Source organism: Bufo bufo, chromosome 2 (assembly GCF_905171765.1).
Source record: "Bufo bufo chromosome 2, aBufBuf1.1, whole genome shotgun sequence".
NCBI lineage: Eukaryota > Metazoa > Chordata > Amphibia > Anura > Bufonidae > Bufo > Bufo bufo.
In genome coordinates this window covers 446,425,368-446,497,456 of record NC_053390.1, presented here as the reverse complement: position 1 = coordinate 446,497,456, position 72,089 = coordinate 446,425,368, and the positions used below count along the sequence as shown (strand labels likewise).

Below are 72,089 nucleotides of genomic sequence, written 5' to 3'. Positions count from 1 at the left end.
TACAATGCAGACAGGGAGGGCAGGATGGGGACTCCCCTACCTTCCAAGGGCCCCCATCACACATCAAGATTCCTCCGGCTGCAAAGGCATCCCATGAAGTGCTGCCCCACAGGATCCTTTCACATAGGGATATTTCTGGGGCTCCTTAAATTATTTAGGGCCCTGGGTTACATCAGGATGCAGAACGATATTCAACTTATTGAGGAAAGGCATGACAAATGTATTGCCTAACAAATGTATTGCCAACTGAACCTCCAGAATGTGTTCAACTACTCCCCCAGCCCACAGGTTAAGTACTGCTTGCCAAAACCCCTCTAAACAAAGAGACCAATACCTGACCCACCACCAGCACCACTTCCTGCCTTCCACCTTTCCCCCCCAAGTCAAGACACATTTTGCTACGGCTACACCCCACTCCATTGCAAATAAGACATTAATATAAAAGTACAGGAAAAACCTTTTTGGAAAAAACATTTTGGTCATTATGTCTGTTTTAAAGAGGGGAAACTGCGGGGCTAATGTAATACTTTCCTAAGTGGTGTCTTTGCAGCAGTTCTAGTTCTTGTTTTTTTTTTGTTGTGTCATACTGACTGCACTCATGCTGAAGAAACATTTTTAAACTATCTTTTACTATTATAAGGCTATACACAAAAAGAATTAGGCTAGCCTGACAAATTTGTTTTGGACCCAGCGCTTTTTTAAGTAGAAATGCTGTGGCCAGTGCTCCTATTGAGCCTCGGTCAGTGTGACAATGAAGCCCCATACACTTTTTATAGAACATTTCTATGTGAACTGTGTCACAGGGGTTTCATAAATATGATCCCCAACCTGAACACATTGAGGGAAATTCATAAAACAAAGTTAGGCCAGAAAGATGTACGAAAAAAAAAAAAATTAAACGGACAATTGGGTGTGGGCCATTAGTCTCTCAAAATTGGGCTTGAGAGACATTTTTGTATTAACCCCTTGGCAACATCTGCTGTACAGTACATGTATGGTGTAATTGGGGCTTTAAACATAGTACCTGCTCAGAAGTTGAGTTGCTGCCATAGCTGACAGGTGACTGCTGTGGTATGCAGCAGAACTCATCTATATACCATCATATATATATATTAGAAATTACCCATTTTTTAAGATTACAAAAAAATAAAAAAATTAAATACATTTAATTTATCCTTGATTTATGTAACATTTCTGTTGGGATTTGAACTCACAACCTTCTACATTACAGCCAAGAAGCTTAACCACTAAACTATAGAGCTGTTTTATGGCATTTTATCATCCACTGATTGAGTAATTAATAAAGTATATAATTTTTTCACCATTGGACGTTTATGAGCTTCAGTTTCTTTGTTTTTTCCTTGTATTTATAAGCTTGTCCAGTTATATTGGAATACTGGGGAGTCTATTTTCCATATAAGCCGCACCACTGTGTGCATACGTCAATTGGCTATTGACACCCATGGTTGTGTATTTTATATATATATATTTTTTTTTATAGAGCTGCATGGCCAGTTACTTAAAAAAAAATATATATATATGAGACTTCTGCTTTATAGGAATATTCGTATACAGCAGAAGTGTCACGGGTAGAGTCACGGGAATCAAGATAGAGCGGAGGTGCACCCCCTGAGCTGCCACCCAGTCCCCTGTCCATACCTACTTGCACCACCCGCCCTAGGTGATGGAGTGCAACTGGGCGACAGTCCCTAACCTACTAAGTGCAAGCAGAGAGAAAGAGACAGCAGGGAAGTGGACAGCCACTGAGAAGTAACACTAAGCGGACAAGAGGTAGAACAAAAACGGAAGGCGAGGCGGGTCAACTAGCCGAGGTCAGTCCAGGAGGTCACGTCAGAACAAGTGAAGAGGCAAAGACAAATCCGTAAACAAGCCGAGGTCAAAATCCGAGAGGTAGCGTCAAGGTACAGGGAGCAGGCAGAAGAGGTGTCAAGAGGCGGATCGAGGGTCAATTCTAGAGGTAGCTTAATAACAATAAAGTACACAGCCTATAGGACGAAAATCACAGGCAACCTGTGGCCAGCAGGTTGCCTGTTTAAATAGTGGAGGGAAGGGGTCATGTGACGTGGCCAGCGTCACATGATCCCTCCTCCCTGACAGTAACTGAGTGCCGAGTGCCTAGCTCGGCGCTCAGCCCCAGCTGGTGCCCATGGCAACGAGGAGCGTCGGCCGTTCTTGCATGAGGATTGCAGACGAACGTCCCGCCTCCTCCGTTACCATGGCGACCGAGACGCCGCACACAGGAGAGCGCAGCCGGGAGACGTGAATTCCCTGGCTGCCGTGATATCAGAGGCCGGCGGCGGCGCAGGGAACAGGAAGCCCGCCGTCTGCCTCTCGTAACAGTACCCCCCCCCCCTCCACGAGGGGCCTTCTGACCCAAGAATTGTGGACGGGGTTTCTTAGGGTGTTCCCTGTGAAATTTAGTAATTAACCTGGAAGCATGCATCCTAGATCTAAGTATCCAGGACCTCTCCTCAGGTCCAAAACCTTTCCAGTGGACCAGGTATTGAAAGGAATTTCTAATCTTTCTGACATCTATTATTTTAGAAATAATGAATTCCTCCTGACCCTCAACCAGGTGGAGGAGGTTTTTTAACCGGAACCACTGGTGACACATATTTCTTAAGTAACGACTTATGAAACACATCTTGTATACGGAGGGAGTCGGGTAGCTTAAGTCTAAAAGATACTGGGTTAATAAGCTCAATAATATTGTATGGTCCAATGAAACACGGCAAGAATTTTTTAGAACACAGTTTCAAAGCAAGATTTTTAGTCGACAACCACACCTTATCGCCGAGTACAAAATTTACCCCCTTGGAACGTCTCTTATTGTCATGTTTACACTGGGTTTCCTGGGCCCTTTCCAGGTTCGATTGAACCTGTGCCCAAACTGTGCACAGTCTAGAGGTAAAAGAATCTGCCTGCGGGTTGAGTGAGGATACAGAGGGATCAGAACTAAAGCGAGGATGTAAACCACTGTTACAAAAAAAGGAGACACCCCCGTGGAAGAATTAACCCGATTGTTAATGGCGAATTCTGCCAACAGGAGGTATCTCACCCATAGGAGTTGATTATGCGATACATAGCACCTTAGAAAAAGCTCCACTGCCTGGTTTAACCATTCCGTTTGCCCATTTGTCTGTGGATGGAAAGCAGACGAAAAGGATAAAGAGATGTCGCATCTTCTACAAAAAGCCCTCCAAAAGCTAGAAACAAACTGAACGCCTCTATCAGAGACAATATTCTCAGGGACACCATACAGATGTACCACATGTTCAATGAACAAGGATGCTAAGGTCTTTGCATCAGGAAGCTTACTTTAAGGAACAAAGTGCACCATCTTGCTAAAACGGTCAACCACTACCCACACCACTGACTTCCCTCAGAGAGGGGCAGATCAGAAATAAAATCCATGGAGATGTGAGGCCATGGCTTACAGGGAATGGGTAGTGGTTGTAGTTCACCAGAGGGATGTGTTCTTGGGGTCTTAGATGGGCACAAACATCGCAAGCTAAAACATAAGACCGAACATCTTTAGACAAAGTGGGACACCAGAAAGACCTCAGCAGCAATTCCTTATTGGCAGCAATACCTGGATGACCACAGAGCACAGAGTCATGACATTCACCTAATAATTGAACACGAAAGCATTCAGGAACAAACAACTTATCTGCCGGTGTTTGTGGAGGAGCAAGTTGCTGAGCCTGTTGAATCTCAGAGGAAAGATCCACAGAAACTGCTGCCACAAAGATGCTTGTCGGCAAGATGGGTTCCGGCGGGGTATCAGGAGGTTGGACAGCATTAAAACTCCGGGACAAGGCATCTGCCTTAATATTTTTACTTCCTGGTCTGAAAGTAACAGAAAAGTTAAAACGAGTAAAAAACAAGGCCCATCTGGCTTGTCTAGGATTAAGGCGTTTGGCCGCCTCAAGAAACACTATGTTCTTATGATCAGTGAAAACAGTAATACGGTGTCTAGCCCCTTCTAAAAAATGCCTCCATTCCTCAAATGCCTATTTAATGGCCAGTAACTCCGAAGGAGAGAACTTGCGAGAGAAGAAGGTGCATGGCCTTAAATTAGTGAGGTTAGAGGACCCATGTGAAAGGACGGCCACCACACCATCCTCTGAGGCATCAACCTCCACCACAAAAGGTTCCTCAGTAACGGGCTGAACCAAGACTGGAGCCATTTCGAAACATTTTTTTAGGGTATCAAAGGCTCGACAGGCCTCCAACGACCAGTTAACCAGATCCGAACCTTTTTTAGTTAGATCCGTGAGGGGCTTGGCAATAACAGAAAAATTATTTATGAATTTACGGTAAAAATTGGCGAATCCTAAAAAACTTTGGAGTGCCTTTAAGGAGGATGGTCTTACCCAGTCTTGGGTAGTCTGAACCTTACTGGGATCCATTTTAAATGAATGAGGAGTAAGAATATAGCCAAGATAGGGGATCTCTTGAACTCCAAATACACATTTCTCTAATTTAACAGACAAATGGTTCTCCCTGAGGATTTTAAGAACCAATCTGATGTGAGACACATGAGAATCCCAGTCAGGTGAAAAGACAAGAATATCATCGAGATAAACAATCATAACTTTGCCAATAAGTTCTCTAAAAATATCATTCATGAAATTCTGAAACACAGCTGGGGCATTGCAAAGACCGAATGGCATAACCAGATACTCAAAGTGTCCTTCTGGAGTATTAAAAGCAGTTTTCCACTCATCTCCCTCCTTAATACGAACTAGGTTATAAGCTCCTCTCAAATCAAATTTAGAAAACCAAGAAGCACCCAAAATTTGGTTAAACAAATCAGGAATCAACGGGATGGAACACTGATTCCTAATAGTAATTTTATTCAAATTTCTGTAGTCAATGCAGGGCCTGAGACCACCGTCTTTCTTTTTAACGAAAAAGAATCCTGCTCCCAGGGAAGAGGTGAAGGGCCTAATATGTCCCTTCTTGAGACTCTCCTGGATGTAGTCTTTCATGGACTTGCGCTCAGGACGGGAAAGATTATAAATCCGTCCTTTAGGAAATTTGGACTCAGGTAGCAAGTCAATAACACAGTCATAAGACCTATGGGGAGGGAGAGTATCTGTCTCAGTGGTGGAAAAAACATCTGAATAATCAGCAATAAAATAAGGAATATCTGATGAGACCCCATCTTGAAATACGGTTAAGCAAGAATTACAGTTAGGCCCCCATCTCTCTAACTCGCCTGAACTCCAGTTAATGACCGGATTGTGTTGCTGAAGCCAGGGCACACCAAGGACTACCTGAACTGGAAGATTCTCTAAAACAAAGAAGGAACATTTCTCAGAGTGGCAGATCCCTACAGATAGGGTAACCTCCGGAGTACGGAGTTTTACTGTGCCCCCTAGCAGGGGGGGGGGGGGTAGAATCGATGGCGACAACCTGGATCGGGGTGGGTAATTCTAGTATAGGAATTCCCATACGATCAACGAATTTGTAATCAATAAAATTAAAAGCTGACCCTAAATCCACAAAGGCATTTCCTGACCCCTTTAAGACCCCAAAGGCAATAGAAACCGGCAGCAATAATTTACTTCTTACCACCTGCGGGAGTACCAATCCCTCAGACTTGGATGACTTTCCAGAAGGCGGAGCTTTAGGAAACTGACGGATCCAGTGTTCGGGATCCCCACAATAAAAACAAGAGCCGCGACGACAGCGTAGTTCTCTTCGCGTCATCCCGAGTTGCATGGGCTTGTCCGAGTTCCGAGTTGCATGGGCTTGTACTAGTGGGCTTCCATCCTGGGTTCAAGGGGGGAGTCTCAGGTTGAAGAAGGGTATGAGGAGAAAACAAATGCTCTCGCTGTCTCTCTCTGATCCGCCTATCTAGTCTGATGGCTAGCGTCATGGTCTCCTCTAAAGAGTCAGGACAGGGATAACAAACAAACATATCCTTTAACTTTTCAGTCAAGCCTGCCCTAAATTGACATTTGAGCGCTGGTTCGTTCCAGCCCAAAGGAACGCACCACTTGCGAAACTGCGTACAATAATCCTCCACGGGACGATTTCCCTGAGTGAGGGCCTTAAGATTGGATTCTGCCACAGAGGCTCGGTCAGGTTCATCATAAAGAACCCCTAACGCCTGGAAAAAGAGGTCCACAGAGCTAAGACAAGGGGAATCTGGTGGTAAAGAAAAGGCCCATTCCTGGGGGTCCCCTTGAAGCAAGGAAATGATAATACCAACCCTCTGTGGGTCAGGGCCGGAGGAGTGGGGTCATAGTCGAAAATAAAGTTTACAGCTTTCCTTGAAAGCTAAAAAAACTTCGGCGGTCACCCGAAAACTGATCGGGCAATTTAATGTGGAAGCAAGAATGGGGGGAGTTCGGACGGCTTCCTGAACTTGTAGTCTCTCCCCAAGTTCCTGTACTATTTGAGCAAGACCCTGCACATGTTCGGTGAGGCTCTGAATAGGGTCCATGCTGAATTTGGGCCTGTGATTCTGTCACGGGTAGAGTCAAGGAAATCAAGATAGAGCAGAGGTGCACCCCCTGAGCTGCTGCCACCCGGTCCCCTGTCCATACCTACTTGCACCACCCGCCCTAGGTGATGGAGTGCAACTGGGCGACAGTCCCTAACCTACTAAGTGCAAGCAGAGAGAAAGAGACAGCAGGGAAGTGGACAGCCACTGAGAAGTAACACTAAGCGGACAAGAGGTAGAACAAAAACGGAAGGCGAGCCGGGTCAACTAGCCAAGGTCAGTCCAGGAGGTCAAAGGCAAATCCGTAAACAAGCCGAGGTCAAAATCCGAGAGGTAGCTTCAAGGTACAGGGAGCAGGCAGAAGAGGTGTCAAGAGGCGGATCAAGGGTCAATTCCAGAGGTAGCTAAATAAAAATTAGCCTATAGGACGAAAATCACAGGCAACCTGTGGCCAGCAGGTTGCCTGTTTAAATAGTGGAGGGAAGGGGTCATGTGACGTGGCCAGCGTCACATGATCCCTCCTCCCTGACAGTAACTGAGCACCGAGTGCCTAGCTCGGCGCTCTGCCCCAGCTGGTCCACATGGCAAAGAGGAGCTTCGGCCGTTCCTGTATGAGGATTGCGGCCGAACATCCCGCCTCCTCCGTCACCATGGCGACCGGGACTCCGCACAAAGGAGAGCGCAGCCGGGAGACGTGAATTCCCTGGCTGCCGCGATATCAGAGGCCGACGGCGGTGCAGGGAACAGGAAGCCCGCCGTCTGCCTCTCGTAACAAGAAGTCTCATTTTTTATTTTTGTAACTGGCCATGCAGATCTATAGTGTAGTAGTTAACATTCTTGGCTGTGATGTAGAAGGTTGTGAGTTTGAATCCCGCCAGAAAATTTTCAGAAATAGAGGGTAAATTAGATTTAAATACACTGACTTGACCGTCGCTCTCGAGCACACGCAATATTCGGCCGAACACCGCGATGTGCCAAGCATGCTCACCCAACACTAGTCCATGTGCAATCTGAAAAAAATGCAGATAGCACACTGATGGAAAATACAGTCATGTGCCTAAGGTCATGTCATTTTCACCCCACTAAGAATTTATTTTCCAGTTTTCAATGCAAGATATGGTAAATTAAATGGTGCCATTAACCAATTCAACTTTGTTAGCAAAAAATAAGTCCTTATACTTAGCCATTAGGGTGGTTGCACATAGTGTGGATTCCCGCAGCATAATACAGTGCCAGCAAAGTGAATGAGATTAGACAATTCTCATGTACACTCTTCTTTTGTTCTTGGTTGCGGAAATTGATCTGCTGTGCGGATTTTAGAATCCGCAGCATGTCAATTGTTTGTGTGATTCTGCACCTTCTGCAGAGAATTTTCCCAATAGACTTCCATGAGTATGTTTGCATAAACAATATGCACCAAAAATCGCATAAAAACCAAAACCGCATTAAATAGTATGTATTTTTGGGCCTCTTTTCATGCGGTTTTGGTGCAGATTTTATACAGATTCTCTGCACACAAATCTGCACCTTTAGAAAAGAGCCAATATAATAAAATTCATTAGGGCTGTTTCAAGTATGAATAAATTCAATGCAAATTGAAAGTGCTCAGATTGCTCTGAAAAGTTGCTTATGACACTCTGGGGTCTCCAGGCATATCTAACCAATTTTAAGCTCTTTAACAAAAAGGCAGCATTAGTATTGTCAAAGTGACAGTGACACATACTACATGTCGTGCGAATGCGCCGGCCTCCAGTCTTCCTGTTTGCTTTTGGTCTGCCCCCTAGTCACTGGTTTCACTCTGGCGCATGCGCACTACATGTAGCGATGGGCATCACAGTGCACATGCCAGCGCCGGTGGTGCACTGCGCACGCGCGGAATATCGGCCGTTCCTGTGGATGACGCAAGGGACTTGCAGGGCGGGCCAAGGAAGAGGCTGGGGAGGAGTGATATAAAAACAAGGCAGAGCAGCCTGGGGTTCTGCACACCGAACGCCACCCCTGGGCACTTGCGAGCCCTCACATGGATTAAACTGCGTTTTTCATGCTGGTGAAAGTCAGAAGAAAATTACAAAGGTACCATTTGAATCATGGATAGATGTGCTAGAGAGCCATGTAAGTGGTGTATAATGTCATATTTTGGTGACAGACTCCCTTTAAATACCCTACTTTATTGATATAGTATCACTGTAACATGAACTTTTTACGTTTTCCATAAATTTCAACTGAAAGCCTAATATCCCTAACTTTTTGTGAGTAGTGTATATAGCAATGGATCAATGCTTTTGTTTGCTGATGGCAACAAACAGCCTGTTTAAAAACGCACTGCACTGTCAGATTTTTTATGCGTTTTAAAATTGAAAATGTTCCAAAAATGATTCCTTATTAGTGGCTGAAGAGACTCCATCTTGTCTTCTCTTACATGTACAGAATTGTTAGAATATCTCACCCACGCACTTCACATCCCCCCCCCCTACCCCCGCTGTGAGTTAGGTTCACTTATCTGTCTCAGGACAGATTCTGGAAATCTCCCAGAACTAGAACAAATGTTCTGTTTCACTCAGGGTCATTCGGCACAACTGCGTACATTCTTATATGTGACGTATTACATACCCATAAAAGGATGTTCCGGTAGTATCTGTGTGATCACCAATGTTTTTCTTTTATGATTGGTTTAACGCTGTTGCTATGCAAACTTTTCTACTGCCTAGAAAAGTTTGCATATGGCCATGCTATAGCATAATAAAATTAGAGTGTTTCTCAGTGATTGCCTGTGTGTGTGTCTGTTATTAGCAACTGAGAATCATCTTTCCTGACGTCAGTGTCTCAAACCAAGGTGGTCGTAGAGGTCCAGAAAGGTCCAAATCCTTTCAGTTTGGGGGCTCCGTCCGGGATATAGAAGGCCATCCTCGTGTCCGGTAAGAGAGACATCCCTTTTGTCCACTGCCCGGTCCGAGGGCACTGGCCACATCTCTACCCGTGAGTTATTATTATGTATTCGGGATACATTGTTAAGCCTTAAAAATAAACTCCGGGAATTTATAATAAGTACTTGGAGTACTTTTATGAATAAGGCCGCACTTGGAGTGCCACGCACGGAAAAAAAATCTCAGGGAGATTTGTTTTGTGTCAGGGACACATCATAGGATCTCAGGATCCATTCCGTAAGTTGGTTTGTGTCAGGGACACACCATAGGGATCTCCGGGAGATCTATTTACTTTATCTAACTGTCGACAGAGATATTTTTTAGTACCAGGGGTACATGTAAGAGAACAGTCTCCGGGAGACTGACCTACCTTGGTTTGACGCATACCTTTTTTTTAGAGTATAAGATACATAGAGTGTTAAGATTCATCTGTTTGTGTGAGAGCTATTGTTCTGGTGGTAAGTGTAAGAACATACCTCATCTGATTGCTCCTACTATGACAATGTAATGAGACAAGCCACTCTGGCAGACATGCCAGATCTTATCAGGTGGTCTGAGGAAATGTTTAATGCATTTGATTATTTGAAATGTTCTTTAATGACAAGTCCAGGTTTGGGCCTCCCTGACTACAAACTCACATTCCACGTATTTGCTCGACAAAATTGTAAAACCATGGCAGGTGTGCTGACACAATATCACGGAGGCAAGTTACATCCTTGTGCTTTTTTCTCAAAGGTGGTTCTGGCATCCGTCCAAGGAATGCCGGCCTGTCTGAGATCTCCTGCAGCCTGTGCTATGATGGTTGAGCTTGCAACGCCACTCACAATGGGACATGAGACTATCCTGTACACCACACATGATGTAGTAGGCCTTCTCAAAGGCATACACACACAGCACATGTCCGCACAAAGACTATCTAGATGTGAGATTGTACTCCTCAGCAATCCCTCCCTCCAAATCAAATATGCAACACACACCTCAGGTCCAGCACCTATCTTGAATGCCCTATTAGGACTTAAAGGACCTGAGGATCACTTGACAGAGGCACATGATTGTATACACGCCATACAACATGACACACATATTGTCCTGGAAGCCAGACTTATCACATACCAATCTGCACAAGCAGCAGAATTAATTGCACTCACAAGAGCATGCATACTACATGAAGGCAATCCAGTCGCCATTTACACTGACAGCAGGTACGCACATGAAGTGGTCTGGGACCACGGGGTCATTTGGCAAAGGAGACGATTTATTGCAGCTGATGGTAAGCACATCTCACATTCACAACTTGTCATACAACTTTTAGAAGCCATAAGATTGCCCTCACAGATTGCAATTGTCCACTGCAGGGCGCATACTGGTGGTAAAGATCATGTGTCCCAAGGCAATGCCCTGGCAGACGCGGAGGCCAAGAAGGCTGCACTGATGGCCCCGGCCACATTGCAAATGGTGAAATTAGTACCTCCTTCACTTTCACTGACGATGAAATGGCTGATTGGTGTTATCCAATCTTGCAGAAAAATCCTAGGACAGGATTAATCTGAAAAGAGGGGGAAACATGCATACCACAGCACAGCTCCCCTCTGTTCATTGCACATTTTCATGGAGTAGGACAACAGCATTCAAACAACACACATGCTGCTAACATAGAAATTCTATATTATAGGCATTAAACAGTTAGTGTCAGATTATGTGGGAAGGTGTATCACATGTTTGAGGAACAACCCAAACACCAATGTAACCAGATTGATTAAAGCCCTAAGTGAAATTGAGGGAAAAGTTGCTTGTAAGTCTCCTTGTCTTCCACAGGAACCAACTCACCCATTCCAAGTGGGAGATATCGTGCTGATAAAGAAATTAAAGAAAGGAAAATTTGCAGGAGACTTCACCTACGGACCACCGACAACAGTGGTAGCCGCGACCCACACAGCAGTACTCACGGAAGAACCACCTACTTGGATCCACGCCACCAGTGTGAAACTGGTAAAGGAGGCACCCCAAAAGGAGGTAATAACGGGGACAGACAGTCCTGACCTCGAAAAAGGACAAAGTGAGGTACTAACGGGAGCAGACAGCTCTGACCTCCACCAGGATGCACTCCCTCAATTCTGGAAGATGGCACAGATGGTCCACTTGGACTGTGGGATTACTGACGATCCTAATGACTCTGCCGGAGGATAACAAAGCTGAAGTTGCTATAACGCAAAAAGCTGGAATCACTACCTTCTGCTACAATTCCTCCAGTATTCAAGTTTCAACTTACTCCTTCTGTTTATGCAGCATAATGAAGTGCAGTCCTTCCACGAGATGCGGCAACCACTATAAGAATGGACATACCCTCAGAAACAAACAAACCCCCTCAAACCCCGTATCTTAACTTTTAACAATATGAGAGCAATATCTGACCCAACATATGAGGAGGCTCTTGCAGCAGAAACTGGGTTCTCTGATGCCAACCTATGGTTAGAATGGATGAAGTACAGTGCAGCTTCAGTAAATAAAAGTAATTGTTATATATGTGGGACCGCTAAGCCTCACCTAGGTACTGTGCCCTTATTATTGCCCTCTAGTGTTTTTTGCAATTATTCTCAAATTCATCTAGTAACCAGTCTGCATGTGAAGAATGGAAGCAAAAATACCCACTCCTCATAAAAACTCCCTGCCCTGGTGTAGGTATACATATCTATCCTGGTAACTCTACCTGCCACAGAGGGGGAGATCAAGGAAGATCCCTGGGTAATTTCACTGAAGGATACTGTGCAACTTACAGTGAAACAGATACCTCCCTCACACAGAATCAAGTATACTCGATTGGAGATGTATATTGGATCTGTAGGGATGGAAATGTAAGATCTAGACTAGAGGGTTCCTGGAAAGGTGAATGTGCCCTTGCTAAGGCCATCATGAACATACACATCTTCACTGAAAATGAAAAAGACACCAACACACATATACGCAACTGTCGCGCCCTCCCAAAAGGTAGCTTCGACCCACACGTGTATATTGATGCAATTGGGGTCCCAAGAGGGGTCCCTCATGAATTCAAGGCCAGAGGTCAGGTGGCAGCAGGATTTGAATCCATAATTCCCCACATAACAATCAACAAAAATGTAGACTGGATCAACTATATTTACTATAATCAACAAAGGTTTGTAAACTACACCAGGGATGCGTTACAGGGTGTAGCAGAAGAGTTACAGGCAGATTCCATTATGACATTTCAAAACCGCATGGTACTCGATATGATACTTGCAGAAAGAGGTGGTGTCTGTAAGGTATTGTCAGACCCCTCATCATGCTGCACGTTTATACCCAACAACATCGGCCCTAATGGTAAGGTCACACTGGCAATAAAGAAACTCGAGGATTTATCAATCGAGCTCAAAAGAAACTCAGGTATCGATAACCCTTGGGATCAGAATTTTGGCTGGTTCACTAACTGGAAACAGGCACTTGTACAGTTGGGAATTATTATCCTGATAATTATTATAGTAATAGCAATAGTTGCAACATGTATCATACCATGTGTACGGAAACTGATAATGAAAGGAGTATCAAATATGTCATTTTATGAGACTCTGCTGCCTAATCCTGAAGACAACTCACATGAAGGATATAGAAAATATCTGGCGGTATACAGGGAAAAGGGCAAGAACCATATTATCTAAGAAATTTGGTTCTAAGAGGGGATTGAAGAGACTCCATCTTGTCTTCTCTTACATGTACAGAATTGTTATAATATCCCTCCCACGCACTTCACATCCCCCCCGCTGTGAGTTAGGTTCACTTATCTGTCTCAGGACAGATTCTGGAAATCTCCCAGAACTAGAACAAATGTTCTGTTTCACTCAGGGTCATTCGGCACAACTGCGTACATTCTTATATGTGACGTATTACATACCATAAAAGGATGTTCCGGTAGTATCTGTGTGATCACCAATGTTTTTCTTTTATGATTGGTTTAACGCTGTTGCTATGCAAACCTTTCTACTGCCTATATAAGGCCAAGCTATAGCATAATAAAATTAGAGTGTTTCTCAGTGATTGCCTGTGTGTGTCTGTTATTAGCAACTGAGAAACATCTCTCCTGACGTCAGTGACATCAAACCAAGATGGTCGTAGAGGTCCAGAAAGGTCCAAATCCTTTCAGTGGCAGATGCCTGCTGGTGTTTATAAACACGCAGTAATCCCACTAAGGCACTTTCACACTGGCGTTTTGGCTTTCCGTTTATGAGATTCATTCAGGGCTCTCACAAGCGGTCCAAATTGGATCAGTTTTGCCCTATTGCATTCTGAATATAAAAGGATCCGCTCAGAATGCATCAGTTTGCCTCAGTTTGCCTCCGTTCCATCTCCATTCCGCTTTGAAGGCGGACACCAAAACGCTGTTTGCAGAGTTTTCTATGACGCAATCTGGCACAGTAGAAAATGGATCCGTCCTCCATTGACTTTCAATGGTGTTCAAGACGGATCCGTTTTGGCTATGTTAAAGATAATACAGACGGATCCGTTCTGAACTAATGCAGATGGTTGTATTATCTGAACGGATCCGTCTGTGCAGATCCATGACGGATCTGCATCAAACGGGAGTGTGAAAGTAGCCTAAGCCACTGCTAGTGATATTCTAGGATAGTTTTTGCGATGTGATATGTAGCTGGCCAGCTAAGACCTGTCCTAGGTTGTTAATTCGGCTTATGTGTTTATACAGCTAAACCTGCTAATAATGTAATATAGTTTACATGTTTATATGTTAAAGACAAAAGTAGAGTTATTTACTGTGACTTCATGTTCGGATGTCATGTAACTGTTATATATATTGTGTTCACAGAAGCAGAAAAGATAATATGCCTTTAAGATTCATTATATGGATGTGAGGTAAGCTCAATGACACAGCAGAAACAACAGGAAGCATAGAGTTAAACTGTTGTTGCTGGACACGAGTCTAGACCAATCACAGCCAGCCTCACGCACAGCAGAAGTCTTGGCCAATCACAGCCAGCTTCACACACAGCCTGTGTGGGAAATTCCCTAGCCGAGAGAGAGAAGCGGAACAGACATTCACTCCACTAAGAGCTGTGTTTTATGGAAGCAGAGAGGCCAAAATAGTTCTACCAATTGCAAATACCATACAATTGCAAACTACAAAGTTTACAATCCAAATTCTAATTCCATATTGCAATCCAAATTGCATAAAACCATACCAGATCATACTCAACCAATCTGCAAATAGTTACTGCTAACTGCATACTGCAAATTGCGACCAAATTCAGCAAGTGAACTATTAGTTAAACCTCAGATATACCTCTTAGACAGATCATAAAGTGCTTAAATAACTTAAAGTGAGAGTACAGATACTCAAGAGAGAAATATATCCACCATTTTATGTTGAATGACAAGATTGAACAGTTGAACCACCATCTTATGCATACCGCCATTTTGTGAATCTTTATGCAACACGTGTTATGTACATGGACTATCTGCTGCGGAGGCAGCAGTGTTATATGAAGAAAAGTTAAAGTAATAAATAAGTTATTTAAAGCATTTGGTGTGCTGTTTAAACCTACTGTTTCCATAGAATGGCGCTAGAGGAATTACATAGTAATAGACAGTCTGGTTAGTCTAAAAGTCAGAGATATCAAAATTCTTCTAATGCCACAGCGCAAAAGGCACTTTATAGTGCTGCGCCTGCCACACCCCACTCCTTCTGCTGTAGACCTGCGATGCTCTGCTGGGCTCTATCGATGTCAGCATCCGTTTTGACATTGCCTCAGCCAATCACAAGCTGTGGCAGTGTCTGGCTCCCCTTGCGTCATGACAAATGGTCACATGATGCAAGGAAAGCTGGACACTGCCGTGTAATACTTTTTTAATGTTCTATGCTCAAAAAGTGATAAAATGTAAAGAAAAAACATGAGGTATATGTGACGAGACCAATCTCGCCACATTGCATTGGAGAAGCCTAGTTGCCTGCCTGCTTCCTTTAGACTATGGCCCCATGTTGAAACGCTTGATTTTCCCCTGCAAAGACATGAAAGCCGGGTCATTTGGTACTTGCCCTATGTGAACAGTGCTACCCCAGATAACTATGCCATGGAGCCCATTCGGATAACAAAAGACTATGTGAAAGACTTTGGCTCCATGGCGATTCTATTGTATTCGTGTAGTCTGAGTGCCATTCACCTAATAATATGCACTCAGACCTGAGCTATCTGAGGATATGTTAAATGTCTATGTTTTATGCAATAGCTGCACAATTAAATATTGTTATGTCTTTGATTGTCTTTTGCTACCATGTGGCTAATGAAGTTTTGCCTCTGCTCTTGGAGATAAATTGGATTACTTCCCAATTGTCTCCAGGACAGAAGACATTGTGTAAAACTGTGTATTCTCCTGCCTGTGATAATTACATTAACCCATTGTGTAAGGTAATTGTATCAGAGGCAGAGGGGAGGATTTTGTGTGGGAGTGTCTGAGTGTATTGTACGGGGTTACTGGTTGTTTTACAAAACCCTGTGGGTGGTACTAATGTGTAAGAATGTGTATATAAGAACAATAAACACAAAGCTCTGGCTGACCACTTCTTGACCCTCAACACAGAGCCTCGTCTCGTTCTTGGGGGGATTCACTGTATGCTGTTAGAGACTGATTGCTAGGAGTGTAAGCCGCTTGGGTGTGTTTCCTATTCGTCTGCTAGCAGCTATTCGTGAGGTTCCATTCGGGAGTTTGGAGTGCTATGCTGTATTCCGTTCGGGAGTTTGGAGCATTCCCTTTTATGCCGTTCGGGAGTTTGGTGTTCTGTAAGTAGCTGTGCCTGTAGCTCTGAAATAGGAAGATCGCCTAAACGGTTTTAACCCCTTTTATGCCTCGGGTGCCGTTACAGTATATTAGAATTAAAACGACATAAAAACCATGAAAGCACTATTGTCACCGCCAGTTCTGTGAGAAGATCTGGCAGACGTTCTTCTCTACCTCTTGTATGATGCTCTTTGTTTTGGTTTCACTTTCTCATCTCCTTTCCTTCTGCCAGGTGTCACTTATTTCGACTAATTGTCTTCCTTTATAATACCTCCCATACTGCCTCACTTTGCGGTTTATACTACTTCCTGGATGAGGTGTTCACGGCTGGAGGCTGCTTCTGCTGTTTGTTCAGATAAGTCATTTACTTTATTGTGTTTCCTTGTTGGCTTGATTCTAGGTGACCCTGACTCCGTCCGTATTAAGTGCAGGGAGCCGGTGGTCGTGTCCCCTCACTATTATAGGGTTTTCAGGTGTCACTGCAAATAGGTTTGGAGAAAAAGGTCCCGGAGACAATAGAGATCCTCTAAAAGCTCTTCTTTATTAATCACATGTAGAAAACGGACATAGCCACCTCATACACGGCATGGACGTTGACGCGTTTCGGGTGAGTACCCTTAGTCGTAACCAGGTGTCACACAGTATTAGGTATGCGGGCATGCAATCGTCTACCATACAGACCCTTGCATGTGCATAGTGGTCAGGGAGAGCTCTTAGGGTTTTATAGGGCTCACCTATAAGCTCCTTAGTTTGGGATCAAGCCAGTCGCTAGTTTATTTATATGTTCCAGCTATCTGCTAACTTCATCTGTGACATTATAAACCGCCATAACCGTCTTAAGCATGGATCCAGTTTCAGCCTTGATTGACCGCATGCAAGGTCTTTCGCTGGAGGTAGAAGATCTCCGTAAAACTGTGTCTCAGTTTCAGGTGACCGGTTCTGCTGGCGTTCATGGAGTTTGTTCTGAGCCTAAGATCTCGCTCCCGGATACGTTCTCCGGGGGTAGTGAGAGGGTGGGGATCATCATCTCGCTGCTCAGTCAGGGATAACGCTCAGTCTAGGGCCTTTTCGCTGCCGGCGGGGGCACGGCCCCTCCAATCGGTGGATTAATTTTTTGTAGCCCTGGGGCAGATATATGATGACCCGGATCGTATTGCTCTGGCTGAATCTAAACTGCGTCTTTTATGTCAGGGTAAACAGTCCCCAGAGATATATTGTTCTGAATTTCGGAGATGGGCAGCTGATACTGGTTGGAATGATGCTGCACTCCGAAGTCAATTTTGCCATGGTCTTTCGGAAAGATTGAAAGATGCATTCACTTTTCATAAGAGACCAGCGTCGTTAGAGTCAGCCATGTCTCTAGCTGTTCGTATTGACAGGCGTCTTAGAGAGAGAGAGAGGAGACTACTCTTTCCTGTCATATTCAGCCCAAGGACAGTGGGGCTGTCTCAATCAGTGCGCAGGGGTCTCAGTCTGTCTCAATCCCCTCTGAGGAGGAGGCCATGCAGCTGGGTTTGCTTGCCTCTGATAGTAGAGGATTCAGCTTTCAGAGAAGGGTTTGTTTCTGTTGTGGGGGTATAAATCATTTGGCTAATATTTGCCCCGCTAAGAGATTCATGGCGTTTTCTGAGGGTAATAAAAACAAAGCAAAAAAAAATAAAACTCTAAAAACTTTCAATTTGCTACTACTGGCAAGGTTGATGCGGAAATTGGTTTCACTCTCTCATCTCCTTTCCTTCTGCCAGGTGTCACTTATTTTGACTAATTGTCTTCCTTTATAATCCCTCCCATACTGCCTCACTTTGCGGCTTATACTACTTCCTGGATGAGGTGTTCATTGCTGGAGGCTGCTTCTGCTGTTTGTTCAGATAAGTCATTTACTTTATTGTGTTTCCTTGCTGGCTTGATTCTAGGTGACCCTGACTCCGTCTGTATTAAGTGCAAGGAGCCGGTGGTCGTGTCCCATCACTATTATAGGGTTTTCAGGTGTCACACAGTATTAGGTACGCGGGCATGCAATCGTCTACCATACAGACCCTTGCATGTGGATAGCAGTCAGGGAGAGCTCTTACGGCTCACCTATAAGCTCCTTAGTTTGGGATCAAGCCAGTCGCTAGTTTATTTATATGTTCCAGCTATCTGCTAACTTCATCAGTGACAACTATGGAGAGATTAATCAAACTGGTGTAAAAGATGTTTTATTTTCCCAAAGGAGCTCTGAAAAATGAAAGATGGAATCTAATTGGTTGCTATGGGCAACTAAACCAGTTCTCCTTTACACCAGTTTTGATAAATCTCCCACTATGTGTTTCTGTGGTGGACCGCCACAGAAATGCACAGTGCTATTATAGTTTTTATGTGGTTTTAATCTTAATAAACCTACATGTTTTTACCTAGAGCAGCACCTTGTTTATTCCTTATTTTTCTTTAGATTTTATTAACCAGGGTTACTTTGGATGAGACGGGTGAGCCATCTGTGGACTTCAGGAGAGGCTTACAGGCTCAAAAGCAGTGTTGCACTTGTCCCCCAAAACCTCCTTTGGCTGGGGTACCTGTCCTTTTTCTGCCATACATTTGTGTGTGGGTTTAATACACTTGGGGAGCAACAGTATTCGTTTTTTGTCTTCACAGTCTCAAAAAGTCAACAGAGATGTAAAAACTTACGGTATTTCAAAAGGCAGAACAGACATGAAAATAAATGGCTTAAGTCTAGGTATAAATAATATCTTATTTATCTATATCTATCTATCTATCTATCTATCTAGGCAAAAATCAATATGCTGGGCAGCACTGCAGACAAGGTGGAAGCCGAAGTGCCAGCGGCCACGGAAGCGATCCGACATCCAGATCAATATAAAAATAAGAAATTCCATGGCACTTCCAAAAAATCTAATGATGTGTTTATTACACCAGGTGCGACGTTTCGGTCCTCTCAATGGAACCTTCTTCAAGCAATGACAATACAATGGTGCAAACATGCAGATATAAATACTGCCAACATACATTTTATTCATACATATTTGTGGTCATGGCTATGGCCAAGAGATATCCGAAGAACCCTAGGGAGACAAACAACGGGAACAACCTAACCCAGCTACTCGTGTCTTAGCTAACCTGACTAAATGGCTTGTTGTGTGCCCTACGCCATGATCATGGGTAGGCCAATAAGTGGGCATACCCTGTGGAAATGAGAAGATAAGGGAGGGAGGGTGGGGAACCTGAGAACACACACCTGTGAGTGAGGCTGTGGCTCGTATATGAAGAGTCTCCGCCCCTCCCACAAATTCAGGCTGACTAATCAGCCTTACCAACTTGTGGTCATGGCTACGGCCGAGAGATATCCAAAGAACCCTAGGGAGAGAAACAACGGGAACAACCTAACCCAGCTAGGCGTGTCTTAGTTAACCTGACTAAATGGCTTGTTGTGTGCCCTAAGCCATGATCGTGGGTAGGCCTATAAGTGGGCAAAAACCAAGCCAAGTAGGGTAGAAAAGGAACTCGAATGGCATGTGCAAACTAATCCCCAAGCCAACTGCAAGGCGTCAGGGATCTAGAGCGAAAATTCGGAGTGTGTATGAGGCAAGACCAGAAGGAGACCTACAACCCATCTTGTGGATGACAAGGCCAGAGGCATGATGCTCAATATTGCGGATACTGCCCCAAAGCGGAATGGAGGACCGGGAATACGTTGTGAAATGGATCATGAAAACCAACTGAACCTTGTAAAGTTTTGGTTCTAGTGCGAGTACTGGCAATGCCCTAGCCTCAGGAGATCGTGGGACCGAAACCTAACTGCCTAGACTATGCAGGAATGAGGGCCAAAAAGAACCATGTAGATAGAAATGGAATCCTTGAATAGTTCCCCAGACAACAGCTATCTGCTAGCCGTGGTCCGCGCATTGTTCTACTGTGTGCCCCTGAGAATAATTTTAACGCTTGAGATGTGAAGACCGACCTACTATCTGAATCTTCTACCGTGAGGAAATGCTGGACCTTGTCCAAAACCCGATTCAACATGGTTGTAGGGAGTCTGAGGTTAGTGCGGCAAGAAACTACGAAGCCATAATATACAAGATTCTGTCTATGTCGTCCCATGAGTGAGGGAATGCAATTGCAATGAAGCTACTGGCGAAAATGAATTCCTGGTCATGGTAAAAAGGCAAAGACTTTGCGCGGGGACCTGGTTGACAAGATATGATCTACTACGATCAGAGACTGAAATGCTAGAGGGAATTACCCTACTTGTTCCTCCTCTGGCAGGACCTGAACGAAAGCATGAACAATTAAAGCAAGACGAAAGATCTGCGTAAGACATGACAATGATGCTGTAGGGCGAACTGGACCAGTTTGCGGTCAAAACATAAAGTGAGCGATCAACATGGATTATTAGGAAATTAGGGAAGCAGGTATGTATGTGATACATACGGGCCAAATTAGCACAGATGCACAGGTGGACAACCAACCAGGCAATCAGCCCAGCAGGACTGAAAACAGTCATCGTGCCCCCGAAGCCATGGGGCCGAAGTTGTCATCGGGCCCCCGAAGCCATGGGGCCGAAGCTGTCATCGGGCCCCCAAAGCCATGGGGCCGAAGCTTTCATCGGGCCCCGCCAAGCCATGGGGCTGAAACTGTCATCGGGCCCCCAAAGCCATGTGGCCAAAACTGTCATCGGGCCCCCTTAGCCATGGGGCCGAAGCTGTCATCGGGCCCCCGAAGCCATGAGGCCGAAGCTGTCATCGGGCCCCCTGAAGCAATGGGGCCGGAGCTGTTATCGGGCCCCCTGAAGCCATGGGGCCGAAGCTGTCAGCGGGCCCCCGAAGCCATGGGGCCGAAGCTGTCACCTGGCCCCCAAAGCCATGGGGCTGAAGCTGTCAGCGGGCCCCCAAAGCCATGGGGTCGAAGCTGTCAACGGGCCCCCGAAGCCATGGGGCCGAAGCTGTCATCGGGCCCCGGAGCCATGGGGCCGAAGCTGTCATCGAGCCCCCGAAGTCATGGGGCCGAAGCTGTCATCGGGCCCCGGAATCCATGGGGCCGAAGCTGTCAACGGGCCCCCGAAGCCATGGGGCCGAGTTTATTTTTTTTTTAAACTACGTGGCCTGAATAACATGCAAGGCGAAATATCGTTAGGAACGAGACCTGACCGACGTGGGAGGTGTCCCCCAACATGAATTCAACTGCATGACCTAAAAAGACGAAGGGAAATGTGACGGAAAATGGAGATAATAACGGACATTAGCTGGCAAGCAGGTAAAGATGTGAGTCATTCAAAACCAAAAGCATAGCTGCATAGGTGGACAGACAACCATTGATGGGACCCCTGAAGCCATTGGGGGCCGAAGCAACCGCCAGGGGCCTATGGGGCCAGGCAGCCGCCGGGATGCGAAACTTAAGAATTAAGGACGGCTGGGTAAAAGATTGGGGCTTAACCCAACGGGTTTAGTAATCAACCGGGACTCGATAACCTAGAAAGACAAAGACATGGGGTAAAGCTTCTTACTGAAATGAGGCTGAAATGAACCGCAAGTACTAATCTGTAAAATATAAATGAACAAAAGAAAACTTCTGAAAGGTGTGCCATGGAAAAAAGTATCAGATGGCCGTATGACCTACCAATGTCGATGACAATTGTGAAATCCTCTAAGCCCAGAGCTACTCCAGCGAGCCTCTTATGGCGGAGCCATGCGTGCGAGTCTCTTATGGCGGGAGCCATGCGCGCGAGTCTCTTATGGTGGGAGCCATACGCGCGAGTCTCTTATGGCGGGAGCCATGCGCGCGAGTCTCTTATGGCGGGAGCCATGCGCGAGTCTCTTATGGCGGGAGCCATGCGCGCGAGTCTCTTATGGCGGGAGCCATGCGCGCGAGTCTCTTATGGCGGGAGCCATGCGTGCGAGACTCTTATGGCGGAAAAAAGTATACCTGAGAACACACGCCTGTGAGTGAGGCTGTGGCTCGTATGTGAAGAGCCTCCGCCCCTCCCACAAATGCAGGCTGACTAATCAGCCTTACCAACTTATTCAATTATGTATGTTGGCAGTATTTATATCTGCATGTTTGCACCATTGTATTGTCATTGCTTGAAAAAGGTTCCATTGAGAGGACCGAAACGTCGCACCTGGTGTAATAAACACATCATTAGATTTTTTGGAAGTGCCGTGGAATTTCTTATTTTTCTTTCTATCTATCTATCTATTTCATATCTTTCTTTCTATCGATCTATCTAGAAAAAAGAATATTCCACGGCACTCCAGAAAAGTTAAATAAATGTGACTTTTATTCACCAACGCAACGTTTCGGTCCACACACTGGAACCTTCCTCAAGCAGTAAAGGTTCCAGTGTGCGGACCGAAACATTGCGTTGGTGAATAAAAGTCACATTTATTTTACTTTTCTGGAGTGCCGTGGAATATTCTTTTTTCAGCATTTTTGGAGATTGTATCGCTTCAACATCCGCTGGCACCGATTTGTTTTTTGGACCTGCGGTGCCGTTCATACTTTATACCATTTTTGCTATCTATCTATCTATCTATCTATCTATTTCATATCTATATCTGCCGCTCGTGTATGGATGATGAAAAACACTTTCTCTTATGTGGTCAGAATTAGTATATTATAGGTCCTCACCACTGTCTAATACTCTGAAGATCGTTGATGGTGTAGTGCAGGTGATCTTTTTATTCCTTTTTTACCCTTGGAGGCATCCTTATCTGCAAGTGTGAAGTCACAGAAGAACGTTCTTGGATTAACTCCTGTCTGCTTCCCCACACGCGCGCCAGCGGCGCACACAGGAGAGGGGAAGCGAGAAGACCAAGTTCTTTACCACCAACACTCGGGAAGGAATAACAAGGTCACCTGCACTAAACCATCAACGATCTTCGGAGTATTAGACAGAGGTGAGGACCTATAATATACTAATTTTGACCACATAAGAGAAAGTATTTTTCATCATCCATACACGAGCAGCAATTTTATAAGAAGTGTCTTTATCAAGGTAGGGATCCAATTAACCTTTGATAACCTTTGATAACCTGTATGCATATACTTCTGTGAGTCTGGGCAGAAGACTCTATTTTGGAGACCTAGCGGCGATTTCCCTGATAGATATCAGGGAAATAAGACACACATATTAGCGGCAGTGCAGGTGTATACCTACCATAATCATACCTATATCTATCTATCTATCTATCTATCTATCTATCTATCTATCTATCTATCTATCTATCTATCTATCTAATCTACCAGCTATCTAATCTATTGTCTATCTAATATATAATCTTAATTTGTTTAGGAAACATTACATGTGTATTTCTGAATAGCTTTTACAGGATACTGTTATATAATACTTCCTCTCTCTACAAACCCCTACTTTAAATTTCCAAGCATGCAAGAAACCCACCATCCTTACAACACAGGGTCTGGTGAAATTCCTTAACGACCATATGCTAACAGTCTTTAAAACGTTCTCTCTCACCATTCATATCCATTCAGGTATCTACAAGCCATGAAACATTTTATTTTGCTGACAACCTTGTGCATGCTCCCCATCTCAGGTAATATTTTTGCTGTTCTATAAACCTTCATTTCAATGAAAAGTGTTTAGAACATTACACTATTAACATGTAAGTGTATAAAATGTTAATCCTTTCCTTGTAGTCCTTATTGGTATACTATATTGATATTGATTTGTGTTACAAATGTTTTTGGGTTTTTAATCACTAGAGAGTCACATCATGGCAGGAATAGACTATGGCAGCATTAGTGGCTTACAGGGGTGGACAGGCCATAGACCCTACAGAAAAATTTCCTGGTGGGCCAATGCCGGGGGGGCTGCTTGAGCTCTCCTCACAGCCACTGGCTAAGTACATAACGATCTGACACTCGGTGTTAATTAACACAGTCTGGTGTCTGCAGATGCCTTCCTAAATTCAAGGACTTGCAGCATGGCACTGGAGCCCATGGCTCTCTGCCCCGCTGTTCACCCTCATGGGCCATAGGCCACTATATGAGGCAGTGTAAAAATGGAGCAGGGATGCAGGTGTCTCTGGCTACAGGATGGGAGAGGCCTGAGACCTACACCTCAGCGGCTTGGAATAACACTTTATTCTTTGGCCTCATGGGAAGCTAATGGTGGGGTGTTGAAGGTAGGTATGGCTTAGTACTGTGACCCGCATTTCACCTTCTAATCCCCCTGCTCCATATATTAATTTAGAACACCTGGAGGAGGGGGACGGAACGTGGCAGTTGGTGTTGGCCACCACAGAATGGAAGGAGATATTTTTTTCTGCATTGTGGTATTTGGATCTGCTGGGAACGGCATTTTGTGCTGCACTGCGGTGTTGTTGATACTGCCTACTTGTATTGGCCTTCCCTACTTGTGTTGACCTGTCTTCTGTCAGTTTGGACCCGGCTACAACATAGAGGCCACTTTTTCTCTCCAGGGTCACTATAAGCTCCCAGTCCGCCCATGGTGGCTCAGCTAAATGATATTACTTTAACCCCTTAAAGACCAGACCTATATTAATTTTTACATTTTAGATTTTTTCCTCCCCACATTCCAATAGCCATAACTTTTTTATATTTCCGTTCATATGGCCATGGCCGTTGCAGGACAAGATGCATTTTTTAATGCCGCCATTTAATTTACCATATCTTGTATTGGAAAATAGAAAAAAAAATCTTCGAGGGGTAGAATTGAAAAAAAAAGCACATTTCTGCCAAAGCTTTGGGGATTTTGACATCACGGCGTTCACTCTGTGTTAAAAATGACATGACACCCTTATTTTGCGGCTCAATATAATTGCAATGATACCAAACTTGTATAGTTTTTATTTTGTTTAAATACTTTGTTTACTTTGCATCGCCATATTCCGCATCCCTCAGCCTAACTCCACAGATGAGGCGATCAGTGTTGATCGTGGCATCTGAGGAGCTAATTGACGGGATTTGAAAGTTAAGGAGTTAAAAAGTTATTTTAGTCTTAAAAAGTTATGTGATCGCGGCATGGTATCACTTTATGATCAATGGCGGTCCAACTGATCCTTTGCATGAAAAGGCCACAGTGCTGGTTCAGCGATGCATCCCTCACTGTCGTGCTAGGAACTGCAGCATGGGCCCATTCAAGTGAATTTTGCTGGCTAAAGTTCCCTAAACAGTTGTGTGGCTGGGAGCAGGAGTGGACTAGCAAAAGACCCTGCAAGGAAACTCCCCAGTGGGCCCATGGCCTGGGGGCTGCCTGAGCCTTCCTTACAGCCACCAGCCATGGTAAGTAATAAACTGAGCTATAGATGTGGGGGGCACTCAGTATCCGGGTTAGATGTGTGTGGTTTGTAGAAATGTTGAGGGGTTGGTAGTATGATTGTATTATAGGGTTTGGGTTGTGCTCTTGAAGTAGTATATAATGATCACATCATAGTTGTTGCTATTAAAAAAAAAAAAATTATTGATATTTATACAATTATTGTTGATAAAGACTATAAATATATAAATAAGTTAAGATGAAAAAAAAGAAAAAAAATAGAAAGAAATATATATATAAAAAGGAGAAAATAATAAGGAGAAAATAATCTTAGGTCCACTTGGTATGATGTGAAAAAAGAGAATGTATTTAGGACAAAGTTTGCATAGTCAATGTTCCTAGAGTCTTCGATTTAACATTGTTGTCCAGTAGGGGGAGCTGTTGTAGCTAAAGATAATTACAGCTGAAAGTGATTGTAGCCGGGAACGATGGATGTGCCGGGTTAGCTGGGAGTACATATGCAGCAGAATCGACATATGAGTTGCCCCTATATTCGTAACTTTGTGGCGATACAGGTTAGGTATGTCGGTAAAATAGAATAAAATAAAATGTGTTTGCAAACATTAATATATGGCTAAAAAAGGAGGAGCGCAGACAGGTGCTTGATGCAGATGTACCCTATTAGAGTTACGTTACCCGTTCTGCTGCTGTGTTATTCGCCGGCCTTGCTCTACCTGCCCGTGACGTGGCGTCCCACGTGGGCGGGAGCGGCGTCTTGGAGTTTGAAAAAAAGCGCGGGTTCGATGAGAGTCCTCCGATTAATGTGAGTCCTCGGGTTGATACGGAAAGTGTCTGTTTGTATCTCCAAGTTCTATTTTTGCGATCTGACGGGAGGCGATGCTGCAGGATACCAGACGCGTTTCGAAGCGCAATGCTTCTTCCTCAGTGTCCACGTCACGGGCAGGTAGAGCAAGGCCGGCGAATAACACAGCAGCAGAACGGGTAACATAACTCTAATAGGGTACATCTGCATCAAGCACCTGTCTGCGCTCCTCCTTTTTTAGCCATATATTAATGTTTGCAAACACATTTTATTTTACCGACATACCTAACCTGTATCGCCACAAAGTTACGAATATAGGGGCAACTCATATGTCGATTCTGCTGCATATGTACTCACATTTTTCTCCCAGCTAACCCGGCACATCCATCGTTCCCGGCTACAATCACTTTCAGCTGTAATTATCTTTAGCTGCAACAGCTCCCCCTACTGGACAACAGTGTTAAATCGAAGACTCTAGGAACATTGACTATGCGAACTTTGTCCTAAATACATTCTCATTTTTCACTTCATACCAAGTGGACCTAAGATTATTTTCTCCTTTTTATATATATTTTTTTCTATTTTTTTCTTTTTTTTTCTCAGCTTTACTTATTTATATATTTATAGTCTTTATCAACAATAATTTTATAAATACCAATAAATTATAATTTTTTAATAGCAACAACTATGATGTGATCATTATATACTACTTCAAGAGCACAACCCACACCTATAATACAATCATACTACCAACCCCTCAACATTTCTACAAATCACACACATCTAACCCGGATACTTTATTTATCCATTTTCTGCGACACAGGGGTGAGTCGCGTGGGGAGAGCACCACACCACTGTTTCCTATAGGTGCAGCCACTAACCCTTCTATACCTAAGTAATAAACTGCCACTCCCGTTCTCAGGGGCGGATTGGTCATAGACCTTACAGGGAAATTTCCAAGGGGGCCACCTGGGCCCTCCTCATGGCTGGCCAGTGGAAGTTTTTGGGGATGTATTTTGTGCTGCTGGCAGTATTTTGTGATGAATTTGGCTCTGTTGTGGTGGTATAATGTGCCACAATATGGTATTGCTGGTCCTGCCTTCCATTAATTTGGATCCGATTACAAAACGGGGCCACGTTTTATTTTTTTCCAGGGCCACTTTTTGTTCCCAGTCCGCCCCTTCTGACTCCTGGATTCAACAGTATTGCCATCCTAAGGCAACTGGAGTAGGAGGACTGAACTGCCGCTAGCTACTACAGAGGGTCATTTTTTGGGGAGCTGTTTTGTGCTGCGTGGACAGTACTTTGTGATGCACTGTGGTATTTGGCTCTGCTGGGATACAATGTACTGAAATATGGTATTACTTGTCCTTCTTGTGTGTTGCCCTATCTTGTGACAATTTGTGCCATATAAAAAAAATAGGGCCATTTTATGTTTTTTCCAGGGCCACTTTAAGTTCCCAGTCCGGCCCTGGCTGGGAGCACTGCCATGATTTTATCATGATCTGTGGGGCTCCAAAAACTGAACATCCACGGAGTGATTGTATCATGTGTAAGGGTCAGCCCCTAGAATAACTGTTCTTTGCAAGGATATCTACAATACGGTGCTACATAGACTGTAATGACTTATTTCAGCCACTAGAGGCCACTGTGGCTCTGAGAAAGAGGAAGCTGAACTTTTTCTGAGCTACACAAGAGGTAGGAGGAGCCAGAAGTTCCCGGGGTTTGAGTCCTGGCTAGAGTTGGGAGTGCCCTGAGAGCTGTGAGAGGATGGCTGCCATGTTAGAAGCCAAGTAAAGGCTAGTGATGGGACATGGAGCCTGACTGATGGAGTCCTGAGAAGCTGGCTGTGCTGGAGACAGGCCAAGATAGACTCTGAACTGAAGTGCTGCAGCTGTGACCCAGAGAAAAAGACTGCACAGTGTGTTACAGAGGAGTGGGACCGTGTGTCAAAGACCAGTACAAGCTGGGTCCTTCCTGCCAGAGCTGAAGAAGTTGCTGGGGGCCTTGCTGAGATAACAGAGAGAGAACGACAGTGTAACAGGGTTCCGAAGGCGCACTCGGTCCCCCATTGCCCGCAGAACTGTTGCTTAGCTTTGGGAATGAGGATCTGTGTTTGACCTCATTCCCAGGGCGGCTTTACTAGCTGGGTGGCTCCCTGCTCCTAAGTCTGCCTTGAGCGCCGAGCTGATCACTCGGTGCTCGACTGGTTGGTCTGTCGGTCATGTGACGCTGGCCACGTCACATGATCCTCACTCCCCACTATAAATACAGGCAGCCTGCTGGCCACAGGTTGCCTGTTAATTTAGGTTTCACCTGTGATTTGGTCTTTCCTGGCGTACTTACCTCCTGCTGAATTCCTGACGATCCTCTGCCTGCTCCTTGTGTACTTTGCTGCTCTCCTGGTATTTATGACCCCGGCTTCTCCTGACAATTCTCTGCTTGCTCCATTTGTACTTTGTAGCTTTCCTGGTATTGACTCGGTCCGTTCACGTCCTGTTGTTTGTCTGTCTGTCATCCCTGCACTTATTCCAAGTTAGGGATTGCCGTCCAGTTGTCCCCTGTCATTAGGACTCGCGAGGCAAGTAGGCAGGGCCAGGGGTAAGGGTGGAGCGCAGTGGTCACTTCCCTCCCCCCTGTGTGTGTGTGTACGCGACCGTTACAGACAGCCAAGCAAGCGACCGGACCTGGATCCAGACTGCATCTTATTGTACCCAGGAGAATCTGCAGAACTGTGAGTGGCACCGGTGCTTTCCTGTGATAGGTTATAGAGTCAGGGACTTTGTCAGTGCGCTGTAGAAGCGTCCCCTGGGTAGCAGGGCTAGATAGGGAATTGGTAGTGAGAGTAGTCTGCAAGCTGACTGCTTACTCTTTAGCTCATTCTATGTATATGCAAAACTCAATTGCCATTGTTGTTGATTTATGTTCACCTGTTAATACCATTCCTGTCTTTGACCCATTGCGCCTGTGGTGCGGTGGTACTGTATTGTTACTCAGGTTTTCCAGCAGTTTCATTTTGCTCCTTAATAAAGCCGGTTTTTGCTTCAGTCTCCTTGTCCGCTGTACTGTACTTGAATCCTGCTTTGCGGTCTCTCCCTCCTCTGACCGCTACACATGTAATGTATATATGGCATGACTTTGTAAGATATAAGGAAATATTCTGGTTTCAGCAAATAATGGTCTCTTCATTGTGTAATGTATGCAATGCAATTTTCCAAAATACTTTGCCCGGACTTTATCAAGTGCAGCACTCCAGAATTCTAGCATTAAGGCCTCATGCACACGACCGTTGTGTGCATCCGCGTCCGTGGTTCCGTTTTCCATTTTTTTTTTGCGGACCCATTGATTTTCAATAGGTCCATGGAAAAATCGGACAATGCACCGTTTGGCAGCCGCATCCGTGAGCCGTGTTTCCTGGCCGTGAAAAAAATATGACCTGTCCTATTTTTTTCACGGTCAACGGTTCGCGGACCCATTCAAGTCAATGGGTCCGTGAAAAATCACAGATGCACACAAGATTGTCATCCGCGTCCGTGATCCGTGTCCGTGATCCGTGTCCGTTTTTTCCTATCATTTCAATGGCAAACTTGACTTAGATTTTTTTTTCATTTTTCATGTCCGTGGATCCTCCAAAAATCAAGGAAGACCCACGGACGAAAAAACGGTCACGGATCACGGACCTACGGACCCCATTTTTGCGGACCTTAAAAAAAAACGGTCGTGTGCATGAGGCCTTGCAAGGTGCAGAAAAGGGCTTTTGCAACTTTTTGGGCAGTTTGAACAAAAGGTTTTTTATCATTTTGAATTTTCGCTCCACTTATTCGAGTAGCAACTTTTTAAAAAGACACAAAAGTTGTCTCAATAACCAGTAGTGATGGCCGAACATCGGCAATCAAATATTCGCGAACCGCGCATTCGCGGCGGACCCCATTGACTTTAATGGCAGGCAAACCTGAAAAACCTTCAGGTCATTATTGCAGCCCAACAAATACTTACAAGAAGTGCACAAATCATCCCACAACATGGACAGTGACATACCAGAGGGGGTCAATGGCAAAAATTCCCACAAAACATCTGTATTTTAATCAGGGGCCATTTTTATGCGTCTTAAAGGAAAACTTTCAAAAATGTGCCCTGCTGGAGCCTAGAAATTTTTTATTTTTGGCCACGGGAGTACAGGCCCCAAAAATTAGGCATTCATCTGACAGAAAAGAACAAGTGATTATGTGGCTGGAGGTATATTAGGCAGTCACTGAATAACAATTTTACTGTAGGCCAGTGGAGTACAGGCCTCAAAAATTAGGCATTCACCTTACAGAAAAGAACAAGTGATTATGTGGCTGGAGGTACATTAGGTGGTCACTGGATAACAATTTTACTGTAGGCCAGTACAGGCCCCTAAAATTAGGCATTCACCTGACAGAAAAGAACAAGTGATTATGTGGCTGAAGGTACATTAGGCGGTCACTGAATAACAATTTTACTGTAGGCCAGTGGAGTACAGGCCCCAAAAATTAATGATTCACCTGACAGAAAAGGCCTTTTATGCCGCTGTATATACATAAGACAAGGACCATTCTTTGTTCTGGGTGGTGGCGGATATGTGTGGGCTAGCATGAGGAAATTCGATTACACCTAGTCGTCACAGGTGTTGAATTCCTCCAAGATCCATGCCTCATTCATTTTTAGAAATGTGAGGTAGTCCACACTGTCGTGAGCTAGGCGAGTGCGCTTATCGGTCACGATCTCCCCTGCTGCACTGAACGTCCTTTTGGACAGGACACTTGACGAGGGGCAAGCCAAGAGTTCCATGGCAAATTGTGCCAGCTCTGGCCACAGGTCAAGCCTGCACACCAAGTAGTCCAGGGGTTCCTCGCTTCTCAGAGTGTCCACATCGGCCGTTAACCCGATGTAGTTGGACACCTGTCAGTCTAGGCGTTCCCTGAGGCTGGATCCGGAGGGCGGCTGTCGGGTTGGCTGCAAGAATGATCTCATATCTGAAGTGACCAACACATCTTCAAACTGCCCTCTTTTTGCAGGCGTGGTAGGATTGGTACCCGCACCTGTTTCGCTGTGGGTGGAAATTCCTCTGCCAGCACCCGCAACAGTAGAATGCAGCATCTCTCGCAGCAAGGCCTGGAAATGCTGCATTCTGACAGCCCTCTGTGATGCTGGTAACATGTCCGCTATTTTGTGTTTGTACCGGGGGTCTAAGTACGTTGCCACCCAGTACTGGTCATTGCCCTTTATGCTTTTTATACGGGAGTCCCTCTTCAAACACTGGAGCATGAAGGCCCCCATTTGCACTAAATTGTAAGTGGTGGAGCGCCCTGGCTCCTGCTCATTGTCGTCCTCGGTCTCCTCCCCCCAGCCACGGACAACACCAGGGATCCCCGAAAAATTTAAAGCCTGCTCTTCCTCCTCCTCCTCCTCCCCCAGCCACCATCCTCCTCTGACTCCTCTTCAGACTACTGCTGACTTGTCTCTGTAGCCCCCCTGGGAATTCATTCAGCATTGCGACTTCCTCATCTTCCAGCTCCTGCTCCTCGATGGCTTGATCAATGACACGACGCAATGCACACTCCAGAAATAAGGCGTAAGGTACTATGTCACTGATGGTGCCCTGGCTGCAACTGACCAGTTTGGTGATCTCATCAAATGGCCGTAGAAGTTTGCATGCGTCGCACATGAGCAGCCACTGGCGCGGTGAAAAGAAACCAAGCTCACCAGAACCTGTCCTGCTGCAGAGTTCGTACAGGTAGTCGTTAACGGCACGTTGCTGCTGGAGCAGCCTATTAAGCATATGCAAGGTGGAGTTCCAGTCTGTCAGGCTGTCACAAATCAGACGTCTGACGGGTAGGTGGTGTCGCCGCTGAACATCAGCAAGGCGAGCCATGGCCGTGTAAGATCTTCTAAAATGGCCAGAGATTTTCCTGGCCTGCCGCAAGATGTCCTGGACCCCGGGGTCGCTGCAAGACTAAGTTCAGGACGTGTGCCATGCACCGCATGTGTGTCATTTTGCCCTGTTTCAGCGCACTCAGCAGATTGGCATCGTTGTCACACACCCCTTTACCAACTGTCAAATTGAGCGGGGTTAGCCACTGATCGCCTATGACCGCAGAGCTGAAAGCAGTGCTGGACCGGTGGCGCTCTTGGCTTCCAGGCACAACAGGCTCAGCACAGCATGGCAACGTCTCACCTGGCACGTCAAATAGGTTCTGGGGAGCTTGGGGGGTGCAGCGGAAGAGGCAGTAGCAGTGGAAAAGGAGGAGTCAGCCGAGGAGGAGACGGAGAATGGAGTAGGAGGAGGAGAAGAAGAGGCAGGCCTGCATGCAATACGTGGTGGTAACACCAAATCCACACGGGTGCCACGGGTTACATGCTTGAAGGCCGTCAGAAGGTTCACCCAGTGGGCAGTAAAAGTTATGTACCTTCCCTGCCCGTGTTTGCTAGACCACGTGTCTGTGGTCAGATGTATCTTGGCACCGACAATGTGTGCCAGAGATATATTCACTTGCCGCTGAACGTGGCCAGATAGATCTGGGATGCCCTTCTGGGAGAAATATTCCAGGGACTTTCCATTGCGGTGTGCCAATGGCCACACATTTTCTAAAGGCCTCCAACTCCACCAGTTTATATGGCAGTAGTTGGCGGGCTAGCAGTTCCGACAAGCCAGCGGTCAGCCGTTGGGCAAGAGGGTTATCCAGCGTCATGAACTTTTTACGCTCGAACATTTGGGCCACGGAAGCCTGCCTTGTGCCAGATGAACGTGACGACGGCACGGTATCACGGTCGGCGTGACTATCACATACGTGACACAGAGGGAGGGAACAAGGAAGGCCCTGACCAAGTGAGAGGGAAGGTGGTGACCCCTGACTCACCTAGTGGCTGGCACCTGGCTGCCCTGACGTCCCTAGACGGGTTCCTCACCCGTACGTCGATCACGTGCCTAAAGCCCTGGCTTTCCCTAAGCTGAGCCCTAGATAGTGAACAGGGTGGTGGGAACACTAGTCCGCACCACTAGCTCTAAAGGAAAACACCAAGGGAAGGACAGACAATACAAACTCAACATATAATCCCAGGTGGGCGACAACAGGAGACAACAAGAAGCCCAACAGGGATCCGGAGGGTAGCACTCTGGAACGACAACCAGGATTCACAACTCCAGTGGGTCAGTATAGATGTCCAGGCAGGAAGCTCTATAACTGGCAATTAGAGAAGTGTGAGGGGAGAATATAAGGAGGTTGGGAGTGGCAGACAAGAAACAGCTGAGGAGGAGAAGCTACGGATCCCTGATTGAGACAAAAAGGATAGCAAGGCAAACACAGAAAACAATCACTAAGAAACAACGTGATCTTTAGATATAGAGCGCGCAGCCACCCGCTGCGACCTCCTGACCCCGGGTATAACGGAGTCAGACGTGGCTCTAGATACCCTCGTGACACGCGGTGGAAGGTGGAGTGGAGGACAAATAGAAGGAGAGAGGAGAAGAGGCAGGACGTGAAGCTCCAGGAGTGTGGCTTTGTGGGTTCTGATGGCATTGCTCCCACTGGACTCGGTGATGGGAGGCCAGGTGCCTTCTTAAGGCGGTTGTCCCTAGGTGAGTGTTGGGCTTACCGTGACTATGCATCGACAGCACAGGTTGCAGATGGCAATAATATTGTCAGCAGCTGACACATTAAAAAAAGCCCACACAGCGGCGCCATGTGCCGGAGTCCTGGGAATGCAAGATGTGACTGTGCATGGTGGATGGCTCGCTTCTGATACATTTGCAGTCTGCTTTTTGCCTCCTGTGCACTGCGAGTTCTGCCTGCTTCTCCTCCTTCTCCTCCCTATCTGCTTCTCCGTTTCTCCCTCTGAACTCCCCTCCTCTTCCTCTCTTGTGGGCACCCACGTGACGTCCATCGACACGTCATCATCCTCTCCTTCAACCCCACTGACATTAGAAATCTCGGAGTAGGCAGCAACAGCGGGGACCACCCTCCTTGGGCTGATCTGTGTACTGCTGTCAGGCCGCTGGGTGGCGGACGTTGCTACCTCCTCTTTCTCCGCCGATGCCAAGAATGGTTGCGTATTGGTATGGTCTGGCAATGCAAAAGAATATGGTGCCAGCGGACATCGCCATATGTTCGCATGTTCGAATCGCGAACGTACAAAGTTAGCCGTAAAACGACCGCCGGGCGAACCCCAAGGCCATCTCTTTTCTACAATAGAGGTGTGGTGTAGAAAGTAGTTACATCTGAAGACAAAAGTGCAAGATTTATAGGGGATAATTTATCATTCCCCACATGCCAGTTTTCTGCCGTTAAAAAGTTGCAAAAGTTTGTAACTTTTTAAACCACATTGCACCTGAATTTAGGCAGAAGTGGTGGATCTAGGCTGCCTTCGCCAATTTCCCAAGGAAGTGTGGCATAGATTTCAGTTTAGGCGCAAGGCTGCTTTAGGGTACTTTCACACTTGCGGCAGGACGGATCCGACATGCTGTTCACCATGTCGGATCCGTCCTGCGGCTATTTCGCCGTGCCGCCGGACCGCCGCTCCGTCCCCATTGACTATAATGGGGACGGGGGCGGAGCTCCGGCGCAGCACGGCGAAAGCCGCCGGACTAAAAAGCCTGACATGCAGTAATTTTAGTCCGGCGCCCTTTCGCCGTGCACTGCCATGCACTGCCGTGCTGCGCCGGAGCTCCGCCCCCATTATAGTCAATGGGGACGGAGCGGCGGTCCGGCGGCACGGTGAAATAGCCGCAGGACGGATCCGACATGGTGAACAGCCTGTCGGATCCGTCCTGCCGCAAGTGTGAAAGTAGCCTTAGAATGCTCCAATAAATGTTGATCGCGCTGCCTATGAGTGTAAGATTCCAATCCCAGATTCTTATTCCAAATGCGCAGTTGTTTCACCTTGTAGCCAAACAATCGGTTACCAGAGGCTAGTGCACTCACGTACACCTGCACCCTAGAGGGAAGTTATAACACAAATAGTGAAGTTCCACCAGGTAATTCCGCATTCAGCAGGTTTTATTCTACTTACAAAAAGACATAAAATTTCAGCCTTAAAATCAATATGTTTTCATCACAAGTCCACCCGACCCAGGTTTCGCCAGTCCAGCTTCGTCAGGGGCGATGGTATCCTCTCTCACAGGTGCAGTATTTATTAGCCCAGAATCTCTTCCATGGACCGCCCATTGATACAGAGCTTTTTCCTTTTTTATATTAGATACTCATCCGAATTCAAGCAATAATGAATAAGCTAAATTACATAAAGCCCGCAAGGGCCAGCGATATTCTGACACAAATTTAAAATAATTTCTCTACTTTACAGAGCATATAATTCACATATAACAAATAACCCTCTACTTCCCATTCATAAAATAATCACGTGGTGACACTCCGATCACATGGTTCCCCAGAGCCAATCACAGCCCACTATGTTCTATTCATTTACAATACACGGGCACAGGTATCCAATAGCAGCGGCAATACACCACCACCCCCACTTGCAACTCGATTACACTTGACAAATCTTCAAAAAGGACTCGGCTATTACCTTGTATAACAATCCTAAACAGGTCAGTGACGGCAGCAATACCTCCCCCTCCCCCCACTAAACAGCTCTTCATCATTCCACCAAGCACGGCTTAAATCAAACTCAGCATTTAACCCTGCTGGTTTCAAGGTCCCTAATCTATATATCCATCCAACTTCCTTGCGGTTGATATTAGCAACAGGGTCCCCTCCTCTCCAGTTCCTCTCCACCTTTTCCAAACCACTAAACCTCAAGCGCAACCTTTTCCATGCACAAGTTTGAAGTATAGTGGAACACTGTGATCCTCTTTACCTTTCCTGATATTCCCTATATGCTCCTGCAGTCGGGTCTTCAGTTTGCGGAGGGTTCTTCCCACATACTGGAGCCCACAAGGGCACTCCAGCATGTAGAAAACCCCCATCGTCTCACACGACATTTTACCTTTGATCTTATGTTTCTGCCCTCCTTTTAATACAATTTCCTGCTGGTTTCTTCTTCTTGTCCTCTCTGGTGCAAGCACCGCAGAAACCACACCAAGTGAACTGGTCCCTACTTGATTTTCTGTTTTTCACTATGCAGCTATGTACCAATGCATCTCGCAGGTTTGGTGCCCTTTTATACAGTACTCTCGGCCGCTCAGGGATAACCTGTCCCAACACTGGGTCATTTTTTAAAATGAACCAGTTTTTCTGCAAGGAGTTCTTTAACGGTCCTATCTGCGTGTTATATTGGGTGAGGAAGGTAAATTTGAAGTCCACCTTTTTACTCTCCTTCTCCATTTCCTTCTTTCTATTGGAGTTTTTACCCCCCCCCCCATCCCATTCTTCCACTTCTTTCCTGATCTTCTCCAAAGCCTCGGGGTTATATCCCTTCTCCTCAAACCTCTTCTGAAGCACCCTACTTTGTTCCCTGTAGTCTCTGACGAACCCGTATAATTTGTTCCTTTGGAATATTTTGTTTCCAGGGGGCGTGGTGGCAGCTCTGCATATCAATGTAGCCATTCACATCTGTTGGCTTGAAGTACGTTTTTGTCTTCAGCTGACCTTTCTCCAAAAAAATAGTCAAGTCCAAGAAATTAATACTGCTGGGGCTCATTTCACTTGTAAATTTAAGGTTGTAGGTGTTGTCATTTAAACTATTCATAAATTTTTCCAAGCCCCAGCGCTCACCTTCCCACATAATCAGGCAATCGTCGATAAAGCGCTTCCACAACGTGCCTCCTTCATGGGCTATTTTTAAAAGGGGGTCAATCGCTAACTTTTCCCAAGTAGCCATATACAAATTATCGAAACTGGGGGCGCATTTAGCCTCCATCGCCGTTCCGGTCAGCTAAAGATAAAACGTAACATCAAACCAAAAGTAGTTCTTACTAAGACAAAAATCTAAGCAATTCAAGACGAATTCCCTCTGTAGCAGTGGCATACACTCATCCTCCTCTAAGTAAATCCGAATCGCCTCCAGTCCCAGATCTTTGGGAATGACTGTATAGAGGGAGGATACGTCAGCAGTCGCTAGCCATAAATCGGCATGGATTTCCCCAATCTCCTTGATGATATTCAGGACCATACCCGTAACTTTAAGGTAAGATGCTGTTTTACCCACATATCTTTGCAAAAAATAATCAACATATTCAGTGATGCCACTTGTCAAAGATTGGAGGCCCGAAACAATCGGCCTCCCGGGGGGATCCACTAGCCGCTTGTGGACCTTTGGCAAGTGGTATATTACTGGTGTCCTTGGATACCCATATTTTAAAAAGCCCAATTCCTTTTTGTCAATAATACCTCTCGCAAACGCATATATTAGAACACAATTTTTCTTAGTAATGCAGACTTAGGGTCCATTCACACGTCCGCAGAATGGGTCCACATCCACAAATTGCGGAATGGGTGCGGACCCATTCATTCTCTATGGGGCAGGAATGGATGTAGACAGCACACAGTGCGCTGTCCGCATTTCCGGAGCGGACAAGAATAGGCAGTTCTATGGGGGTGCTGGCCGGGTTCGCAATAAACTACGGACATGTGAATGGACCCTTAGGGGCTCATTCACACGACCGTATGTCTTTTTTAATGTTTTGCGGGCCGTTTTTCCCGGATCCTTTTTTCAGTTTTTGTCTTTTCAGTAGTGTTTTCGGTTCTATTCCGTTTTTCCGTTCCATTTTTCCATATGGCATATACAGTATACAGTGATTACATAGAAAAAATTTAGCTGGGCATAAAATTTTCAATAGATGGTTCCACAAAAACGGAACGGATACGGAAGACAAACGGAGTATATACCGTATGTATTCAGTTTTTTATGCGAACCCATTGACTTGAACGGAGCCACGTAACGTGATTTGCGGGCAATAATAGGACATGTTCTATCTTTTAACAGAACGGAAAAACAGAAATACGGAAACGGAATGCATGCGGAGTACATTCCGTTTATTTTTGTGGAACCATTGAAATGAATGGTTCCGTATATGAACTGTATATGGAACGCAAAAAACGGGCCATATACGAAACGCAAAAATCGTTCGTGTGAATGAGCCCTAATATGAACACGAGACCAACAAAGATGTCTTCAGCTGCCAAACGCACATGTAACAGGTCAGCCAGTTTCATAGGTACCAATCTGCTGACAGATTTCCTTTAAAAAGCCTGAAGAGTGTGTAGTACCGTGGCTACGTTTGGTGGTATTCCGCTCCTTGTTATATTTACCGTATATGATTGGCCTCAGCATTTATGTGTCTCCAAGCAGCACATCACCGCTGAGGTTATTCATTAGCACAGTGAGCAGATGAGAGTGAATCTTTCATTAGGTACCACACTCTCTGGAGGCCATAATGCTTTGTACAATATTTGATACTTTTTGGTGCAAATTACAGCAAAGCAGACTACTGAAATCACATTCCCCTCATGATACATTTCCCTCACTGGGTTCTATCTAGTGGAAAAAAATGGCTGCAATGGGTGGTTGCATATGCTGCTGTTTTGTTTTTTGTTTTTGGGGGGGGGGGGTCAAAAAATGCTGTGACCTGAATAGTTATATGTTGGCTAATTTCATAAGTTTTTATAACTCCCAATAGAAATGACCACGGACCAAGTGACATTATTATATCACAGACTAACATATCAGAGAATTCCATGATTTCATTAAAATGGGGCCTTTGCACCAAAAGAGAATTCCTCAAAGTGTTTCCGTCACAACCAAGTTCTAAGGCTTATACAGACCCCCTTGTGAGAAGTGGTAAATATCAGATGCAGGCGTTTTCCATTTTTTCTCAAGTCTCTTATTTGTTTTATTAATAGGGGCACACAGGATTGTTGGAGGTCGAGAAGCCAGAGCTCATTCCAGACCATACATGGTTTCTCTACAGATCCGGGGACAGAGTTTCTGTGGAGGATCTCTAATCTATCCTAACTGGGTTCTCACTGCAGCACATTGCATGGAAGACATGTAAGAGATATTGCACTGCACACTGTAAATTCATCTGCATACTGAGTGGCAGAATAGGAGGATAGCCATAAGAGGTTGTCCAGTCAGAAAAATGGTTTAGAAAACAGCTTAGAATTCTCTAAAGTAGAAGTCATACCCTCCTTACCAATCCACTGCCATTCCAATTCTGATGCTTCCCAGGTTCCCCACCAGTATCTACTTTTTGTCCTCTCTCTGCAAGGACATATAACCCCTGCAGGAAGCAGGGACTAGCTGGGCACCTGGGGTTCACTGGAATTGGATCATCAGAGGATTGGTAAGGTGAATATGAATTATTTTGCTATTTTAGAAAAAAATTCCCAGCTGGAGTATCCCTTTTAAAATCACCTGCTTAATGTTGCTTAGTACCTCTCAAGTTTCCAAAACAGGTCTGATCCATTAGGGAAAGGACTCCTAAACACCTCTGAAGATGTCTTGTGGTATCTGGCATAAGTTTGGTAAGTTGCGAGGTAGGGCCTCTGTGGATCAGACTTGTTTTTCCAGCATATTTCACTGGTGTTTGAGCTAAGGAGTTTGGAGGCCAGTTCAAAACCTTGGACTCTGCATCATCTTCTTTCAACCATTCCTGAACTGGGAACACCACACAAAACTTTCAGTTTGGGAGTTGCTCTTACCCAGCCCTATAGCCATCACAATTTGGCCTTCAGTCAATGTTACTAAGATCCTTACGCTTGCCCATTTTTACTGCTTCCAACATATCAACTTAATATATATACCGGTCTCATTGTCACAAGATAATCAGTGTTAATCACTTTACCTGGTTATGGATGATTGGTATATGTAACAAGTCTGCTTCAGTCAGAAGTTAATCACTTTTAAGTTGTCTGTGAAAAAGACAATGGATCCATAGCCTAATAGGATTTTACACATAGCAGACCATGGGGCCTTTTTTAGGCCCCAGGCTGCCATGGAAATTCAACGGCACCCTGCAATTTCTTCAGTAGGCTGAAGAAAAAAGTCCCTTCCCTCTGTAAACCATATTAGATGGTGTGTGTATAGGGAGAGACCTGTAAATCAAGCCAGGTCACATAGGAAGTAGATACAGGGAGGCCATCCAGCAGACTCTTCTCCTTGTGTCTCAGTTTGAAATTCTGCAGCATTTCGGAGAAAAGATAATTTTAGAGTAAAGTATAATTTTTTGTCATGTGGGAGCCTTTTCCTTTTAAATATAAGTTGGACTGCTTCTACTATGCTATATATTAGTAACTTTAGATCCCATTTATAGGGCATTAATATGACCACAAGAACTATGGTGATCTAAATTCTCATCTATAGTGTTCTAAGTTCACATTACATGAACTGTAACTAGTCTGGGTTCTGCGGTCATAACATGGACACTAATATGGGGCTTTGTTACATCTGTCTTGATGAGGCCTAAATCTGTGTTCTTCTTGCAGGCGTGTAGATATGATCCGTGTTGTACTTGGTGCTCATAACCTCCGTAACCCAGACAGATTTGTGCAGGTGCTAAGTATCCAGGAATCATTCACACATCCCGAATACAACCCAACAACTTTTCAGAATGATATAAACCTCCTAAAGGTAAGATCCTTTTCATGGCATGGTTTTATTTACTTACATATTTTAATTTTTTCCTACAGTGACATATAATTTCATTCTTTGATTCCTCACAGTTAAACAGCTTTGCTAATATAAATCGCTTTGTAAGAAATATCTCCCTTCCTCTCAACGATTCAAATGTGCTTCCCGGTTCTCCTTGCTCGGTGGCTGGCTGGGGTGAAGTGAGTGATTTCGGAACTTTGCCCAGAGCTCTAATGGAAACAGATGTTAATGTTATCAGCCGGGAAACCTGTAATCAGCATTGGGGTCAGATTATCTTCGAGAGCATGTTGTGTACTGCTAGTCCTGGACAACAAAACAAAGGCTTTTGCTCTGTGAGTACAGTATTAATCCTTCACTAATATTACATATGGTTAGGGTGTAGCCACATTGTCAGGTTTCTTGACGTAGTTTTGAAAGCCAAAACCAGGTTTTAGATAAGTTGCATCTGTCCTTTTTACTTTCTTTTCTTTTAGGATCCAGCCTAATTTTGGCTTCCAAAACTCTCTCAAGAAACCTTAACTTTTGGCTGTTAAAGTAAAGCTCCTCATTTGCAGCCACTCTCATGTATATCCATCAGCAGACCACTGGCTGCAGTTTATGGAAACCTGTGGTCTGTCAATGGATAGCAGCTGAGAGTTTGTCATAAATGAAAATGTGATTGCTGACTATAGTATCTATTGTAGATGCAGTGGGCCCTGGAGGAGCAGAAACTGAGGATGGGAGTGGTAGTGGCTCTGGCTACAGCAGTTAGATCTCATGCACATGTCCATTGCCATTTTTGTGGTCTGTAAATGGCTGATCTGCAATTGCACATACCGGCTACGTTCCGCATTTTGTGGAATGGAACGTCCTGCCATCTATAGAACAGTCCTATCCTTGTCCGTAAAACGGACAATAGGACATGTTCTATTTTTTTGTGGGTGCCACGAAAAGTTAAGTGAATGGTTCAGATGTGGGAAAAAAAATAAGTTGGTGTGCATTAGCCCTTATTGACAGTCGTAATTCTAACACCAATACTCCCTAGGACCATGGTTGTGACGCATTCTTTCTTCCCTCTGGGGATTCCTGCCTGATAATAGTTGGGGTGTCCTTGGTGTTAACATTTTGTATAGGTGCAAGACACTAGATATAGGTGCAGTGGGAGGCACAAGATGCTAATCAGACCAGTTGTAGAAGATAAACATCTCTCTTTCACAGCAGAGGACTGTCCATAGGCCTTACAGGGAAATCTCCTGGTGAGCCAATGTCCAGGGAGCCGCCCAAGCACTTCTCATGGCCATCAGCCAGGTACATAAAGATCTAATGCTCTCAGCACCAGGGGCATTGCTAGGTTAAAACATTCGGGGCCTGCGCCCCTAATGTTTTGTACCAGGCCCCGAATGTACTGCCTGTCTGCTAGATACAACTGTATTGCCATCCTCAGGACGGCAATACAATTGAATCTAATGCTCTGCAAGAGTTGAAGGACCTGTGATGACATCACAGGTCATGTGATCAGTGCTAAATGGAGTAGCTGAAAAGGACCTGCAATGATGTCACCATCATGTGACCAGTGCAGGAGAGGACGGCTCAGCAGTGAAGAGAAGTCCTGGGAAGAAGCTGTGGTGAGGTCTGCTACATGAGGAGAGGTAAGTGAAGATTACTCAGTGTGAGAGGCAGAGCAATGTTGGGAGTTGTAGTTATTTAACTGGGACTGTATGTTAGGGCTGAAGGGAGGGAAGTTATTTACATGGGACAGTGGGGTGAAGTGATGTTATTTACATGGGACTGAAAGTTGAGGGAGTGATGTTATTTACATGGGAATGCATGTTAGAGGTGGCTGGGGCAGGGTGATGTTATTTACATGGGACTACATGTTGAAGGCGAATGTGGGAGGGAGTGATATTATTTACATGAGACTGAATGTTGAGGTGTAATGTGATTTATATGGGACTGCATGTTGGACGTAGCTGGGGAGGGCGTGATTTTATTTACATGGGACTGTATGTTGAAGGTGACTGGGGGAGGAAGTGATGTTATTTACATGGGACTGAATATTGAGGGGGTGATTTAATTTACATGGGACAGTATGTTGAAGGCGGTTGGGGAGGGGGTTATGTTCTTTACATGAGACTGTATGTTGAAGGCGGCTGGGGAAGGGGTAATGTTATTTACGTGGGACTGTATTTTAGAGGGGGCTGTAGACAGAAAGGGATGTTTTTTACATGGGACTGTATATTGGAGAGGGCTGGAGAGATGGTGTGATGGTATTTACATGGCACTCTATGGCGGAGAAGGGAAATAATGTTATTTACATGGGAATGTATGGTGGAGGGGCTGAGGAATTATAATTTTTGAGGACAGTAAATGGAGGAATATAACTACAGGGGGCACTGCAGGGGGCATTATAAATACTGGGAGGGCTTCAGGGCGAGCATTATAACAATAGGAGGCAATATAAATACTGGGGCACTTTAGGGTGAGCATTATAACAGTAGGGGACATTATAAATACTGGGGGCAGTGTAGGGGCATTTTAAATCCAGGAGACATTAGGCGTTCTTATTACTACTGGGGGCTCTATAGGAGGGACTTATAGATCTGCATTATTTCTACTAAGAGCACTGTGGGGGTCCTATCACTACTGGGAGTCAGTAGATAGCTTTATTACCATTGGGGAAACAATTGGGGTGCCTTATTTCTACTAGGGGCTCGGTAAGGGGATTATTAATACTGGAGGGTTCTTCTACTAATGGGGGCACTCTTGGGGAGCATTATCACAGTTGGGGGCACTGGCGGCAATATTACTAATGAGGGCATTCTAGAAGGGAATTACTATTGGTGGGACTACGAGGAGCACTATTACTATGGGGGGCACTCATTTTTCTTCAGGATAGTATTTGGGGGTACAGAAAAATGAGGAACCTAAGATGTCTTTGTGTCACAAGGCGCGGCTGAGAGAAGTTGGAGAATGGAGAAGATGATGACAGAGAAGATCTACATCAGTGGAGATGTCACCTGGGAGGAACTGGATGTGAGAGGTACGTGCTGCTGTATAGATGTATAGCTATAGCGGGCTTAGGGGTCAGTTGGTCGACTTAGAGAATTGGGCCATATGCAATAGGGCTTGGGTCCCGGATCTTTTGAGACCCTAGCAACGCCCCTGCTCAGCACTAATTTATGTAGTAGCATCTGGCACTTATGCACCTGGTTAGTGGCCGCAGGGTCCCTCCAGAATTCAATTGTATTGCCGTCCTCAGGACACTGATACAGTTTCTCACTATGAAGTGGATGGCAGTATTTTGTGCTGCACTTTGGTATTTGGTTCCGCTTGGGGCAGTATTTTATTCTACAATACGGCATTGCTGGCCCTACCTACTTCTGTTGTCCCTTTTTTTTTCCAGTGTCACTTTAAGTTCTCAGTCTCCCTTACTAAAGTGCAGAATGGGGGTTGTAGTTGTTATTCTCTTTGGGAACAAATGCAAAGCACAATACAAAGCATGATTACATGCAGCCAGCCAGAACCGCAGGGGCGACACGTGAGGTGCACGGCGGGCCGATGAGCGGCCAAATAATAACACAGTTCAACAGTTCACTCACGGTTAGCAGAAAGCCTCCCTGGGCTGGCAGCACAGTGTTGAGGAAGACAGCACGAAATCCTCCGGGGCACTCTCTGTGGTAGGGAAGCTTCAGCCAAGATGGAGGTTGAGGTGCCCTTGGTGTCAGGGGTGCTTAGGGTGCTTGTTGCGGCTGAGTCCCTTGATGGTATTTATCGTGACGCCAGTACCGTTAATGGTGGTACAACCAATGGTAAGAATGAAGTAGACAGTGGTAGGATACAACTCACAGCTTTTACTGATGTTGGTTCCAGTTACAGTAGGTACATCAAACAGAATACAGTCTTTTTCAGTGTAAAAGGAATCCTGTTGATCCACTGTTAATAGGTTTGGCTGGGTTTAGCTTAGCTTGAAGGTTCTGTATCAGTAGTTCTGGTAGGTAACTTTGCTTCAGGTCCCTAATAAACCAGAGCTATTTGGTGAGGTTGCCTGTAATACTTATTTGGTATGCTTAGTGTCACGGATGTTGTAGGGGAGAACACAAAAGGGCAACAAGAAGGAAGGGAAAAGACACTAGGCCTCACCGCTAGGGAAGGAAAAGGGTCACCACCTATAAAACCCTGCTCCTGGCCCTAACTCCTATCCGTATGGGCACCTCTCGATGGTAGAAATGCCCAAATACAGGAACCTAGAAAACCCTGGTGGCCCTCAGTTGCCCTAATAGTAATGACCGGGCAGAGACAACCCGCTCCTTCCCTGGTGAAGGAACCAGCGTCTCGCTGAGGTCTGGTAAACAACAAAGGTGGGGGGGAATACAAAACACAACAAGCGGAACACTTAACTTCCGAGGCTGATGGATGATGGACGAACAGGACTTCACCACGAACCACACTCCAGCTCTTCCAAAAACCAAATGAAGCTATCCAGAGCAAGGAGTGATGGGTAAAGTCAGACTAAATAGGGGGAGGTGAAGGTCACATGATCCACACCTGAACAGGGGGTGTGGACATACCAGCAACACACAGACAAAGTGAAACCAAAAGAGGCTGTCAGATAACTAATGTGCAGATATTCTTTCAGACCTTCTCAAACCTGTCACCGGCGTGACAGTACCCCCCCTTCTACGGGTGACCTCCGGGCACCCAGAACAAACCTTATCAGGATGAGCTCTGTGGAATGCTCTCACCAGACGGCTAGCATTAACATCGGTCGCTGGAACCCACATCCTCTCCTCTGGTCCGTACCCTCTCCAATGAACGAGATACTGGAGGGATCTCCAGAGAACTCAGGAGTCCACAGTCCTGCTTATCTGAAATTCTAAATTGCCGTCCACCATGACAGGAGCGGTAGGCAAGGAGGACGGTTCAACAGGTTCAACACATTTCTTTAGCAACTATTTATGAAATACGTTATGGATTTTCAATGCCTGAGGAAGTTCAAGACGGAAGGCTACAGGGTTAACAATGGCAGTGATTTTATATGGACCAATAAATCTTGGTCCCAACTTCCAAGAAGGTACCTTAAGTTTAATGTTTCTTGGTTTCTTGTAGACAGCCACACAGAATCACCCACTCTCAGGTCCGGACCACTCACACGTCTCCTGTCAGCCGCACACTTATACCTGTTGCCCATCTTTTCCAGGTTATTTTGGATTTTCCGCCAAATAGAAGACAAAGAAGAGGAAAATTGGTCCTCCTCAGGAATGCCGGAATTATGAGCACCAGAAAATGTACCAAACTGTGGATGGAACCCATATGCTTCCTGTCTACGGTTATTTATAGCAAACTCAGCTAACGACAAAAATAAAGACCACTGTTCCTGATTCTCTGAAACAAAACATCTCAAGTAAGTCTCCAGATTCTGATTAGTGCGCTCCATCTGTCCATTCGACTGAGGATGAAAAGCCGAAGAGAAGGACAATTGTACACCCAGACGAGTACAGAACACTCTCAAGAATCTGGACAAACACCTGCGCAAGAGTTTTAGCATTGGGTAGACTAGGTAATGCAATAAAGTGTGCCATTTTACTAAAACGATCGACAACCACCAGAATCACAGTCTTTCCCGAAGAATTCGGTAAATCTGTGATAAAATCCATGGACAAATGGGTCCACGGTCTGGACGGGATGGGCAATGGAAGCAGAGATCTGGAAGGCCGAGTGTGTGTCACCTTAGCATGTGCACAGGTACCACAGGCTGACACACAGTCCTCAATACACTTACGCAACCCCGGCCACCAGAATCTGCGAGAGATGAGATCGACAGTCGATCTGTTCCCAGGGTGCCCAGCAAGCACCGTACAGTGATGTTCCTCGAACACCTTGTGACGTAATTCGGAGGGAACAATTTCCCCTGAGGACAAGAGTCCGGAGCATCCTCCTGTTCCTCCAACACCCTGGCCTCGAGATCAGGAAAAATAGCGGATAAAAACCACCCCTTCAGATAAAATGGGACTAGGGTCATTAGACTCCCCCCCTCCCCCCCAGGAAAGCTACGGGACAAAGCATCCGCCTTGACGTTCTTAACCCCGGGGCGATAAGTGACGATGAAGTTAAATCTGGTGAAAAACAATGACCATCTGGCCTGCCTTGGGTTCAGTCGCTTAGCCGACTCCAAGTAGGCCAGATTCTTGTGATCCATAATTACTGTAATAGGATGAATTGCTCCTTCCAACCAATGCCGCCACTCCTCGAACGCCAACTTAATGGCCAGCAATTCCCTATTCCCCACATCATAATTCCTTTCAGCAGTCGAGAGTTTTTTAGAAAAAAATGCACATGGGCGCCATTTACTGGGTGAAGGACCCTGTGACAATATTGCTCCTACCCCAACCTCAGACGCGTCAACCTCAACAATAAATGGCTGAGACACGTCCGGTTGCACCAGAATAGGGGCCGAAGCAAAACATTCTTTCACAGCAGAAAAGGCCTGTAATGCCGCATCAGACCAGATAGAAATATCAGCACCCTTCCTAGTCATGTCTGTTAAAGGTTTAACCACCGATGAATAGTTCAAGATAAATTTACGGTAGTAGTTGGTAAACCCCAAAAACCGCATAAGCGCTTTCAGATTTTCGGGTCGATCCCAGTCCAACACGCCATGGACGTTCTCGGGATCCATACGAAAACCTGAGGATAAGAGCAGGTAACCCAGAAATTGCACTTCCTGTACAGCAAATACACACTTTTCCATCTTAGCATACAACTTATTCTCTCTTAGGATCTGTAACACCTTTCTCACATGATCCTGATGAGTCTCCATATTAGGTGAATAAATTACTATGTCATCAAGGTATACAACGACACACCTCCCCACCAGATGATGAAAGATGTCATTGACAAAGTGTTGAAAAACCGCAGGAGCATTGGTTAACCCAAAGGGCATGACCAGGTTTTCAAAATGACCCTCAGGGGTATTAAATGCGGTCTTCCACTCATCCCCCTCCTTGATCCTTACCAGATTATATGCCCCCCTCAGATCCAATTTAGAGAACACCTTGGCACCGACAATCTGACTAAACAAATCCGGAATCAAAGGAAGGGGGTAAGGATCACGGACGGTAATAGGATTGAGCTCACGGAAGTCCAGACATGGTCTCAGGGTACCATCCTTTTTCTTTACAAAGAAAAATCCAGCAGCCACTGGGGACTTGGATGGTTTAATATGTCCCTTTGCCAAACTCTCGGTGATATATTCTCGCATAGCCTTTCTTTCGGGTTCCGAAAGATTATACAACAGAGATTTGGGCAATTTAGCTCCGGGAATAAGATTGACGGGACAGTCATACTCCCGGTGTGGAGGCAACTCCTGATTACCACTCTCAGAAAAAAACATGAGAAAATTCTGAAATGAACGAGGGTACAGTTTTACTGGTAACCATAGAGAACGATGCATTAAGACAGTTGTTGTTCTGTCTCAGCATCGGTTGTACCTGCGACAAGCTTCTTGTAGACCCAGTCTGTAAGGATGTGTGCGGCAGGTTGAATGATCACCTTAACAGATAGCTTACTCAATGAATAAAGACTCCAGAGGTAATTTTTAATGCTTCTTTATGCTTCAAGGTAGCAAGGATATAAACATAGAGGCTTTTTCATAGGTAAATTTCTAATGAAGTTACACAGCTCCCACACTCTGCAGTCTCCTCATAACAACTATACAAAATGGAGTTACAGCAGGAAATGGAGGGTGGGAACAACCAACTAGCCAGAAACAGCAGGGGTGTAAGGATCATACCAAATAATATAGTAACATAACATGTAATAACAACTGCTAGACAGTAAAAGCTGCGTGGCAGCACAGTTGTCCATGCAAAAATCACTCCAATCGAGAATCTGTCTCGCTTGCCAATTGATGTTAGGGTTATGTTTGCTTAACCATGGTAAGCCCAACACCAACAGAGCAACTGAACCCTCCAACACATAACAGGAGATAGATTCCTGATGCAAATCACCCACTCTTAAATGAATGTCATTCACTACCTGCGACAGGCATTTTTGGGCGAGAGGTGCTGAGTCAATTGCGAAGACAGAGATACTATTCTCTAATGCATTAGTAATCAACCCGTGAATGCGTACAAACTGTCCATCAATCAAGTTAACTCCTGCCCCACTGTCGATAAATGCTTTGATTTTCACAGTTTTGGACTCTAGCGCCACCTCGGTAGACAGGAGAAAACGGGTACTACCAGTAAAAGACAAAAGTAGGTTTTCTTGCTCCCCACCCATACTACCAATAGTAATTTAGGGATTAAACGTTTTTTTCTTTTTGTTTACACCTTGATGCTGCAAGTACGGACAAATATTCACCAAATGTCCATTCTTGCCACAACAAAAGCAGACTCCTTTCACATGACCCAAGCTTTTGCCAATAGTTCCAGGAGTAGCTCCTCCTAACTGCATAGGCTCATCACAAGGCACAACCACCCATGTCTCTCCACCATAAGTGTCAAAGGAAGCAGTACCCTTATTGGACAGTACGTCCTGAAGGTGAGGACCCCTAGATCTCTCCCTCAGGCGTCTATCAAGACGTACAGCAAGAGACATAGCTGCATCCAATGACTCAGGATTTTCATGAAAAGCCAATGCGTCCTGCAGTCTCTCAGAGAGACCCTGGCAGAATTGGCTACGGAGAGCAGAATCGTTCCACTCTGTATCCGTAGCCAATCTCCTAAATTCTAAGCAATAGGTCTCTGCAGAACGTTCTCCCTGCAGCAAACCCCGTAACTTGGTCTCGGCCTGAGAGATCCGATCCGGGTCATCATAGATAAGACCCAAGGCTCTAAAGAATTCATCTACCGACCGGAGGGACGGTGATCCGGTCGGCAGAGAAAAAGCCCAAGATTGGGCGTCCTCTTTTAGCAATGAAATAATCATACCCACCCGTTGACACTCATCCCCAGAAGAGTATGGACGCATGACTCCCTGAACCGGATGAAATTGTCACTACCCCCGGAAAACCTGCCCGGGAGAGCTACCTTCGGTTTAGGGCAGGCCTGGAACCCACCACCGGAACCAGCAGCCTGTGGACTCTGAATCTGCAAAACCATTGCACGGAGGTCTGCTACCTCCAAAGTCTAATTTTGCAGCTGTTTGACCAGTGCAGTCATAGCATCCATAGCTGCAGAGATCAGAACAAAAAATGGCGGTATTGGCTCTGGATAATGTCACGGATGTTGTAGGGGAGAACACCAAAGGGCAACAAGAAGGAAGGGAAAAGACACTAGGCCTCACCGCTAGGGAAGGAAAAGGGTCACCACCTATAAAACCCTGCTCCTGGCCCTAACTCCTATCCGTATGGGCACCTCTCGATGGTAGAAATGCCCATACACAGGAACCTAGAAAACCCTGGTGGCCCTCAGTTGCCCTAATAGTAATGACCGGGCAGAGACAACCCGCTCCTTCCCTGGTGAAGGAACCAGTGTCTCGCTGAGGCCGAGTAAACAACAAAGGTGGGGGGGGAAATACAAAACACAAAAAGCGGAACACAACTTCTGAGGCTGATGGATGATGGACGAACAGGACTTCACCACGAACCTCACTCCAGCTCTTCCAAAAACCAAATGAAGCTATCCAGAGCAAGGAGTGATGGGTAAAGTCAGACTAAATAGGGGGAGGCGAAGGTCACATGATCCACACCTGAACAGGGGATGTGGACATACCAGGCTGTCAGATAACTAATGTGCAGATATTCTTTCAGACCTTCTCAAACCTGTCACCGGCGTGACACTTAGTCCTTCTCATTTCTGTAAATTCCAAGCCCTTGAACAGGTAGCTAATCTGTATTCTTCAAAGTATGGTGAGGCTGCCTGTAGCTAGATTGTCCTCCACCATGCGCAAAGGTGTCCATGAAGCCATTAATAATGGCTGTTATCACCGATGTCTCTCTTTAGCTTGGTTACATTTCTCCAGGGACGAAAACACTATCCTCTGGTTGTAGGTTCTGGGATCTAAGGTCACAGGAGGAAAACCTGCTCCTCATACCTTGGCTCTACCTTATTTCTGCATTTGGCTTCACCCACTAATGTGTGGTATGTAGCCCCAGAGTAACCATTGACTCTGCTACTCTCATCTAATCCTCCAGACTCTAGAACCATCTCACTAATCTACTACTAATCTGTCTAATCTGACCCACTAGGCCTGACCTAGGTATTTATATGGCCTGAGTACTATCCCCATCTAGTGGTGGGATGTCTAAATTACACCAGACCAGCCTATGAACAGGGATACAACAGGTGTTGTAGTACAAAAATAACATGCAATAGGATAATGCTGTTTTAAAGCTATTTTGCAGTTCCCACGTGTCCTGAGTAGGACGCCTCATACATAACATAAAATCAAGAACAACTTGAAAGTACCCTGTTCTGGGGTATTGCACAGAAAATAGACTGTTGATACTTTTGTTTATTGCCTACAGTCTTTGTGGACTAAAGTGTCTACAGTCAATTGTCTGCAAACTGAAAGACTTAAAGGGTTTTTCTCTGGATAGGTTATCAGTATGTGATCGATGGGGGTCTGACAACTGGGACCCCTACCGATCAGCTGTTTGAGAAGGTAGCAGTGCTCCTGTGAGCACCACGGCCTTCTCTCTGCTTTTCCTAAGCAGTGAATGAGGCTGAGCTGCAATACCAAGCACAGCTGCTATACAATGTAAGCTGTGTTCGGTAAGCTGCGAGAAGGCAGCGGTGCTCACAGGAGAGCCTCTTCCTTCACAAAACAGCTGATCGCTTGAGGTCCCGGGTCAGTATAGGTCATCAGTAAAAAAAAATCTTGGAAAACCAGTCTTATGTCTGGCATGTGCTTTTTTTCAGGGAGATTCTGGGGGCCCTCTTGTGTGCAGAAACCGAATTGAAGGACTAGTGTCATTTTCTGGATTATTCTGTGGAGACCCTAATACCCCAGATGTGTATACTCGAATTTCAGCCTTTCTGCCTTGGATCCAGAGTGTGATAAGCAGACGTTGAAAGAAGAAAGAGAAACAGTTAAAAATATATTTTTTGTTCTTTATATACTGTAGTTATGTTGGTAAATGGTAAAGAAATCTGTGGTATATGAAAAAGTATTTGGCGGATTTATTGTAACCTGTTTGTCACACTGAATACTTTAGGTCTTTAAAGTCTTTTTATAAATGCAGTTTTTATTTTGCTGTTATTACTGTTACTATTTTAAAAATGCACGTTTTGGCAGAGTATTCATATTCTTTGTATACAGAATTCTTTTCAAGACCACTCATCTGTAGTGAAACTTTTAACTAATTTCTCAATAAAACTTTAATACTTTATGCAGAAAAAGTGTTGGTCTGATGTTTCTTTGGTCCAGCAGAGGAAATAATTCTAGCATAGTACGACCTCTTTCACACAAGTGATACGGATTGTGTTAGGATGTGTTCTAATACAACAGCGCGTTAGCGGTAAATGCATGATTTTTCTAAAACACACTGCCACCAATGACTTTTTACATACATAATACTGGACCACCAATGATTAGTGAGCCACAGCGCACGTACCATTAGAAAGGGCTGTCTAGCCCTATCAATCAAAAAGGGAGAGGAGAGTGTACTGAGCACCGAGGGGAGTAGCAGCAGGGTGCTCCAATGGCTACACCGGTGCTCAAACTACCGAATTTGCATAAAGATAAAGGTAATAATATCTCCTCAACGCTGAAAGCTACAGAGAAAAGATATTGTTTTTTTGATCAGCATGATCAACCCTGCCAGGCAATATGCCTGGTTTAATAGGGTTGATCATGCTCACAGACTAAACTGACTTTAAAATGAGCTCCTCCTAATGGACCACACTGACTGTAAAATGAATGTCTCCTGACAGGCCGCACCGACTGTAATCGGATCTAGTTTCTATTAGAAAACTCAGCATTTTACTGGACAAGAAGAAACAGCATGCTGAACTATTCTGTCCTAAATTTTTGATTCCATCTGGAATGGAAGCTCCTGACGTATCCTCCAGTACAGGTGTGGGTGATACCTAACATGGATTTCTGTGTACGTATTCAGAAATCCCCATCAGTCAATGCATACTTGCTCTCTGATTGTCACATACGGGGGTCTTTTTTTCCACAAAAGCATTGATAAAACGATCATTCGCCATCTAAGGCTTCTTTCATATATGTGCTTTCTATCATAGGAGCATTTGGTTTCTGTTTGGGAGAACAATTTTTAAGGGGATAAAAAAGTCCTGCATGCAGGCCTTTTCTCTTCCACCATTTTTCATGAGCTCTGTGATAGAAGCCCCAAAGGGAGCCTCCAACGCAGATGTGAAAGCGGCCTAATCCCCTCTGTGCCAAATTAGACTATTTTTTTCCCACTTCCAAGATATTTACCAGCGTCTGGATCACAGTGTCAGAATAGTCGCCCACACAATCAAACACACAGACATCAGTTAAGTCTCCATGTTACACTGGACTCCTGTTCAAACTGTATCTTTAGCATAAAACCTGTGGAGCACTTCTCTAGTTATGCCCATTAGTGGCTGTTCACTTCAAGTTTTTGTCCCATTTCCAACTTATTTGTTGGGGAAAAAAGGATGCAAAAGCATAGTAAACATGCTTTTCCATCCTGCAGAGTCTAGCAAAATAAATTATACATTACGAACTAGGAGATTCCTTTTAGTAAAATGGCCACGCTCACTGTGTAGACAAAAATTATCCAGACTAAACCCAGCGCCCCTCCTGTTAAACTTCCTCGTTCACATGCACTAGCATCAGAGGGGGAGCGGGAGGGTACCACACAACCACACAGTGCTAATGCCCACATTGTGTCCCCTTACAGTAATTATGCCCACAATGTGCCTTCTTTACAGCTAAAATGCCCACATTGTGCCCCCCACAGTAGTTATGTCCACCTTGTGGCCTCTTAACATTAGTTATGTCCATATTTCTGCCCCTTCACATTAGTTATTCCCATCTTTGTGCCTCTTCTCAGTAGTTATCTCCTCCTTGTGCCCCCTCACTGTAGTTATGCCCGTCACATTAGTTATGCCCACTTTTGTGCCCCTCACAGTAGTTAAGCCCATCTTTGTGCCCCTCACAGTAGTTACGCCCATTTTTGTGCCCCCTCACATAAGTTATGCCCATCTCTATGATCGTCACAGTAGTTATGCCCATATCTGTGCCCCCTCACAGTAGTTATGCCCATCTTTGTGCTCGTCACAGTAGTTATGCCGAACTTTGTGCCCCCTCAGAGTAGTTATGCCCACCTTTGTGCCTCTCACAGTAGTTATACCCATCTTTGTGTCCCGTCACAGTAGTTATGCCAACTTTGGTGCCCCTCACAATAGTTATGCCCACATTTGTGCCCCCTCACTGTAGTTATGCCCACTTTTGTGCCCTCTCATTGTAGTTATGCCCACTTTTTTGCCCTCTCACTGTAGTTATGCCCACTTTTGTGCCCCCTCACTGCAGTTATGTCCACTTTTGTTCCCCCTTACAGTAGTTATGTTCACCTTGTGGCCCCCAGTGCCCTTTCCAGCTCCATGAAAGAAAAAAAGATACTTACCTGCTTCCCTGACCTGACAACGCACTCCCTGACTGTAGGAGGCTAATTCTGGGGCTTTCAGTGCTTCTCCTGCAGTGTCCCACTCGTGATCGTGTCAAAAAGCAGTTGTAGAGCAGCACATAATGGATCTGTTGACCTGTCCGGAATGCATCAGCCGTGGTGGAATCGCCAATCCAACGCCATTCCATAGGTATAGGTAGATGAAAAAAAGAGTTTCACAGCAGCATGTCCGGTGTGAATTTTTTTTTGGGGACCAAAAGTGCACACACCAAAATACACAACGTTTCGGCTACGCAGTAGCCTTTCTCAAGTATACTGGTATAAAATTCAACAGACATATAAATACTATAATAGGCCCCCCATGTGATGGCATACAGCCAATGAAAAATACATATTACATAGTGTCACCTGTGTGTTAATTAAAATCAACCAGACTGCCAATGAGATGTTGCCTCTAACAATCAAAGGTACCTGTTATTCATTAGGTAATTCCTAACATCGTCTCCATGTTGGTCATGACTGTCGGCGTCTCCACGAACCCACAGCGCATGTGGGGAGATGTCATCACGTAGGGAGAGAGGGCGGTACGCCGTCCTCAATGTCAGCCGAATGGCCGCTTCTCCAAGGACGCCGCATGTGAACCAATGCATGACGCCATTAGTGGTTACATGTCCGGCGTGTCACAAGTCATGTGACCATCACATGACACACGGCAGGATGTAACGATTAATCAAATACATATTAGATGTCAATCTGTTCTAAAATCGCATTTATAGCAATGTCATCAACTCGTGGATCGTGGACACGCAAACTAGTTTGTCATATATTATGCCTGTATGCTGTACTTCATCTCATGTCATATTCTCCCATGTCACTATATGATTCTATGTGTAAGATCCTTTACACAGGTCTAGTTAGTGTGCACTACACTAGTTTCTCCACTAGATGGGGCAGTGTTACAGTGTATATATAGCTTAGCTCAGTCCCAGTTAGGCAGGTTCAGACAAGTTTAGTCAGTGAGCAGCCATGATGTAGCTGCCTTCTGGAGGGAGGCCTCCTGCCTCTCTGCTCTCTCCCTGTTGGCTCCACAGTCCAGGGTTAACGCCTACAAGATTCAGCCTAGAGGTGAGGAATCTACTTCTATAGCTCGCTCCTCCGGGGTGACCAGTGACAAGCTGCAAACAGCAAGTATTCAATGGGATTAGTATATTTTATTCAAGTCAAAGGATGGCAAACGGCCGTACTCAAAGGCTTCCCAGGCACCTTTGCAATTAGGTGTAGGACACAGCTTCTGGCATCCACACCTCCAGTTTAAATCCTGAGGGCAGTTAGGCCAACTGTCAGAAAAGCACTGGAAATAGAGGTTCAAGGATTCTGAAAACCACCTTTAATTCAGGTTAGAATAAGCCTAGTCTGAAGCAGTAGCTTTCAGATACAGTCCTGATCAAAAGTTTAAGACCACTTGAAAAATGGCAAAAAATCATATTTAGCATGGCTGGATCTTAACAAGGTTCCAAGTAGAGCTTCAACATGCAACAAGAAGGAATGGGAGTGAGACAAAACATTTTTTGAGCATTCAATTTAATGAAAACAACGAATAAACTGAAATAGGCTGTTTTTCAGCTGATCAAAATTTTAGGACCACATGCCTTTAAAAGGCCAAATCTGTGCAAAGATGTGGATTCATTGTCATTCTCTGTCAAGTAGTCACACGTTGTGATGGCAAAGGCAAAAAAAATCTCCCTTTTTGAACGTGGTCGTGTTGTTGAACTGCATAAGCAGAGTCTCTCACAGCGCGCCATCGCTGTTGAGGTGGGACGCAGTAAGACAGTCATTTGGAATTTCTTAAATGATCCTGAGGGTTATGGAACAAAAAAGTCAAGTGGAAGACCCAAAAAAATTTCATCAGCACTGAGCCGGAGGATCCAATTGGCTGTCTGTCAAGACACTGGACGATCCTCGACCCAAATTAAGGCCCTTAATGGTGCTGACTGCAGCCCCATAACCATCAGACGGCATCTGAGACTGAAGGGCTTCAAAAACAAAAAACGTCTTCAAAGACCTCGTCTCCTTGAACGCCACAGAACTGCTCGTTTGGACTTTGCAAGAGAGCACCAAACATGGGACATTCAAAGGTGGAAGAAAGTTTTATTCTCTGATGAGAAAAAATGTAACCCTGATGGTCCTGATGGTTTCCAACGTTACTGGCATGACAAGCAGATCCCACCTGAGATGTTTTCTACGCGCCACAGTGGAGGGGGCGCCATAATGGTCTGGGGTGCTTTTTCCTTCAGTGGAACAATGGAGCTTCAAACGGCGGCTGGCTATGTCCAGATGTTGCAGAGAGCATTCCTCATGACTGAGGGCCTTCATCTGTGTGGTAACGACTGGGTTTTTCAACAGGACAACGCTACAGTACACAATGCCCGCAGGACAAGGGACTTCTCCCAGGAGAATAACATCACTCTTTTGGCCCATCCTGTGTGTTCCCCTGATCTAAATCCAATTGAGAACTTTTGGGGATGGATGGCAAGGGAAGTTTACAAAAATGGACAACAGTTCCAGACAGTAGATGGCCTTCGTGCGGCCGTCTTCACCACTTGGAGAAATGTTCCCACTCACCTCATGGAAACGCTTGCATCAAGTATGCCGAAACAAATTTTTGAATTGATAAACAATAACGGCGGAGCTACTCATTACTGAGTTCATGTTTGGAAATTGGATTTCTGTTTTGGGGGGGTTTAGTTTTTTTTTGGAGGTGTGGTCCTAAACTTTTGATCAGCTGAAAAACAGCCTGTTTCAGTTTATTTGTTGTTTTCATTAAATTGAATGCTCAAAAAATGTTTTGTCTCACTCCCATTTCTTTTTGTTGCATATTGAAGCTCTACTTGACACCTTGTTAAGATCCAGCCATGCTAAATATGATTTTTTGCCATTTTTCAAGTGGTCTTAAACTTTTGATCAGGACTGTATATAAAAGACAAAGAGCCTGTTTTACCTGAGGGCTTACAATACCCTACCCCCGTATGCATGAGAGACTGTATTTCATATCTGGATGTACTAGAGACTGTTTTATACTTGGATGTAACCGTTACCAGGAGCAACGTTCAGTAAAAGTTATAAGCTGGATTGCACCATCCTTGTCTCAGTCTCCAATTCCTCAGTTAACACTACATTAAATGGTTGTACCACCATAAAAGGTACTGGCGTCACGACTACAAGGGACCTTGCCATAGGCACATTAATACAGACTATCAAGGGCACCTCAAAACACCATCTGGCCTGTGTCCCTTACACCAGAGTGTGCCCCAGAGAATTCTTGTGCCGTTCTCCTTATCAAAACAATAACAAACACAGGTGCACTCTGTAGTCTCACTAAACCCTCAAACTGATTTTAAAATTGAGAGATTAGTCAACATGTTCTACGGTGTAGAACATGTCTAAGCCCGGGCACCACTTGTGCAGGCCTGCCCAGGGATGACATAACCGTGAGTAACCAGAACTGTATTTACCTCGGCCCATCTAATGCTCACACCGTGACCTCACAAATAATTCCCCTGTTGGTCTGGCTCACTGCACTCCCACATAGCCAGCAGTATGATGTGCGCCGGAGATAAGCAGAACAGTGAAGCAGGGAGCGGGCGGCTCCCTGCTTCACTATGGAAACAAACTGCACAGCAGTGAAAGGAACTGCTGGGTGGGTGCACCCCCCAGGTTCTGCGGGCCCTCGCTACGCCCCTGCATTTTACAGTGTGGCTAGTATAAAAAATATCCCCTTATAATGTGTGACAGTGCAAAAAATGCCTCCTTATAAGGCATTCCAGTGCAAAAAGTATCCCCTCTTAGTGCCCCCAGTAGAGCCAATGTCCCAATAGTGCACTCCCATAATGTGTGCTGGTACAGGAACATGCCCCTATTTACTGCCCCCAGTAGATGCCCCCATGGTGGATCAACAGCATGGTGCCAAATAAAAAACAATAAACTCAAATACTTACCTCCATGCAGCTGTCAGCGATGTGGTGCAGGCTTTTTCCGGCCTGTTTCCTGAGCTGTACGCTGCCAGGCTCAGGCGGCGCAATGAGGATTACATCATCGTGCCACCTGTGTCGGCATTCTGATAGGCTACAAGAACTAGGCTGAAGCCTTTCAGAGGTAACGGCGGGACAGGGAGACATCGCTCCCGTGCAGGTGAGGATTGCACATAGACTCTAATGGAAAATTTCCCAGTGGGCCGATACCCAGGGGGCTGCCTGAGCCCTGCTCAGCAAGCCCAGCCAGGTAAGTAATGATCTTATGCTACCAGGGTAAATTAACGCTGGGGGTGTCAAGTAGTTATGTACCTGGCTGGCAACCACAGATGGCCTCCTGATTCCTGAATTCAGCTGTATTACCATCTTGAGTCAACTGGAGTACAAGGACAGAATGTGGCAGCGGATGCTGGCCACCACAGAGGGGCAGCTTCTGAGGAGGAATTTTGTGATGCGCTCTGGTTTTTGATGCTGCTCAGGCAGTTTAATGTGTTGCACTGAGATGTTTGGCTCTGATGGGGCAGTATTGTGTACCACAATATGCAATGTCGACTCTAGGAACAATATATAGGGGGGGCACAAAGATACGACAGTCAAAAATGGGGAGGGGGCAAAAACAAAATAAGTATATATAAATAAGATTACAAAATACGAGAGAATTGCGGTATGCAGGGATACATTTATAATAAAACTATTTACTTACAAAAGAAGTTATTCAGTCGTCTGCTGTGCCGTCCTCTGCTTGCTTCCGCGGATTCTTTCCCCTTCTTTCTGTCTCTCATCAGTGCGCAGGCGCACTGTTATGGGGGATCTGTGGAAGACACACTGTTATGGGGGCATCTGTGGATGACACTGTTATTATGCCTCTCATTAGCCCCCATTATGCCTCTTATCACCCCCATATCAGCCCCCATGCCTCTCATTAGCCCCCATATCAGCCCTTATGCCTCATTAGCCCCCATTATAAGCCCTTATGCCTCATTAGCCCCATTATGCCTCTTATTAGCCCCCATTATGCCTCTCATTACCCCCATATCAGCCTCCATGCCTTTCATTAGCCCCCATATCAGCCCTTATGCCTCATTAGCCCACATTATAAGCCCTTATGCCTCATTAGCCCCCATTATGCCTCTTATTAGCCCCCATTATGCCTCTCATCACCCCCATATCAGCCCCCATGCCTCTCATTAGCCCCCATATCATCCCTGATGCCTCATTAGCCCCTATTATAAGCCATTATGTCTCATTAGCCCACATTATGCCTCTTATTAGCCCCCATATACCTCATTAGCCCCCATATGCCTAATTAGCTCCCATATGCCTCATTAGCCCCTATTATGTCTCTAATTAGAACCCATTATGCCTCTCATTAGCCCCTATTATGCCTCTTATTAGCCCCCATTGTGTCTCTAATTAGACCCCATTATGTCTCATTAGCCCACATTATGCCTCTTATTAGCCCCCATATGCCTCATTAGCCTCCATATGCCTCATTAGCTCCCATATGCCTCATTAGCCCCCATTATGCCTCTAATAGTCTAATTAGCCCCCATTGTGTCTCTAATTAGCCCCCATGATGCCTTTCATTAGCCCCCATTATGCATCTTATTAGCCCCCATATGCCTCATTAGCCCCCATATGCCTCATTAGCTCCCATATGCCTCATTAGCCCCATTATGCCTCTAATAGTCTAATTAGCCCCCATTATGTCTCTAATTAGCCCCATTATGTCTCTAATTAGCCCCCATTATGCCTCTCATTAGCCCCTATTATGCCCACAGCAGCCTCATTTTTTATAAAATAAGAAAACACTTACCTCTTGTTTTTAAGGTATTAGTAGTGCATCCCACGTACTGCAGTCTGCAGCAGATGAGGTACACAACGTATTTCGTATTTCAATTAATATAAGAGGATATCTTATAACTGATGTTAGTTTTATATGATGAAAAGTTTGTTGCAACAAGAATGAGCTTGAGTTTCAGCTCCATATATTAGCTTCCTCTCCTTAGCTAGGGTAGTCTCCTCCACTCACTGATAGGAAATGCAGTAAATGCTAATGAAATGAGCAGGAACGGGTACACTGACGCCACTTATGTAGTGGGTCAGGATATGGGTGGTAATAGTCTATAGTTTGTTCGTGACGCCAATTTCATCGTGCGCAGGGTACTATCACAGGGCCCTCCCAAGGTGTTATAACGCACGTCCCAGGTTAGGAATACCAGAGTGGTGTGATGGCCTATAATGTCTCTATAGGGTGGTGATAATTGTGTCAACGGTGTCTCCTACCTGGGTACGGCTGGACTCCTGGCTCCTGGCTCACTTGCAATAAATTTGAGTGTAGTGATAGTAGGAGTAATAGAGGAATTTTGCAGCAGAAATGATGTCCAGACCTTTAGATGAAGTTCAAACTTTTCTTTGCTGAAGATAACTTGTATCCAAGCAGTATACAGCTTTGGTCTTTGGTCCCAGCAGGTTTTAGCAATGGTTGGCAGGAATAAATCTTCTGCACTGTAAATCTGGAGCTTGCAGGATAATTTGTCTGCTTGGTAGCTCTGTACTTGTGGCAGGAACTAATCTTCTACGCTTTTCTATACTTCTGCTGTATGGATGGTGACAGACTAGCTGAGGAGTATATGGCTTCTCATAGGTCAGGCATGCTCAACCTGCGGCCCTCCAGCTATTGTAAAACTACAATTCCCATTATTTCTGGACATCCCACAGCTATCAGCCTACAGAAGGGCATGGTGGGAGTTGTAGTTTTACAAAAGTTGGAGGGCCACAGGTTGAGCATCCCTGTCCTAGGTCTCTGGACTTACTCTCAGATGGTTTCTCAGGGAATGCTTTCGTCCTGGAACTCTGGAGGTTGTCTGCTTTCTTGTCTTCGAGCTGAGGCTGAAGGTTCTCTGGTTGGGGAGGTGATCAATGTCTCAGTCGAGACAAGATACTGGCTTTCTTCCCTATACAGGGGATCCCCTACACACACACCCTACCCCTAGCAGAGGTGGACTACACACACACTAACTTCTTTCTCCACCTAAGGTGCAGGATGTGGGAACAGTCCACAACTCCACGGTTTTACATGCACATTTGTGAAGACATAATAAAAATTACATCTGATGACAGTGTAAAGGCTCTTTGGAGACAGTAGCGAGGTAGAGGAGTGTAGTAACACAACTCTGGGGTGTTACACAAACATTACAGTGAAAGATATTTTCTTTGCAGTTTTCAGCATACTGCACCTCTTGGGGTCTGATATGCAGCAACTTACAGAGTTCCCTCATGACCTTGGACATAAAAGGGGTCCCCTGGTCAGTCAGAACCTCTTTAGGTAGCCCCACTCGGGAGAACATCTCCATTAGCTCCTTAGCTATAAGCTTCGCCGATGTATGTCTCAGTAACACCGCCTCCGGGTACCGAGTGGCGTAGTCCAGGATGACCAAGATGTGTTGGTGTCCTCTAGCGGACTTCGGTACTGGGCCTACGAGGTCCATAGCGATTCGCTCAAACGGCACCTCGATGATCGGGAGAGGTACCAAGGGACTGCGAATAAGGTGCTGGGGGCTAGTTGCCTGGCAGGTCGGGCAAGACTTACAGAATTCTTCCACCTCCCTAAACACACTGGGCCAGTAAAACCATTGTAGTATCCAGTCCTGTGTCTTCTGCATTCACAGATAACCCCCGAGAACATGTTGGTGGGCTAACTCTAGCATGAGTTTGCGATAAGCCTGGGGCACCACCAACTGTTCAATGGATTCACCTCGCAGCTGGTTTACCCGGTACAACATCTCCGGATGAAGCACAAAACGGAGGAACGCCAACTCTGCCCCTGTTTGTTGTGGTTCACCATATACTATTAATACGTTTTCCCAGGCTCGGGATACGGTTGGGTCCCGGTGTTGGGCGGGTCCTCGTGGGTCCACCTGCCGGCAACTGTGGAAAGAGACACCATAGCAGTGGGGTAGTCTTTTAAGTCTCCATGAATACACATGACCCCGACTTTCCGGCCAGTATACTCAGTGGACCGTACCAGGGGAGCCCTTACCAAGGTCACCAGACTCCCTGAGTCCAACAGAGCCTCTGATGGAGTGTCTCCCACCTCCCCCTGGCACAGGTGATTCAGAGTCTCCGGGGCACCCACTGCACACAGCTTCCTAGCATATAACGACTGACGGAAGCCATAGTTCGTGTCCATGGGTTCCACATGATGTGGACAGTCAGCTCGTACATGGCCAGGCTCCCGACACCGCCAACAGACTATCAGAGCTGGGTCCACAAGGGGTACATCCAGGGTGGGTTTGGTGGGCACAAACCGCCGGGTCTGGGGTGGAGAGTTACGGTATATGACTACCCCCCTCCCAAAATAACCCCCCTGTAGATTCCAGGTAGCCTCATAGCGCTCCACCTGGTCGACCATCTCGAGAGCATTACCTGGAGAGACCTGGCCGATTCATTGCTGGAGAGTGGGTGGCAAGGCCCTCCAGAACATATCAGCCAACAGACGGTCCAGCATAGAAGTGAGGCTCAGCATGTTAGGCTGTAGCCACTTTTGCAAGAGGTTAAGTAAGTTATAATACTGGGGTCTCCCTGGCTCATCCAGCTTAAACCCCCACTGATGCACCCGCTGGGCCCGGAGCAACACATTCACCACCAGTCTTGCCAGAATCTCACCCTTGACTTTCTGGTAGTCGGCCGCTTGATCGTCCGGCAAGTCGAAATACACCCGCTGGGAATCGGATGTCAGGAACGGAGCGACGACCTCAGTCTATTGATCTCTGGGTAGATTCTCCCTTGTGGCCACCTTCTCATACATCGCCAGGTAGGTTTCGACGTCATCTAATGGTGTCATCTTGGGGATCGTCACATGGACCGCTTTCCGGACATCATGGACACTCTGGGACGCTCCTGCTGTCTGTAAAGCCATCACGGGTTGTGACAGCAGCTTGTTTGTTTCTTGCTGGTGTTGGTTAGCCTCCACGAGGGCTTTCATTACAGCCTCCATTTTGTCACGTGACACAGGTTTAAATTTAGCTGGTTTAATCCAGGACATCCAGCCGTGACCGAAAACAAAAATATTTCAGCGTTTACGCCAGCCTCACTGCGTGTGCCCGCTCCAAGCCACCAATTGTGAGGATTTGCTCTGGTTGGCAGGGTAAGCGGACGCAGTACAGAGGCAAAACAAGTTCGTAAATCAAAATGTCAGTGTTTATTCACACAAAAGGCAAAAGAAAAATGACTTATTACAGTCTTGGTGTTAATTCACACAATGAAAAGTCCATAAAACAGACACGACACCTTTCTAGACGTTTTATCCCCGGCAGTTCACAGCAGGCTTTAGGGTGCCTGTTTCCCAGCGTGTAGCCCTCAAGCGGCTCTCAGCCTTCCAGCACAGCACCATGCTTCAGATCCCAAAACAAAGACTCTGCTGCTGAGCCCAGCTGCCTCTTTAAAGGACAGCCAGGTGCTGCCAAAACCCGGACTGGCACTTAAACTTCGGTCTGGTATTTGATCTCACCTGGCTGGAAATCAGTCCAGCCACCCATGTTGGGAGGAAAATACCTGCCTCCCCAAACAAAACCCCTTACTGTGTCACAGTGGGAAGAGTTTTCGACTCAGTAGTGACTCCAGTCTGAATAATAGGTAGACAGCATGAATCACATTTTAACCCCAATTTCTCGAATTCACCCGTGGACCAGTTGATGACTGGGTTATGAACCTGGAGCCAAGGCATGCCAAGAACTTTAACTTTAAAATAAAAAAAGATCAACGCTCCGTATGAAGGGCCCCCACAGTCAAGGTCACTTCAGGGGTACAATAGTCTACATTTCCGCCCACCAAGGCAGTGGAGTCAATGGCAATAATATGAATAGGGTTAGCAAGAGACAAAATGGGCACACCAAGGGACAGAGCAAAATTGTGGTCAATAAAATTTGAGGCAGACAAAGAATCAATAAATGGTTGGAGGATGGAAGATAGGAGGTAAAAGGTAAAAAATAAAAAATGTCAGGGGTAAAAATATATATAAATATATAATTGCAATTGCAATAGTGGGGGTACAGATATAGTCATTCAGCACTAGAGATGTCGCGAACATAAAATTTTCGCGAACGGGCGAACCGGGCGAACCGCCATAGACTTCAATAGACAGGTGAATTTTAAAACCCACAGGGACTCTTTCTGGCCACAATAGTGATGGAAAAGTTGTTTCAAGGGGACTAACACCTGGACTGTTTATGGTAATAGAAACAGGTATTGAGTGGCACTGCAATTCCAAAAGCCCCTTACTTTTCAAGAGCAACACGTCACCGGGGTACTAGGCAGGTATATTGCTGCTATGAGCGATGCCGGTAGTGCTCTGTCCACACGTGTAACTAGGCAGTTACGGCTCCAAAAATATTTGCAAACTAATAGAAAGAAGGACGGCACTCACCGGAGATGCGCTGACAAAAGTTTATTTTATTCTTGTGCTTCTGGTAGAGAGCGGACATCATACAACAAATGCACCAGCTGAATGAGGCGATGGCCGTTTCCCACCGCAGTGGTTCGTCTGGCCCGTAATCAGGTGAGATAGATCACCTGTTCTTATAGAGACTCAGGCTGTGACGCGATTCTCCCTGCGCCAGCCAGGTAGCGCATATTACCGGCGCTCACCTGTGCGCGTCAGGGATAAATCACGTCACAGAGAAAGATACATAATAATAACAACATATAAAACTGTACTATAACAACATGATTCTGATTATAACGCAATCCTGCAAAAGCCGGAGCAATTACAGGAATACTCCCATATCAATTTTATCATTTAGACCCAAAGGGCCCATTGCGACCGCTCGCAGGATCCACTTACTTTCCCGTCTAAGGAGGTCCCCTATGTCTATCTCCTCCCTGTGGTGGAATACATACCAACTCTATACCAGCAAAGCTGAGGACACGATGATTCCCTGCATGTTCGTGCCTCACATGCTCTATCAGTCGCATGCAGCCTTTTCCTGTACTCAGTGAGTTAATATGCTCCCTATGCAAAAATTATCTGCGGGGATCCAACTCACCCCGGCCACAGCCTTTTCATTCCCCTACCCTCTGGTAGGCGTCTTAGAGCCCTACACGCCCGCACCACTAGGCTGAAGAACAGCTTTTACCCCAAAGCAATCAGTCTGTTAAATGCTCAGAGACTATTGCCCCTTCCTAGGATAGAAACTACCACAGACTGAAAGTGACTGCTGCATTCATGAACCCATGATGATCTCTTATCTGCAGTGGTGTCTGAATCAGTGTGTATATATACTCATAAGCACTTCCTACTTTGCTCTTGCTATATATATATATATATATATATATATATATACTGTGAACTGTGAATAGTAATGCTTTATATTGCAATGTTTTTTTTTTTTCTAGTGTAATGCTTTAGTTTAAATGTCAGTTCTTGTTCCTCTGTCCATGGCATCTAGGATTGATCCAAACAACATTTCATTGTATTGTACATTGTATTACATTGTATTGTAAAGGCATCTTATCTTATCTTATCTAATTCTTTCCTGGAGGGTCCTTATCGTTTTACCTACATAGAATCTCCCACAGACACACTTAATGAGGTAGACTACAAACTTGCTTTTGCAGGTGATGAGAGTATTTACCTTATGTTCAATCCCTCCAAACCTAAGTGTATTCCACTGAGGGTTTAACCTACAGCACGAGCAGTGCCCGCACCTGCGGTTCCCCTTTGGTCCCCAGTTCTCCAACCAGGTGATTTTTTTCCTGAAACCTGCTATGCACTAGCCTGTCCTTCAGTGTGTGACATCTCCTAAACGCTATGATGGGTGCCATATTCTTAATGTCCTTCAAAGACTCGTCTCTTTCAAATATGGACCAGTTATCTTTTATGACCCTCCTGATCTGTGAGGCCATGGGTCCATACTTGAAAGAGAAGACAAAGGGATGGGAGTCAACCTTACCTCCAACCCCTTCTGCTTGATCATCTGGGGGGGAGGTCCGGGTCTTATGGGGTTTCTTTGTAGCCACTTTTTTCATGGCCTGGTTTAACAGTTTTAAGGGGTACCCTCTGGCCAGGAGTCAATTCCAACGCTTGTCGATTATAATCGACCTCAAACTTATTTATACGTCTGAGTCGGACAAACTGGTCATAGGGTACCGCTTTCTTAACACTAGGGGCGTGATAACTTGAGCAGAGATCTCAACATCCAAAAATTCTATATTATCGCCCCCAAACTTGTGCGTAAACAACATATTCATGTCGTTAACTGTGTTAAGATGCTGTACAAAATTAATAAACTGGGCCTCTGTCCCCGTCCATACTATAAGGACATCGTCGATGTACCTCAAGTATGTGTGTACAAAGGGACTATGGCATGCCGGAGGGGGATCCATGGCAAAACTCTCATGGAAAATTACGTAGTTGACGCAGAGTGTGGTAAGTTGAATTCTCAATGCGATTAATATAACCTGCATTAATCGCATTGCGAATTCAACTTAGAGCTAAGTTCCTAATGGTTGTATTGCTAGAATTGACGAATATAACGAATATAGCACTATATTCTCAATCTTCGTTATATTCTAGCAATACAACCATTAGGAACCCAGCTCTAAGTTGAATTCGCAATGCGATTAATATAACCTGTATTAATCGCATTGCGATTACAACTTAGATCTGAGTTCCTAATGGTTGTATTGCTAGAATTGACGAATATATAACGAATATAGCACTATATTCTCAATCTTCGTTATATTCTAGCAATACAACCATTAGGAACCCAGCTTTAAGTTGAATTCGCAAAACGATTAATGAAACCTGTATATGAAAAAATGTAGCGCGGCGGAAGTCTGTTACTTGTAGTTTCTCCCTGTTGGGGATTGCTGGTCGGTCACTGTTATAAAAAATTATGTGCAGAAAAACATATGCTATGCAGAAAAAAGTAGCAAGATGAAAGTCTGTTGCTGTTGAAATTTCCCTGTTAGGGATTGTTGGCCGGTCGCTGGTAATAGAAATAAAAATAATATGCAGACAGGAGTGGTAATATACCAGTAGGGTGCTGCACCTAGTGTGGCGTCCCACACGGTGAGGAGGGCTGCACCCTGACTGTGAGTTACCTTCTAGGTGAGGAGCTGGTGTCTCTGCTATTCGTGCGTCCTTACTGTGCTCTGTGATGGCCGCTTCGATGTTTCGGCATCCCACGTGGATGTGACGTCACTTGTATGGCGTCTCACGTGTCCTTCTCTTGTTCGGTTCACGATCGCTGTATATCGATCTTTTTTTGATCCAATAGAGGGGTAATGTCGATTAATCCGGAAGCGCTTCCAGGATAGTGTTATGAGCAGGTTTAATTGGAATTGACCATACGCGTTTCGAAGGTCTGAGCTGCTTTCTTCATCAGTGGTAACCTGCTAACTGCCATTGTGTAGGTTTTTATACCTTGTCTTTGGATCTTTCGAACAACTGGACTGGATTCGATTGTTTGGACGTGATGTTCCATATGGTGAAGGTTGTGTGCTTCTTTTCTCCTCTCTGTTATTTTCGATTGGGTGATTTTTCTCTTCATGTGGGGGTGGTCTCCTGTTAGGGATTGGCATATTTGGATAGGAATTCCATGGTTATATCGATCCTGTATTTTTTGCTGCGTTTTTTTCACTGCGTTTTTTCCGCTGCGTTTTTTTTGCTGCTGATGCATTTTTTCTGTTTTTTTGTTTTTGGTTTCTGACTTCCCATATTTTAGATATTTAGATACATTTGTGCTGCTACAGGTGAGAAATTCCTTTATTTCATGTTCTAACATACTCGTTGTAGAGTGTATTTTTTCCGTCTTTCTCTTGAATGTGGTGATTCTACAGTTGGAACATTGGTTGCACTTGTAGAATCCTTTTAATTTTAGCCATGTTTTTAATGCGAATTGTTCTTTTTTATCCTGTCTTTTGATGGATGGGGCGATTTTCAGGCCTAGATTTGGGGCTCTTGTATATATGATATGTGGCCTCATGGAAATGGAAGAACCTATCACTTTAGCTTTTTGAATGTGATGCCAGTGGGTGTTAATGATCTTTTCAATATCTTTGTGTTGTGTGTTGAATGGCAATATGAGATTTGGGGTTTCATCTGCTTGTGGTTTAGTTCTATTCTCATTGTTATCGGCGAAGTAGGAGGTTCTGTCTAGTTTTTGTACTTTCGCAAGAGATGACTCAATTTTGGTTAGGGGGTATTCTTTTTCAATGAATTGTGTTTTTAAAGTTTCGGCTTCTTTCTCAAATGCGTCTTCTTTGGTACAATTACGTCTCAGGCGTCTAAATTGGCTCTCTGTAACGTTCTCTAGCCACCTTGGGAGAGGGCAGCTGGAGTAGAGGATGAAGCTGTTTCTTGCAGTGGGTTTCTGGAAGGTGCAGCATGTTAGTTTGTTATTGTCTACTTTAATGTTTAAGTCTAGAAATTCTATTTCAACTTTGTTTGTATGGGCTGTGAAGTGTAAGTTGATTTGGTTTTCATTAATCTCTTCCAGGAATCTTGTTAGTTCGGGTTCACCCTTTTGCCAGATGAAGATCACATTGTCGATATATCGTTTCCATAGCACCAGGTCCGTCCCCAGTCGGTGTTGTATATGCTCATCCTCCCACTGTGACATGAAGAGGTTTGCATAGCTGGGGGCGAACCTGGTGCCCATGGCTGTACCCTTGATCTGCAAGTAATAATCGGAATTGAAGGAGAAGTAGTTGTGTCTGAGAATCAGTTCCACGCCTGATTTGGTCTTTTTGAAATTCATAACTTTTTTCTAGTTGTGTGATCATGGCCTTGATGCCGTGTTCGTGATCTATTGTGGTGTAGAGTGACTGGACGTCTAGGGTGCCCAGGATCCAATTGGGGTTGTATTCTATGTTTTCCATTGTTTTAATCACCTGTGTGCTATCTTTTATGTATGTTTTTGTTTTTTTAACAATTGGTTGGAGTAGTCTGTCAATGTGTTGGAAGAGGTTTGATGTCAGTGATCCTATACCAGAAATTATTGGACGGCCTGGTGGGTTGTCAAGACTTTTGTGCACTTTGGGTAGGCAGTAAAAAATCGGTAGTCTGCGTTGTGTATTTAAGATAAATTGTGCTTCTTGTTCCAAAAGGCATTTATTTTCTATTCCTTTCTGGCATAGTTTTTCAATATTTGATCGTATGTGTTGATGGGGTCTTTGCTTAGTTTTTGATATGTGGTGTGGTCTGATAGTAGTCTTAGACACTCTAGTTCATACTTTTCTTTGTCTAAAACTATGGTTGCTCCTCCCTTATCTGCAGGGCGGATAATGATGTCTTACAGTATTTGTAGTTGTTTTATCGCTTGGATTTCTTGGTTAGATAAGTTGTTTCTGATCTTTTTGTGTTTTAACCGTCTGATGTCTGATTCTACACATTTTCTAAATGTGGCTATTTCCTGGCTAATTTCTTGTCTGATTTGGGTTGATTTGGGTTTTAGTTCTGTGTGTTTGTGTGTATTATCTTTTGTCGTATTTTGTATGATTGGGTTTTTCATGAAGTACTTTTTTAGGCAGAGTTTTCTAATAAATTTCTCTATGCCAATAAACGTGTGAAATGTATCCATTTTTGTGGTGGGGGCAAATTTTAGTCCTTTATTGAGAAGATTAAGTTTTGATTGTGTCAGGGTTTTTGTGCTGAGGTTTATTACTGCTTTGTTTATCGTTTTCTAGTGTCTGTTGGGATATTTTCTTCTTCCGTTGTCCTCTACGTGTCTTTCTCTTTCTTCTTGTGTGTATTGTCTGTGGTGTTGTCTTTGTGGATCCTCCTGCCTGTGGTTGTAATTCGTATATTGTGGTTGATACCGTGTTTGGGGGGATCTGTAGTAGTGTCGTTCTATGTAGTCCTGATTGTGGTAGTCCTGTCTGTTCCTTAAGTTGTATTGGTGTGCAGTTGGGAAGGGGGGCGTTGTGCTCTGGTTGGGGAACAATGTGTCGTCTTCCTGGTTCTCGATCTGTGATGGGGGGGGGGAGTTTTGTCTAAAAAATGTTCGTTCGACAGGATTTCAAATCTATTGGTTATTGGGATATTGGGTTTTGGTTGTGTTGTTTCTTGTTCAATATGGTCTGTTTTTCAATTTCTATCTTGCGGGTTATTTTGTGGTAATTTTCTTGTTGTGTGGGCGTTTATATGTGTATATCTGAGTTTGTTTATTTTTCTATCCATAATCTCTCGTTCTACTTTCAGGTTTTTTCCACTGATGACATGCCTATACAAAGTCAAATAGGCATGAACAACCTTGGGTTTGAATTGGAAAAACTTTTATTACATGAAATCAGATTGTTGTGGGACCATACCACTCTCACCAAATATCTAGAAAAATCGATGATACCCAGGGGTCTAAGACTTAAGAAGAACCCTACTGTTGTATTTTCGGATTCATTTGTGGAAGACTGGAACAACACTCTTACTGACTGCTCACTCAAATTGATGTCTCTGATTGTTGAACAGGAGGGTCTCAAGCTAGCAGGCTTACAAATGGAAATTGCTGAGTGCATATTGAATTTCAAACAATACGAATCTCTCCCTGAGTATGAAGCCCTACAACAAAAAATCGCTACTTCAGTTTGTCAACTTGAAGAAAGTATAACTGAAACTAAACATAGAAAGTTTCAGAGAGATTTATACGATTATCATCACAAACAGGTGTATGAGTGGGGGAGGAGAGAGCAAATGCGTAATACACCAAAACCCATTCTCAAAAAATCGAAAAACAAACACAAGTCTCCGGCCAGATCTCAGACTGTCAGCTTTTCTTCAGAATCCGAATATTTGAAATCTAATTCTGAACATGATGACCCCTCGACTGAACATGAAGCCGATATTCCGTCTAACACAATTTTGTATTACAAAAAATCGAAAAACAAAGCCAAAGGTGATAAAAATTTTAAAAAACGACCCAGAAGAGGGGGCCGCAAACACAGAAAAGCCACATACCATGGCTACGCGGCGTCACAAGAAATGAACCCCATTGCGGGGACTGCTAACGATTTTGAAGTTATCAATCTGTCAGACGAATTGTTGACTGATAATCAAATTGACATATTGAGACTTTGTTTGAACTTTGCTCCGACCTATGATTTTGACTTATTTTCAACTCTCATGGACATCAACAAATTTATCAGAGACCTTACGGTCAAGAGACATTTTCATGGGTCTGAGAACATGTCCAACCAACTCTCACATCCACAACAATGTAATGAATTCACTAGTATGTCTTTTACTGAACAATTGTCCTTAGTCAATTTGATCGAGCTTCAGTCAGACTATGACGGTAGTACTGCGACTTCCGAGGTTCTGGATTTTCGAACCAGGAACACATGATTCTACCCTCTGAATTCACGTACACCAGGAATGGACCTTTTCCAAGAGGTAGTCGAAAAAAGGCTTCTCTCTGTCCAAAGCGAAGCTAGCTCCCAACGAAACAATCTGTCCAAACCCAAAGAAATGCTCTTCTTGAACTAAAAGACAAAGATAATATCATTGTAAAAATGGCAGACAAGGGGGGCGCAGTGGTTGTATTGAATAAAACGGTTTATAAGCAACAAATGATGGATATTGTTCTGGATGCCTCCACCTATAAACAATTAAAAAACGATCCAATTGTCGATTTTCAGGCACAATACCTTGCTCTTTTGAATAAGGGCAAGGATTTAGGCTATTTTAGCCATAAA

The 72,089-nt window shown here is 45.0% G+C and overlaps 1 protein-coding gene across 2 annotated transcripts; it reads left to right on the top strand.

Moving 5' to 3' along the window:
• The first annotated feature begins 23,626 nt into the window (after nucleotides 1–23,626).
• Nucleotides 23,627–52,122, top strand: PRSS57 (serine protease 57). Of its 2 annotated transcripts, none has more exons than XM_040420403.1 (5): nucleotides 23,627–23,750; nucleotides 39,080–39,227; nucleotides 40,664–40,808; nucleotides 40,901–41,161; nucleotides 51,671–52,122. In XM_040420403.1, the coding sequence occupies exons 1-5, from the start codon at nucleotides 23,702–23,704 to the stop codon at nucleotides 51,821–51,823; spliced, it is 756 nt and encodes a 251-aa protein (XP_040276337.1). In that variant the 5' UTR covers nucleotides 23,627–23,701; the 3' UTR covers nucleotides 51,824–52,122. The 2 variants fall into 2 exon arrangements, with proteins under 2 accessions (XP_040276337.1, XP_040276338.1); XM_040420404.1 differs by lacking the exon at nucleotides 23,627–23,750 and adding an exon at nucleotides 25,363–25,461.
• The last annotated feature ends 19,967 nt before the right edge of the window (nucleotides 52,123–72,089 follow it).

Bases quoted from the DNA above. Each gene is read 5' to 3' on its own strand.
- PRSS57 (XM_040420403.1), top strand. From the start codon at position 23,702: ATGAAACATTTTATTTTGCTGACAACCTTGTGCATGCTCCCCATCTCA. The intron at 39,228-40,663 runs GTAAGAGATATT...TTCTTCTTGCAG, and splicing joins GCACATTGCATGGAAGACAT to GCGTGTAGATATGATCCGTG. The intron at 41,162-51,670 runs GTGAGTACAGTA...GCTTTTTTTCAG, and splicing joins AAAACAAAGGCTTTTGCTCT to GGAGATTCTGGGGGCCCTCT.